At 33.2% G+C, this 72089-nt stretch overlaps 2 pseudogenes; both read right to left on the reverse strand.

Moving 5' to 3' along the window:
• Positions 1-29014: 29014 nt before the first annotated feature.
• Positions 29015-30054, reverse strand: LOC123650224 (annotated as a pseudogene).
• Positions 30055-36758: 6704 nt separating this feature from the next.
• On the reverse strand, positions 36759-37277 carry LOC123642615 (annotated as a pseudogene).
• Positions 37278-72089: the final 34812 nt, after the last annotated feature.

The raw sequence follows: 72089 nt of genomic DNA on the forward strand, positions 1-72089 counted from the left end.
ATGTCTAATATGATATACAGAGAGAAGTCAGAGAATGTCTTGGTAGTAATGTACAAGAGGAAATTAACCAATTAGATAAATGGACTTTAATTTTCCCTTCAAACTTGGATTATCTTAAGCTCAGTGGGCCAGGACATCTTTTGTTTTTACCTTCAGCTTGAAAACAATGAAACTAAGTCCCAATATTTTTTCTGTTTACACTTCAATTTGTAAGTATCTATTGTCCCCAATATGTTCACCTATGCAGAGAGAATTATATTTGGAATGAGGAAATATTGCTAACACAATTTGACATTTTAGATAAACAATGTTACAAATATAACATAATGTTACGATTAAAAGAAAACATTCAATCTTAAAGAAAAAGTGTTACTATAAAGTATGTGGTCAAATAAATATAAAGGTCAAATATTGTAAGGTGACATTCAAAACTCATTAAGAATTTCATTTAAGACAATTCAGTCTTTTTGCAAATATTTTATGTGAACTGCTACAAAAGTCATAGAGCAATTTATTTGAAAGCTTGGAAAAATGTTTAACATTTGCTTGTATTTTGTTGATTCTACCTTTACTTCTCCCTCTTCTTGTATTCACTCATTCACTTTGGCTACAATATTGCTTTTCCAAATATAATAAGCTTTCTTGTATTTGCTAAATATAACAGCCTCTTCCACATTCTCATTCAGCTGGGTCTCTTTATAATATTTAAGACTTCACCATCATCTTCCTCTTAGAGTTTCTCCTCTAAGTTTTCTGACTCTATCTGGTGATATTTTTATCTGTGATCAATCACTTTGCTACTACTTCCAAATTCAGCATCTGTCAACATCATTCATATTTTATGGCCTTTTATAAATCTATATCTTACCTGTTATCAGATAGTCTTAATTTTCCTGAGATGTATGTTCTTTGATTTTTACCACTCTATCCACCTCCATTACCTTGTTTGCCGGTCAAATTTACATCCAGTCCTCAAGGTTTAGATGAGAAGATTCTTCTTTGTGAAGTGTTTCTCTACTTCAAGCAAAGGTTCTTTCAGTCTGCGTTTCCCAGGACAGAACAATGATTCTGGGTCATTAAGTCATTCAATTTATTCAGTAGAACAATCAAGAACTTCAAATTCAGAAGTCCTAGATTTAAATTCCAGCTGTCTCTCATTCATGCATGTGCTTAAATTTTAATTATTTAATCAGTCCCTGACAGACTTTGTCTCCTCACATAAAAAAGACTTAATAATAATAATAATTTTCCTACAAGATATTTATAAGATTTAGAAGATATGATATATGAAAATACAGAGAACAATTTCTAAATCTTAGTAGAAGCCCTCTAGATGTCCTACCTGCACCATGTATGTATAGATTACTTACACAGCTGGTTACAACTGCTACTATTATTATTGGTGTTTTATTCAATTCTCCTCCTCATTTTAATAATAATTAGTTTAATGAAGAGATTACCTAAGCAGAAAATAAAATTTAACAATTTAATCTTTAATTAGGCTATTCCTTCAATGTAGAGTTAACCTGAAGACAGCAATCTTTGTGAAGACATTCACATGCCAAGCAGGATTCACTCTATGGCTCTGTAATACGTTATCTGACCTTTACTCAGATGTTGATTCTGTCCTGTAATTTGTGGTTTACATAATTACTCACATGTGAAATTTGAAACCAGGACCACACAGTAAACTTTCCCCATAGTTAATCTAGTCTTCACCCAACATTAATTCCCATCTTTGCTGAAGGCTTCCAAAATATATCTTATACTGACAACTTAACAATTCATACAATAAAATACACACAAAAAATCATTGCCAAGGTATATAGCAAGAAAATTTATGTGTTTATTTTTGAAATTTGAGACATTTTATAGTTCACATGAAGGCCAATTAGGCTATTAAAAGTGTAGATGCTCTCACCATTACTGACATTCAGGTTACCTGGAGAACATTTTAGTGTGTTTGTTCCTTTCACGATGGCCACCAGCCACGTTAAAGTACATAAATGTTTTTATCGGAGTTAAGAAAAATGGATATATACCTTCCATCACCAATGTTGGATGTGAAAACCTTCCTCAATTACATAAATTACAGGAAAAGTTAAGACACTTGACAGCCTATGCTTCCTACAGGGACTTAAGTGAGAAACAAAGGACCCTAGAAAGGCTTGGTATGAATGAAAGAAGAAAAACAGGCTATTATTTGGCAGATCTTAGGAATTAGGTAGGCTCTGGCTAGGATAAAGAAGGAAAATCTTGCTATTCACAAGTCTCCTAGCCGTTAGCCCAACTATGGCTAATTCTATTGGAATAATAGTCCTTTAATCTCTGTCTTTTTGAAGATTATCCATCTCGTCTATAATCTTTCAGCACCTCTAAAAAGAAATCCAACACTCTCATATTGCTTACTGAATGTGCGCTTTCCTCAGTAGTCATCAAATTACATTTAGCTGTTTTTCAGGAACCCAGTAAAAAAGAAAAAAAAAAAAGGAAAAGAAAAAACAAATTGCATTTAGCACCTGTATCTAGGCCTTGAAGTTATTTGAGAGGACCTTAGCAATTTGAATATTGTTCTACAGAACTAACATAAAAAAAAAAAAATCCACAGTCCTATTTACATGGCAACATTTGCTCTGTAAAATATTTGAATAAAGTAACACACAGTAAGCTAACTTCTAAGAGGTAGGCACACCACACTTAGTAAAAGACAAATAGTCTCTTGATGAATCTTTAAAGACTAGCCTTTATCAGAATTCTTATCACTTAATGATACTAAGAACTTTTGAAAGATTCATTGGTTTCAATTTGGATGTCAGTGTGTTCTGTGCTTTTCCTCTGTCTGCTGCACGGAAACATCCAATTCACTATAATGCACTGTGGAGTAATGTCACTGTGACCTGCTGGTAATGGCTTGTTACACAATACTTGATCCAAAAGGACCTTGGCCAGGCTGATTTGGCAGCAGCGGAGTCCAATGAAATGTCACAAAGATTATTGCAGAAACTATATCAGATCTGTAATAAACTATTCATCCCAGCAAATGTTCCTGAGATGATGTTTAGACTCATCACATCAGCACAATTAATAGAGTCACTCTCAACATTCATTTCAGGCAAACTAATTTTCTTAGAAAGTCTCCAAATAGCAAAGAATGAAAAGTATTGAAGAAATCAATCAAATCACTATGAAGAAGCCCATTCTAACCAGTTTGTTTATATATTACAGAGAGTAGCATCCTAAGAATTATTTTTTTATTTATGTATATCAACACAATCTAAGATTCAATACAAATTGCAGCATGTATATGCAAATATAAACTGAATTTCTATTGGTACATTTTAAAATTGAAATGCTATCTTTGTGTACCATATCTTGTGAATAGTCTTGTCTTTGTCATTTGAATGCAAATGTCTTATTGTTATATTCCCCGATTTATTCTTCTTTTCCTACCTTATGGTAATAATGGAATTTTTTGGTGATTATTATTTTTTAATTATGAATGCAAGTCTATACCATATTACTGAAAGAGCACATAAATAAGTGATTCAGGAATAGTCACATATGGTAGATACATTATTTTCTCTAATTAGTAGTACTTATTTCAAAATCAAAAGATTTCTAAAATTTATTGTTGTGTTTTGAATAAAATAGTATAATGACCTTTGAGCTTTAATTCTCTACTGTTAAACTTATAAGAGTCATTTACATGGTTAGTGTTTTCTGCTTACCTGAATACAAAACTCATCCTATTAAAAAGGACTATAGTAAAAGCAATATAAGAGCATGACTCAAGAAATCTGGTATTTCATTTTCCAATGTATTACAAAAAATATAGATAAATAAAAGAGAGGTAGATAAATAGATAGATATTTTAAAAGACAAACTGAGACACATGAAAATTTTAGATTTATTTGAGTAAACAATGATTCATGGATCAGGAAAGGCGAACCAAAAGACATTTTGGACGGCTTAGGAAGCTCAAGGGACAGACTTTTAGAAAGTGAATGCTTCTGATTAGTTTTGAGCATAAGTTTAATTTTTTCCTACTAAACAAGCATTTACAAGAAATTAGCCAAGTTAAGTTTCACTTGTGTTTGCAATTCAAGTATGGTTAAGGTTACTTCGAAGGCTTAACTGGCTTGTGTGCTCAAGGTTTTTCAAGCCTGCTCTCCATTTTAATCTACATTTAGTTAGATAGCTTGACAGATGAATGGCTAGATAGATAATGTGTTGCATATAAATATATATGCATGTTATATAAATCTGAAAATATAGAGCAGAGGTGAGCAAATTTATTCTGCAAAGTTAAAGAGACTAACTAGCTTTTGCAAACCAAAAGGTCTTTGTCACCATTACACAACTGTCATTGCAGCACAAAAGAAGGTGCAGACAATATGTAAGTTAGTGTGCACTGCCAACCTCCAATATAGCATGAGTTTTTATATAATATATAGCATGTATATTTAAATATGTTAATGTGATATGAATATCACTTATATCATAAGTGCATAGATAAATATGCATGCATATTGTTAAATGTAAGATTAGGTTAATACACACTAATAGAAAAATGAGTTAAGTATTTTCATTCATGCAAATTTAAATATTGCATTAATTCAGCAGATTTTCAAAAAGCTAAAATTCTGTGAAAAAAAATGGCTTCAATTTTTTTTTGACATCAGAATAGAAACAGCTGTTTAAAATCACTCTATGTGTAGGGTTGAATACATTTATACAATAAAACAATATTTTTTCCTAACCAAGAATCAATTGGTCAATAAATAACCCAGATTCTGCAACCTTGGCTATCCTGAAAGGGTGATTTATTTATTTTTATTTATTTATTTATTTGTTTTCCTTCTGAACAAGAAAAAGCACTGCAACTATACAAAGGTGTAGAGGTAATATCTGATATAAAATTTCTACCAGCTTTAGTGGCTGGAAAGAATTAACTGTCTTTAAGTTCAAAACAAGGATGAGCAAGGAGACAATGAAGAAACAAATCCAAATCAGGTATTCAGCCTTTAATCAGGTTTATGAGGTAATAATTTCTCTAATCAGAATAGTTTGTGCTTTTTGTGCTCCTGAAGGTGTTTAAGGTTCTTAGAATATGACATATTACATTTAAATTGTGATTAAATATTTGAATCTTGTTATGTAATTAATGGTTATGAATATTAATATTTTAAATTAATACATTACATTTTAGTGGTGTAACCAAGAACCCTACCAACTTACTGCTTATACCACAAAAAAATTGAAATCTTTTTAACATTTGGAAACAACCACATTTAATATAAATATGATATTCGAGACATCATTAAACAGTATCAGTAAGAATTAGTACTTATTGATTCTAGCCCACAATTTGCAATAGAACACTTTTTACTTTAGTGTCAGTGATGAGTTGGCTTCTTGAGTTAACTGACAGAAAAAAGTAATTTTTATTGGAATTTTCTCAATATTCTGTTCTTGACCAGTAATTATCATTTTATGTGCTCCTAAAAGTTACTATGAACATACACAGATTTATTTTTTAAATAATCTAGAATTTATCAAATGTCAATTATATATCTGAAAAATGGATTATGCCTGATTACTTGGTTTAAATATCATTATTTAATTGCATTAAAATAATATCAATGAACTGATTAATCAGATGAAGAAATTAACCTTAGAATAGTAAATAGGAGAGTAATGTGTGTATTTTCTTTATCTTGATATGCTCATAAATCTCTGTAAATGCAATTCCTACTAAACAAATAATCACAAACTAATACTTTTAGATAATGTATATAAGACAGTTCTTAATATATTTTTATATTGTAAAAGATAATCTATGGTTCATATCTTTGTTTCGTATACATTCTAAGTAGTTTATATAAGATGCTGAATATATTTTTGTTTTATTTTTCCTGTCTCTCTGCCTAATCCATTAGAGAAAACGTGGACTGGCATCATTAGAGGTGTGTGATCGTTAGGAGTAATCTAAGGAGCAACACCAACATCTGCCAGGTTGTCTGTGGTTTGCAGGCTGGAAACAGCCTCACATGCCCTAGCGTCCCAGAGGGTGTCTGAAACAGGCCTGAGTGTCTTACCAACAGTTGGTGCTTTATTCCAAGATTACTTTCCAAGTTCGGAGTCCCTGTTAGAAAAAAAGAGGCCTATGCAAACAGATGTTCAATTTAGTGGAAAAACAGATAACAGACATACTAAATAGAAGGAAAAAGTTCTAGTGTTCAATAGTCCAACAGGGCAACTATAGTTAACAATAATTTATTACATTTCAGAATAGCTAGAAGTTTTCAAAGGTTCCCAACATAAAGCAATGATAAATGTTTCAGGTGAATCATGTCCCAATTACCCTGATTTGATCATTATATGTTATATGCTTGTATCAAAATATAATGTACTCCATGAATATGTACAATTATTATGTATCAATAAAAAACAAAAAAAAGATGTATATGTATACATATAAAATACCTAAAGTATGTATGTATCTATACACACGTGTATATATATAAAACTTTAGATTATAAAATGCACATTTTCCATTGTTCATGAGATCTTTGTTTATAAAATTGAAATAATAATAAAGATGAAAAATAAAAGAAAAAAATAAAACAAAGTAGACCTTTTTGCCTCTATATTATTCTATTTTATGTAATAGTTTCATCAAACATTAATATTTTAATACAAATTACACCGAAGACTTTTTCCCAAGTCGTGATATAATCTATTTTAATAGACTATAGGATACTAAAAAAGAATTAAATTTTTTAAAAATTATAATTACAAAGAGCCACATATTTTTAACTTAATTTACTCTAGCAAAATTGGTGGAAATATTTAATAACTCAATGCTTTTTATTCCTCTGACACTTATGTACTGTTTTATTAGTTAGTCTGCCAATAATTGTGATAAATCATTGTGATATTTAGCTTCCTCTCTCCAATTTGCCCACAAAAAACCATAATGTTTGCAGGAAGACACCCAAAAACCATTTACTCTTCTGGAATTCCACAACACTATTTACTCCTAGGCTGTGCTTGAAAGTCAATGTTTATCAACTTAAAAATTTACTAAATCATTTCTAAATATACTGAAGTTATGAAGAGTAATGTATCCAACACCACCAATCTTAAAAAAATAAAACATTAAATAAAAGATATGCTTTCTTTCCTGATGGAATTTCCTCCAGATGAAATTATTATCCTGGATTTTTTATACATCATTCTTATGTATTAATTTAAACTCTGCTTGGATGTTTATATGTCTATAAACAATATGTAATGGACAGTAGATGTTTTAATACCTTTATAAATGCTACTAATATTATCCTGCTTTCAATAGTGCTCCTTATGCACACTGCACCCTCTGATTCCACAATGCACATGTTCAGTCTCTTGCTGTTGGACATTTAAGTTGCTCCTAATTTTTGGCTGTGACAAGTGTCACATTTAATAATATTCTTGGACAGGTCTCCATGAGCATGTATGAATGTGTCACTAGAGTGAGCATTCAGTAACAGTAATACCAGTACATATTAATACAAGGAATAAATATGATATTCTATTTTTCTTAACCTTTATACTATTTGACATTGTCAAATTTTAAAATTTTTTCCTCATTTTAACTTTGTGAAACATTATACAATTGTAGTTTTATTTGTGTTTTCCTATTTGGTATTTGAACATCATTTCATGTCTTCATTTGCAACTGAGTTCCCTACTTTGTTAATTGTCTTTTCAAATATATTTCCTCTGATAGAGAGGAACTCCATGGAAAACTTTTATTGTTGTTTTTTTTTTTTAAATTTATTTATTATCTGCCAGAGGAGAGAGTGTGTGTGTGCGTGTGTGAGAGAGAGAGAGTGCGCATGGTCATGAGCATCAAGGGTTTTTAAATACTTCAAATAGCAGACAATTAATTTTACTTTAATACCCGAAAATTGATAGAACTTTTATGAAAATTATGACATAAGTTCAACTTTTTGCCTAAATAGAAAATTGTCTAAGCAATATTAATTGATAAATATTTTTCCTATGTGTTTCATAAATTAGTATTTGTGATTCTATTTCTCAGCTCTTTTATACCAATAGTCTCTTTTTCATTCTGTATTTATTTAATAGAATACATGACTTGCTTAATTACACTAGATTTATAGAGGTATCTGGTAAAACATACCCTTACCTCTTATTATTGGTCTTCCTCTTCTCCTGTTCCTCTTCTGCCACAATACACAGGTTTAACCTTTTGCAGTTAGACTTTGAAGTTCCTTCTAACTTTTGGTTATTACAAGCAATAAACTTATTAATATTCTTGGACATGTCTCTAAGACATGCAGTTGCTGTCCTGGTCTTCTTCTCCTCCTTCCTCTTCTTCCTACTTTTCCCTCTTGCTCCTCCTTCTCACACACCTACTCCTTTATCTTCTTCTTTAATTTCAAAATTGTACTAAATATTTTTAGCAATCGGTTTTTTACAATAAAATAAACAAAATAATTAATTTAGAGGAATTTCATCCAAAACCCTATTGTGTTTGAGAATGATATTGTATTAATTTATGGTTCATTTTGAAAGAAATATTATTTTGAGCCTTTCTATGCAAATACAGTGTACCTTTTATTTATTTAGATATTTAATTTTTTAAAAGTTTGTATTTTCCATTTTAATTTTTTGCTCTAATAGGTCTTGTACATATTTTTTTCTCCTAGAATTTGATCAACGTTAGTAAAGAATTTATATTGAATTAAGAAGACTAAAATTTAATAGTACCAGATCCATATATGTATGTATTTTAGATAATTTTTAGTTGTGCCATTCAAATTTTAACTATACATCATCATATCTTTGTCCACTTGATCCGGAAACTGTTTGAGGAGGTTCCTTAAAACTACTTGAGGGTGGCTGGGCGCGGTGTCTCACGCCTGCAATCCTAGCACTCTGGGAGGCCGAGGTGGGCGGATCGTTTGAGCTCAGGAGTTCGAGACCAGCCTGCGCAAGAGCGAGACCCCGTCTCTACTAAAAATAGAAAGAAATTATATGAACAGCTAAAATATATATAGAAAAATTAGCCGGGCATGGTGGCGCATGCCTGTAGTCCCAGCTACTCGGGAGGCTGAGGCAGGAGGCTCACCTGAGCCCAGGAGTTTGAGGTTGCTGTGAGCTAGGCTGACGCCACGGCACTCACTCTACCCTGGGCAACAAAGCGAGACTCTGTCTCAAAAAAAAAAAAAAAAAAACAAACTACTTGAGTGATTTTGGGTAAGTCAAATTCTACTTCACTTCTGTGAATTATTTGCTTTATGCAATTTGGAGCTATACTATTAGTTTACATACATTTTGTATTTTTATATGTTTAGATTGGTGAATTAAATTGTGCTTTGTTGCGTACAATGTCTTTATCTAAAGATGTAATTGGCCTTAATGTCGATTTTATCTGGTATTACTTTGAGTCAGCTTAACTTGTGTTAGTTTTTGCCTGATGTAAATTTATTTTTAACCTAGCAAAAACCCTAGTTTTATATTTTAGGCACATCTTTTGTAAATTTCATAATGCTGACTTTTAAAAATACAAACCTGCAATATCTTTAATTAACTAACATGTTTAATTGTTATGGGTTTCATGATAGCTGGAAAGTTTAAATTCTATTCTTTTATTTCATTATTTGCATAATATTAATATTTATTTTTCTTCTAAATGTAGTTTACGTGTTTATAATTTATTTTTAATAATAAAAATTCTAAGAAATGTTTTTGAACAAAAGACATGAGGCATAGACTTTTGTTGTTACACTTCAAAATAATCTAAGCTCGGTTTATACTTTGTTTATTTCAGAGTATAAATTTAAAATTAAAACTCTTCTCTTTAATGATGCATGGAAAAATATCTAATAATGTTTACTGACAAGTCCTTAGCACCTCACTTATCCAGTTCTTGTTTCTCTCACAGTGTGTCTCTATATCTTTCTGGAAGGATCTGATCTTTTCTCATCTATTCTCCATTTTGAAAGGGAAAGCACCCCTGGATTGCACTCCCTCCTGCAGCTACAGCCATACTATATTACAAATAGTCATACTACTGGTTTCTTCATTGTTTTTTCTTTGTTATTTCATCCTTTTCCTCTGGAGATGGAAGGAAAAGGAAAAAGAAGAAAGGACGATAGTGAATGGCTAGTCTAAAAGAAAAATGAGGGTTGGAGACAAGGAGAGAGTGGAGAGTAAGTCAACCAGCAGGATGGTGGTTTCATTTTGAGACTTTTGAGCATCCACTTGGTCTACACAGTTGCAGAAATAGCAGCAGCAGTCCCACTTTCAATATCTAACCTTTTTTTAATACTTTTTACTCCTGTGATTTCTTTTGCAGGATGGATCAAAGACTTATTACTCAACTTTTTTTCTCTCTCTCTACTGACCAGAAATCTTTATAGTTGATTTCTATATTTTCATAATTACTATAAAATATTAATTCTCATATTTAGTTGAATAATGTCAGAAGTAAATGTGTTTATCAAGACTCCTCCCAAAGAGCACTTGGAATTCTTAACACTTTACATCAAATCATCCTCTTTAAAGAATGTTTTCTTTTCAGGTCAATGCTTGACATGTCCCTGAGTAGTACATTTCAACTATAATTGTCATATTGGGAATTTATATTCAGTTTATTTGGAAATCTACCAGGTCTTTTTTGATACCTTTTTCTTTCTTTCTCAGATTTTAAAATATGCTTACTTCTCTATTTATTTTTAATTTGTTTAAAATTCAAACATCTGAATTTCATGGAAAATTTTCTGTGCTATTTTCTCTTTCTGCTGACTGTGTTATTTTTTGCTGTTTTGTTTTCTATTTTTTCCCTTTCTTTCATTCTTTTCTTTTTATTTATTTAATTTTTTTTGCCAATATTAATATCTGTTTGAAATATATGTGTACACATGTTGTCTGCTTTTATTTTGTGCGACATCTAAGGGTTTGTGTTGGGTATCTATTTTTCCAAAGAGGGTGTATGCTCCTATTCTTTCATGCCCTTTATCAGTCTACTATGCTCACTATCAAACTAATACTGCTTTAAATTATTTTTTCAGTCTGGAATTTTACTGACTGTACTACTAGTCATCAAGGTCCATAATCTTGAAAATCTTTGCATTTGATTTCTCTGGAGAGAATTTATTTCCATGAAAACTCAGGAAATCTGATTAGACTTCTTTTCATTTTCCCTTTTCTTGTTTGTTGATCTTATTTTTTTCTTTAGTCTACCCTTTAAATTAGTGCACAATTCAAGAGTTTTGGCATTATATGCTGGTCTTTGTTCTAATAGCCATAACCCTAAAGCTTTGTTTTCTAATACACAAGGTCTTTATTAATAAATTTTAGAAAACCTTTTAGATAACCATGCTTTCAGTTGTGTTTTGTTTAGCAAAAATACCCTGTTTTTTTAAATGAATTTTTTTTTCCAGAAGAACAAATACCTGATATTGTTGGAAATCACAATGCCACATAATTTTAAAGGGATTTTTATAAATTCTCTATAACACCTTGGCATAGTACCTACATTGAGGTTAGTAATTCCAGATTCTATTATTCACAATAATATGAAATGGCAAAATGATATGATCAAATATCTTTTGTCCTTCAGTAAATAGAATTTTAATTTGTGCATATGTGATTTAGAACTATGATAAAAGTTCATAAAGTGTTTAACTAAGCACATGTTGGAAAAAATAAATTCATATAGGTTAAACTAAGCACAATGGAAATATAGAAGCTACTCATACATATTTTCACATTCTAGAAAGCAATACATCAATGTTTTTACAATTAAATAGATTATCATGAGTTAAATTTTTTCATAAAATTCCTTAAAGAATAGAAAAAAAATGAAAGAACTCTCATTAGAAAACTATATTTGCATAATTACTGCAAAATGCCAATTTTACACAAAAAAGGAGCCAGAAATGCTTCAAAAATCTCATTTGAATAATACATGCATATGTACTTGTTCTGCATGGCCAAGCCAACAGCCACATCAGTGAAAATATTTACCCTGGAATGTCAACAATAGAAATAACAATTTTCAATGTGAAAATAGAAGCCCTTAGATAAAATGCAGACTATATTGGAATGTATCTAACATCTACTATTATTAATAAGTAAAATAATACAATTTTGTATTACAAAGCAATAAATAAAAATTATGTAAACATCAAGGATCCATGAATTTTTGAAGTATAAAAAATGCCTTATTCTTTACATTAAAGTTAATTAAATAAATGCATAATTCATGAATTAAATTATTTTTATAGACATATAATTCCCATGGTAGAAAATGCCTAGATCATAAATTCACATTTGATGAATTTATCAATTGCATAATCCCATGTTACCACCACCCCAGTCAAAATTTAGAATAATTCCATAATGCTAAAACGTTACCTCAGGCCTTTTTCCAGTCAATACTTCAGCAGAAAATAATCTTTCATCATAGGTTCATTTTGACCATCCTTGGAATTTATATAAAGAGATTCATATAAAATGCATTTTTTGATGTGTCTGACCTTTTCAGTCATCATGCACTTGAGATTCATTCATGTTGTTGCATGTATCAGTAGTTTGCTCCATTTCTTATTCATTTTTTATTTTATTTTATTTTACTTTTTTGTAGAGACAGTGTCTCACTATGTTGCTTAGATGTTGCTCAGGCTGGTCTCAAACTCCTGGCCTCAAGAGATCCTCCCTCCTTGACCTCTCAATGTGCTGGGATTACAGGCATGAGCCACCACACCCAGCCCCATTTACTCCATTTTTATTAATGATAGAATTTATTTCATATATAAACCAAAATTTGTTTATTTATTCTGCAATTAAAGGGCGGTGGGTTGTTTGCATTTTGGGGCTTACTTAGATCATCCCTTATCTTTGCATCTCTTATCTCTGCATCTTTGGCAACTTTCCACATAATAAGTATATGTGGAAAGATAGAGTGTATAATTATTTTCTAGTGTCAGAATTTATACCACATTTTAAGTATCACTTGGCTCAGCCCATGTCACAGTCCTTTTTCCATCTCTGAAATGAATTTATATGTGTCTGACTTTCATCATTTTTTTGCTTATTTAGTTTACCAGGCTGATTGCCATGCACTTACTTAGAAATGATTTTACTATCACATAGGTTTCAAAAACCTCTGATGTTTATTAATTTCTCAATCTCAGGTCACCACATGCTATGATTAAATGTGATCCCCTTCCAAACTTGTGGGTTATTTATTTATTTATTTATTCACATACCTTTTTTTCCCAAGAATATTATGGGGGTACAAACACTTTGGGCACATAAATTGCATTTGCACCCCCTGAGTCAAAGCTACAAGCCTACACAAAACCAATTAGGTGTAAACTTACTCATTCCCTTTACCCCCCACACCTGCCTGATTCCTGATGAGTTAATTCCATATGTGCACATAAGTGTTGATCGATTAGTACCAATTTAATGGTGACTACATGTGGTGTTTGTTTTTCCATACTTGTGATACTTCACTTAGAAGAATGAGTTCCATCTCCATCCAGTATAATACAATATATTTTTTTATGGTTGAGTAGCACTCCATGGTATGCATATGATACATTTTATTAATCAACTCATTTATTGATGGGCACTTGAGTTGTTTCCATATCTTTGCAATTGTGAATTGTGTTGCTATAAACATTCAAGTGCAGATGTCTTTTTTATAGAATGTCTTTTTTCACTTTGGGCAAATACCCAGTAGTGGGATTGCTGGATCAAATGGTAGTTCTACTTTTAGTTCTTTGAGATATCTCCATACTACTTTCCCTAGACCTTATTGAAATTTAATTGTTATTGTAACAGTATTAAGAAATGGGACCTTTAAGAGATGATTAAGCCATGAGGGCTCCACCCCATGGGTGGGATTGGTGCTGTTTACAAAGAGGTGAGTAAGTTTTTTGCTCTCTAGCGCGCTCTCTCTCGCTCTCTCTCTCTCTCTCTCTCTCTCTCTCTCTCTCCTGACCTCTATGCCTTTCTGCCATTATATGAAGCAGACAGAAGTCCCTTGCCAGATGCCAGCCTCATGATCTTGGACTTTCCAGTTTCCAGAACTGTAAGCTAATATATTTCTGTTCATTAAAATTACCCCATTTCTGGTGTACTCTTATAGCAGCACAAAATGAACTAAGGCAGAAAATTGTTACTGAGCAGTGGGGGCTATTGCTATAACAAATACCAAAAAAATGCAGAAATGGCTTTGAAACTGGATATTGTATAGAAGCTGGAAGAATTTGTAGGGGCAAGCTAGAATAAAGCTTATACTATTATGAACAGAGCATTTAGGGCAACACTTGTGAGGGTTCAGAGGAAGAGAAGAACTGTAGGAAAAGTGTGAGACTTCTTAGAGATTACTTAACTGGTCATGATCGGAATGTTTTTAGAACTATGGAACATAAAGAACATTCTGATGAGGTTTCATACGGAAATGAGGAATAAGGAATTGGAAACTGGAGAAAAGGCCATCTTTGTTACATATTGACAAAGAACTTGGTTGAATTGTGCCCAAGCCCTAGGGCTTTGCTTTGTGGAAGGCTGAATTAAAAGCTATGAACTAAGGTATCCAGTGGGAAAAAAGTATCTAAGTAGAAAAACATTTCAGGATTCTGCTTGGCTTCTTTTAACTACATATAGTGAAATGGGAGAAGAAAGAAATAATTTAAAGATGAAAAGGGAAACAGAATTTAGGGAATTAAAGGCTTCTCAGCCTGGTCTGTGGTAGAAAATGAAAGGGTATGTTCAGGAGAGGAAAACAAGGTTATGGTCAAGTAATCCACTTGATAAGGAGATGAGTATTACATATGAATGAATAGGACAAAGGCAGAGGTCATTCATTAGGAAAATGGGAGAATGGCCATGAAGGCACTATTGAGACTACCAGTGCTGCCACCTCTCCCATTGCAAGCCCAGAGTGCCAAGGCCTGAGTGAGCGAAACATGTCAATGGTGAGGCCTTGGGTATACTTAGAACGTTGGGGCTCACTGCCTAGGGCCACCACATGTCTCTGCTCCCCATATTCTGGTGCAGTACTACTCGGCTGCCCCAACCACAGCTCAAGCCTGCCCAGGATCAGCTGTACCCACTGATCAGGAAGGTGCAAGTGGCAAATCTTGGAGGTGTCTACATGGTGCTAAGTCTGCAGGTGCACAGAATGCAAGAGTAATGGGGGCATTATTTTCTCCATGCAGATTTCAATGTATTTTGCAGACAACCTGGTGGCCCAGGCAGAGACTTGTCACAGGTACAAAGCTACCACAAAGAGCTTTCTTTCATCAGGGAAATGCCCATTGGATCTTTGGGGTTGGATCCACCATAGAGAGTACCCAGAAGGCCTAGTAGAGCCATGAGGGTGGGGCTGCTTCCTTGGACCCCAGAACTATAGAGCCACCAGTGTGCAATGCCAGCCTAGGAGAGCTGCAGGCACCAGTCTCCAATCCATGAGAGCTGCAGTGTGAGTTCTGTCCAGCAAAGTAATAAGGGTGGGGCTGCCTGAGATTTCATAAACTCAATCTCACTCCATTGTGCCCAGAGGGTGTGACATAGAGTCAAACAAGATGATTCTCCACCTTTAAGATTTATCTATTGGATTTTAGAATTACTTGGATCCACTTACCCATTTTTTTCTTGCCTATTTTCTCCTTTTGGAATAGGAATGTCTATCCTCTGCCTGTCCTACCATAGTATTTTGGGAGCATTTAATTTGTTCTCATTTCACAAGTTCACAATCCAAAGGATATTTGCCTCAGGATGAATCATGCCTTGAGTCTCACCCATATCTAATTTAAATGAAACCCTGGACTTTGGATTTTTGAGTTGTTGCTGGATCAAGATAAGACTTCTGGGGCAACTGGAATAGAATAAGTATAGTTTTTATGTAAGAAGAACATGAGGTTTTGTGGGCCAGGGGCAGAATATTATTTCTCGAAAGTTGTCCCTTCCAAAACGCATATTGAAATTTAATTGGCCTTATAACACTATTAGAAGGTGGAACTTAAGAGGTAATTAGACCATAAAGGCTCCACCTTTTTTGGGTGGGTTTGGTGCTGTTATAAAAGGGCAAATCTGTCCCTACCTCTTCCTTTCTCTTGTCCTTCAGCCTTGTGCTATGAAATGATATAGCAAAAAGGCTCTTACTAGATGCCAGCCCTCAATATGGGACTTCTCAGATTCCAGAACTGACTGCAAGCTGATAAGTTTATTTTCATTATAAATTACACAGTCTGTGGTATTCATTATAGCAGCACTAAATGGCCTGAGATACTACACTATTGGCACAGAGACGTGAATAAAGGCCATTTTTATGCAGGCTCTGTAATATGGAGAGGTAAGACAATTAAATCAGTCAGTTGTCTACAGCGATTGAATTCACAGAGAAGTTTTCTTCTTCAAATAATTTACATTTTTAGATAGGTTAAGAATATGGTTAAAATTATGTTTGCCTTCGTGGATCACATAATACCTTCTTCCCGTCTGGAGGGAGAAGAAGTGATGTAAAAGGAAATGGCTGGAAATGAGTTTAACCTGTGCATTACATGAGCCATTATTACAGCACTGCTCATGTTATACCACTCAGGGTTTATTAGGAATATTTTACTTCCCATCTTAAGAATACAACTATATTCATTTGTAAATCAGCTTTTGTTGTTGCTGCTGGCTGAGAAGTTCTTCTTGTTAACTGTTAGTGAGCTCACTTCCTGTTGCAGTTCCCCAATATTCTTTGAGAAGAAGGTATTAATGAACCTAAATAATAGCTTGCCAAGAAGCAATTCTTCCAATGTTGAACAGGTGCTATTATATGTTGTCTCCTTCAAAGAGAATTAATATAAACCAAAGAGAATCTTGAAACCTTGCAAGATAGATTTTGTAGATCAATTAGGTTGACTGATCATCAATAAGTCTAAATACCACATCAACGCTTGCAATTGTCTTCTTGACAAATATAATTGAAAGCAATAGTTTGTGTTCACTGGAATGGAGAAAACTGTTGCACATAAATAGTTAGTGCCATGCATATGTGTGCAGAAGGAGGCTGAGGGAGCGGAGTTTGGTTGTAGAGATTCATTCCCTATGGCCTCAGAGCATGTCTGTGTAGCTAAAAGAACACCGTGCATGAGTAACGTGATAACAGCTTAGCTGGAGAGTAGGATGAGTACAGATTTTAAATATTCTGGAACTCCCCAGAGTTCTTACATCGGTACTTATTCATACAACTTCTCTGCATGGACATTCCTTCTCTACTTACCTAAGTATGTAGAAATTGTGGTGGTTGTTTAAAATATGTTATTGCTGAACAATGTTTATCCACCAGTACACATCATAAATGATTTTAAAACAGGCAAGATAAATGAACAAATTTGTCATGTAATATTCTATTTATACCTCTAAATTTTTAACCAAAAACATTCCAAATTTAAAAAAATTCCTTAATGTGTATGTCTTGAATCGCATTTTACATTTTTCAAAAAAAGCACAGTTTGCTTAATTTTACTTTATTCTTACATAGTACTAGCATAAACTTTATACCATCAATAAATGATGGCCTTTATAATAAAAATATAATAATAATATACTGTAACTTAATATGCATTTATTAAACTCCAACATTTTTACCTGCTTTTTACCTCTTTCATTATTTCTTAGTTCCCTCCTCTTTTTTCTTTCCTCTCTCACTCCTCCCTCCTTCTCTCCGTTTCTTCCTTTCTGTATTCTTTCTTTTTCTTTATGGTTTTTATTTGACTCAATTCACAAATCTCATTCCCTTTTTCTTCAGTACCCATGTTGTTAGAACCCTGGGTACACCTTTTTGGTTTCTTCACAGTGAGACTTTAATGGGGTTCCTGGAGAAAGAATTGGGTTCTCCTGAGACTGTAGCACTGAGAAGTATTTCAGAACCAAACTAGTCCATAATCAGTCTCCAGTAATTCTTCAAAATTACCATTTCCTACCAGTTTGTGGCTGCAATGGCTTCCGTTCCATGTTAGCTGTGATTCTCTACATTCATATGTCTCTCCAAATTTGTGGATGATGGTTTGTTCTGTGACCTCAATTCTATGATCATTCCAAGAAAATCCATTGATTTTTGCTTTCATTAGCTTTTTTCTCTTTGTAAAAATGGGAGTGATGAGTTCAATTTCTTTATATGTTAGAGTTAAAATTGAAAGTTCTAACTAGAAATTTAAAATATTTTTATAAACATCTATGGAGCTACCACTTTAAACAAAAAAGTATAAATCTCAATGATAGCCTATAATTAATCCTTGATTTATTTTACTTTGTTTTCCACTGGCCTACATTTGTTCAAATGAGATAACCCTTAGCATGAGTTCTGTGTACATGTATATGTATGTATACATGTATATGTATGTATACATGCATGCCCACATGTATATGTGTATATGTACATGCACATGTATGTGCATGTATGTGCACATGTATATGTATGCATTCATATATAAATATTTGTTTGTGTATGTGTATATATGTATGTATGTGTATATGAGTGTGTGTGTAGTATATATGTATATTCATTTTCTAGAAGGGCTAAACATATTCAGAAATCTTTTTTTAGAAGTTTTTGTAACATGTATATGGCACCACTTATAATTAATGTTTTCTTTGGAGGAGGGTGGTAAATAATGTTTTGTTTTCTTCAAAAGTCATAGGATTTTTTTTATGTATACATATATGTATATACACACTGACACACACACGCACAAATATTTATATATTTGTGGTATTTACCTCTCACTGTTTGAAGCCAGAAAAAGCTTGACAGTATAACCACACAAAGACAATAAAAGAAAGTCAAATCACATTCCCAGTTCACTCTCTCATACAGATGCAAATATTTTAAACAGAATATTGTCAAGTAAAATTCCATTATATATGATAAATAAAATAGACCATGACAAGTTAGATTATATCTGGTATCCATGGATCATTCAACTTTTTAAAAATAATTCATGAATGAAATTTATAGCTTTGTATTTTTTTCTTATTAATAATTCTTCACTTTATAAGAGTTAAAAGTTCTAAATTTGTCTTGCATATTAATTTCACACCTATTTTCTGACAAGTAAAAAATAAAATAAAATAAGGAAAAATTAAACAAATTAAACAAATGAAGCCCTGAATGTTTCATTAATCAAGTGGTTATATCACCTACCAATAGTAGTTCCAAAATTGTGTGGAATCTTTCCCTTCTTGCTTGCTTTCTTTCTTTCTTTCTTTCTTTCTTTCTTTCTTTCTTTCTTTCTTTCTTTGCTTTTTTAGCTACAGAATAGAGATCTATGTCATTGAGAAATGTACATCTTATACATCATAGAAAACTAAAAACTGTTGATAAAGAAATGTCTTTGTAATATCAATCTTCTACTTTTTATTATGCAAAATGTTGGAAAAACTCTTCTAGATATCAGCCTAGGCAAAGAATTTATGAAGAAGGCCCCAAGGCAAACACAGTCATAACAAAAATAAATAAATGGGATTTGATTAAATTAAAATGCTAGGAAAATAATCAACAGAGCAAATAGACAACCTACAGAATGGGAGAAAATATTTACAAGCTATACATCCAATAAAGGGCTAATAACCAGAATCTATAAATGATTCAAACAAATCAGCAAGGAAAAAACAAAAAAAAAAACATCAAAAAGTGGGCAAAAGACATGAACCGAAGCTTTTCAAAAGAAGATAGACTAATGGCCAGTAAACATATGAAAAATTCTCAGTGCCACTACTTATTAGGGAAATGTAAATTAAAGCCACAATGAGATATCACCTTATCCCACTTGGAATGGCTTTTATTGCAAAGTCCAAAAACAATAGATGCTGACATGGATGCAGAGAGAAAGGAATGCTTATACACTGTTGGTTGGACTGAAAATTAGTACAACCTCTATGGGAAACAGTACAGAGATTGTTTAAAGAACTAAGAGTCAACCTGCCATTTGATCCAGCAATCCCACTACTGGGCATTTACCCAAAGGAAAAGAAGTCATTTTGTCAAAAAGACACCTGCACTTGAATGTTTATTGCAGCACAATTCACAATTGCAAAGATGTGGAATCAACCGAAGTGCCTATCAATTCATGAGTGGATTAACAAAATGGGGTATATGTATAATATGGAATGCTACTCAGCCATGAGGAAGGATAGGATAATTAAGGCCTTTTGCAACAATTTGGATGGAACTGGAGCCTAATATCCTAAGTGAAGTATCACAAAAATGGAAAAACAGTGCAGTTGGCATCCTTGTCCTGTCCTAGGTCTTAAAGGGAAAGTTTTCAATTTTTCCTTGTTCAGTATGATGTTGGCTGTGGTTTTGTCATATATGGCCTTTAATATTTGGAAATATATTCCTTCTATGCCTAGCTTGTTGAAGATTTTTATTATGAAAGCATGCTGAATTTTATCAAACACTCTTTTTGTGTCTACTGAGATGATGATATGGTTTTGATCTTTTATTTGCCAATATGAAAGCTTATCAAACTTTTGGGACATGCATCAGGCCATATTTTAGAGTTTGCTTTTAAATTTAATTAAATTTGTAAAGTTTGAGTTTGCAGCAAATATAATGAGTCTGTACATTTCTCCTATTTAATTTTGCTATTGTCACAAATCATTCAGACTGCTCATGTTTTGCAACTTATTGATCTGCTTTGACTAAATTGCTCTAATTCAAAGTCATCACACATGATGTGCCTCTATTCGAGATAGAAGTTTGAAACAAAGAAGTTTGGGTCCAAGGTTAAGTAATTTATTTGATGCTGGGATTCAAAATAAACTCTTTAAAAAATCAATGTGTAAAATGTACACTAAGTCAAACACTAATCCATATGACAGATTATATCCAGCCTCGAGGAAATATGTTATAACAACAATTGTCTATTCATTAGCAATTTGGCAATGTCCAGACATTATGGTTTTCTTAAAATTAGGAGATATTTAAAATTTGATGATTAAAAATATACAGATACACAGAATAATAGTTGTTTATTATAATTATTATAACTAACAAAGCTCTAGGTTATTGTTACTTAAATTTACATTAAAAAGTAAATTATGTTACTATCAAAATACAAACTGATAGAATTAAAAGGTCTTTTGACAGTGTAAAGCTTGGAGTTACTCTCACATGAGGTTTATCAGAAACTAGGCATATATTTAAAATGTATATATACAAACTAAATGATTTCCTAAAAAAGTTTAAGTGATTTCATAAAAACTTAAAATGAATATGCCTCCCGATCAATGTGTCTCTGTATTTCAATAGAATGATGTATAAATTTAAATATGTGCAATGGCCTAGGTTACACATGGAAAGTAAAGCTATGAATAACTACTAATAACCACTCCACTAACACAAAAATCTCTTTCACAGGTACCACTTTTCTCATTAAAAAATTAAAACTCAAATTCTAATTACTTAGGTAACTTAAGATCATGAAAATGCCACCGTACATTAAAATATGTATTTTACAAATTTCTTGTAAGCAAAGACAATTATATGGTAACTAGTAAGTACCAGAATAAAAGGTAAAATCACCTTTGATTTACTTTTATAGAAAAAATTGCATACACCATATCCATATTTAATGTGAAGCTCTGTTGCACTTCTTTACTGAAAATTATTTCAGGTAATTTGTGAGAACACCTGCTGATCTTGAACAATGAAGTTATCAGCTATCTGCTTTAAAAAGCTTTCAAGTACCATTTCTGAAATGCTGGTGATTATTCATTTGCCAATTACATGGTATTCATAGTTGCATACATTCAATGGCACTGTATCCCTTTATTATAGAATTACTTCAATTAGAAGTTATGAGCTGAACTAAAATATCTTTACCATTTACCCCTAAACTGACTATATTTCGAAAGCTTATTCTTATTAGTATCCTTTAAAATTTAAATTAGCCCAACTTTAGAATAAAATCAAATAGCACAAATTATTTTAATATTAATCTTCATTTTCTAAATGTCTTTAAATCATTGTAATACAGCCAGCATTAGGTATGTATATATATGTACACACACACAAATTTCATAGAGGTATATAAATATATTTCTATATGCTAAATATTTGTTCCATAATACAAAGGCATATCTTTTAGATATGTATTTAATTGAAATTAGGTGTATTTTTTTATTAAGATGGATTTTTTTAAAAAATCCAGGAATAGTATACAGGACCAAAAGCAATTATTCTATGCATCATACTAACTGAAATTATCAGTGCCAATTTAGGATGAGAAAAATGTGATATTTTTTTCAAAATATTATTTCCATAATTTTTAATTAAAATATATAATTTTGTTTAATTTTATTAAAATTGTGTTTAATAGCATTAATATTTGGATACAATGACATAAAACAAAACTTGTATCTACTATATCAATTTATAATAACACATAAGTTAGTTAAATATTATAAGTAAAATGCATTTTATCACTGTATTTAGTATTTTAATCTAGTACTTCCCGGCACCTCTAGTGACTTTTAATGAATTTTGTGAACCCTTTATAAATGACTAAAATTTGACAATTATATAGTAAAATATGATATGCTTAAAATAATTCATATCAAATGTAGCTGGCTATAAGAGTATAATGACAAGGTCATTGAGTCATTAATTTTCAAATATTAATTCAGCTGAATGGTTGGATATGCCACTTTTTATTTTACTTATGAAGCACACTTCTCAAGGAAATTTTTTTCAATACAGTATTTTAAATGACTCTGTGCACAGTGGTTCCCTCATGAGTCTTTATTCTTTTTTCAAAGCATTCTGAGGTATACGTCATATATTAAAAATGCACATGTTTAATACATACATTTTTGTGGGTTTGGACATATGCATACACCCATAATATCATCACCATCATCAATAGTCAAGGTTCTAAACATATCCCTCACCTCCATAACTTTCCTTGTGTTGTTTATTTGTTTATGTATTCATTTGTGGTAAAAACACTTAATATAAGAGGTACAATCTTCACATATTTTAAATTCCACAGCAACATAGTGCTAACTACAAGTACTACATCTGGTCTCTAGAACTTATTTTTTTGAATAACAGAAACCCTATGCCCATGGAGCAACAATTTCACATTTTTCCATCCCCTCAGTTCCTGGTAACCATCATTCTATCTCTGCTTCTATGAGTTTGACTATTTTAGATACCTCATAAAAGTGGCATCATGCAGTACTTGTCCTACTGTTACTAGCTTATTTCACTTAGTATAACATCCTCTAAGTTTATCCATGGTGTCACAAAGGGTAGTATTTCCTTACCTTTTAAGGCTCAATGATATTTCATTGTATGTATATACCACATTTTCTTTATCTATTTATCTGTCTATAGATACTTACGTTGTTTCCGTATTTTGGCTTGTGAAAAATGCTGCGATGAACATAGGTGAGCAGATATCTCAAAGTCTTGACTTCAGTTTTATTGGATATATTCACAGAATTTGAGTTGTTGGATCAACAATTCAATTTTGAGGAATCCCTCAAAAAATTCCTGTTTTCAATAATGGTTTCATCTATTTACATTCCCACCAATGTGTATTATGGTTTCCATTTCTCCACATCCTTGCTAGCCTTTAACTTTTTGTTTGTTTGTTTGTTTTAAGTAATAGTCATATTCTATGCTGAGCAGGTCTATGCAAACCTACCCTCCAAAGCTGAAGATGCTGAGAGGCTGAAGAAAGAGGCTGAGAAATCCAGTTTCTCTGAAAGAAATATTTAATAGGGACTTAGGAACAGAAGCCATGTCTCAGGCAGCTGAGTGCTGAGAGGGTGGATTCCTAAGTGTGCCATTACCCACCCCCAACAGGGTTTATATACCTTAGGGAGGAATGTGTGGGATAATTGAGGCCAACCCCTCAAGGAAAGGCAACAATGCTATGTGAATCTGCCTAAAAGCAGAATTTATAGTCAAGGTTGTTTTGACTTAAGGGCAGGATGTTGAGTAATAGTGGATGAAGTGGAAATTCTAAAGGCATTCCTGGAGCAGGGGTTAATCAGAAGTCAACACAGCAGGTTAGCATTCAAGATGGAGTTGCTTTGTCCTCTACAAGGCATCCTAACTGGTGGGAGGAGATACCTCATTGTGATTTTGATTGGCATTTCACTGATGATTAGTGATGTTGAGCATCCTTTTATATACCTGGTGGCCATTTGTATGTCATCTTTGGAGAAATGTCTATTCAAATTCTTAGCCTATTTTTAATAGAATTAATAGAGTTTTATTTTGCCATGGAATTGTAGGAGTTTCTACTCATGTATTTTAGAAATTGACCTCTTACCAGATAGATGCTTTACAAATATTTTCTTCCATTAAATAGGTTGCTTCTTCACTCTCTTCATTCTTACCTTTGCTGTACAGAAGCTTTAAAAAAATAACAAATTAAGCCCAGAGATAGTAGAAAGAAGAAAATAATAAAGATTAGAGCAGAAATAAATGAAATAGAGACTAGAAAAGCAATAGTAAATGTCAACAAAACTAAGAGTTGTTTTTTTGAAAACACAAAACTGACAAGCCTTTAGCTGGGCTAAGAAAAAAGAAAGAAGACTCAAGTATTATATAAATAAAATTAGAAATGAAAGAGAAGATATTAAAACTGATATCACAGAAACACATAAGATCATAGGAGACTACTATAAACATTTATTTGCAAAAAAGTTGTATAATCCAGAAAAAAATGGATGAGTTCCTGGAGACAGAAAAACTTCTAAGACCGAACAATAAAGAAATACAAAATATGAACAGACTAATAATGAGTAAGGAAATTGCATCAATAATCAAAAACCTCCCAACAAAGAATAGCCCAGGATCATATGGCTTTATTGGTGAATTTTATCAAATATTAAAGAAGAATTAATGTCTATTTTATCAAATTATTCAAAAAATGAAGAGCAGAGAACTCATTTAACAAGGCCAGAATGACTCCTATATCAAAGCCAGACAAAGATGTTACAAGAAAAGAAAATCATAGTCTAAAATCTCTGATAAACACAGACGCAAAATCCTCAACGAAATTCTAGCAAACCAAATTTAACAGAACAAAAAAGGTCACACAGCATGATGTAGTGAAATTTATCCCTGGGATACAAAGATGTTTCAACATATGCAATTTTTATTGTATTGTCTGTCTTTTTTGTATTTATGTCTTAAGTAATATAATATATTCTGTATACTAACCCTTTCCCAGATAGATGCAAATATTTATTCTATTTGGTAAGTTGCTTTTTCACATTCTCATTAGTATCATGGTGTCTTTTTATAATAACAAGTTCTTAATTTTAAGAATCCAGTCTATCAATCTTTTGATGTTTGGTTAGTACCTGGCCTCTACCAAATTCAGCAATATATTTTACAATTTATATAAGAAATTGATTTTTGTGTATGGCATGAGATGGGTCAAGATGTTTTCTTCCATATTTTATCCAGTTGAACCAATTCAATTAATTGTAAAGAACATTTTCACCCCACTATGTTTTGTCATCAACTTTATGTAAAAAAAAAATCTAATGATCATATATTTCTGAGTCTGTTATTGACTTTAATGATGCAGTGGTCTACTTGTCTCTCCTTGTTCCAAGACTTCATTGGCTTAATTATTATAACTGTATGATAAGCCTTGATAGTTGGAATTGAAGGTCTTCCAACTTGGTACTTCTTCCACATGATTCTCTATTTTTGGTCCTTCCCATTCTCATAGATATTTCAAAATCAGTTTGATTTTCACACATACAACCACACTAACATATATATGCAAACGAACAAACAAAAACTACTGTGACTTTGATTGCAATTATATTGGATATAAAAATAACTTTGGGAAAAATTGACATATTTACAGAATAGACTCTTGCAAACCATGGATGTGGCATCCTTCATTAATTAATATCTTATTTAATCTCTATCCAGTATTTTTCTTTATTTGCAGAGTAATATTTGCCTTATAATTATTTTCTTAGATTTATTCATAATATTCAATGTTATTTGTATCGTTCAAGATAGTAATAATTTTTAAATTATATTATTTGTTAAAATTATAGAAATGCAAATTGTATTTTATAATTAAACTTTTAACAGAATGTGACCTTCTGATTGTATTACTAAATTGCTAAGATTTTTAAAAATCATGACTGCTGAAGTTTCACAAAAGTTTTTTGATTGAAATAATTATATGATTTTTCTACATTATTTAGTGGATGGTTGATTTATTTTCATTGATTGTTAGATGTTATACCATCCTTGAATTTTTTAAATAAACCAACTTTTCATGTCCTTTGTTTTGCATTGATTTTTGAGTTTGATTTGCTGATATTGTCTTTTCCTTTCTTACAGTTATCTCATATAAAAATGGTGTCCTTACACCCTTAAATGTTTATAAAACTTCACTAATTAAACATATGGGTTTATTCTTTTCTTTTTGGAAACGTTTTAATTATAGGTTTAATTAATTTAATTGATATAAGCCAGAATTCCTATTTATTTTTATAAGTATTTTTTCTTTTAGAAATTCATACATTTCATCAAAACATACAAATGTATCTGTGTAAAGTTGTTTGTATACTTCCCTATCACCTTTATCAAATCAATAGGATCTTTAGTAATGTCACTTTATCCATTCATATTTGAAAATTGAGTATTGATTATGTTTTCTAAGATGTCTAGCTAATATTTCATCCTTTTTATTTTTTTTACAAAGAATGAGCTTTTTTATTTTCTCTATTGTGCATTTGTTTATTTCTAATTGATTTTTGTCTATTTTTATGTCCTTTTATTTTCATTCTTTAGACTTAATTTTCTATTCTTTTGCTTGCCTCTTGAAATGGATAATGAGAACACTAATGGCCAGCTTTTCTTCTTTTATAAGGGAATGATTATAATAAAAATAATGAATACAATAAATATAATACAGATTACAAATTTTCTTTAAAATTTATTATAAACAAACATTTTATTTATCATATTTTAATGATTATTCTATTGAAAATATTTTCTAATTTCCAATATACAATTTCCAGTGAAGTCTCTCATATGATTTTCAATTTCCAAATGAAGGGCTTAGTATTGTATTTCTTAATTCCCACAAAATAAGGAAATTTTAATGTTCTTTATTTTTTTAAATTTTTAACTGAAAATATTAATTTATTTCTATCTTTATACTACTGTGTTTAGAAAACATAGTTTGAATGATTTAAATAATTTGAAATTTATGGTGACAATTAAAGGAGTGACATAGTTAATTTTGGGAAGTAAGTATCTCATGGTCAAGGGCCACCGAAGATAGAATTTTTTCAGGGAATAACTCTCTGAGTAAATGGAATTTGGGCAAAGATTAAATAAATTTCAAAAAGTTGATTGAAACAATTCATATATTTAAAGTAACCAGGATTTTAGTGAAGTGATTAGCCTTTAGTAAAGTGATTATCATCTTTTTTTTTTTTTTAATTTTAGAATTGTAGGGCTTTTCTTTATTTACATACCTTACTTACAGACTTGACTTTACAATAGTTAACTATAATAGATTACTAAGAATAAAGCAACGAAAAGCAAAAAACAGTGAACATCAACACTAAATCCAATAAACTTTCTAGTTAGTATGTAACATACATAAGTTATGTACTTTTAAATATAACTTTTATATATTTAAAAAAACAGAAAAGAAGAGCAATTTATTTTACTCAAATTTAGTGAGGTCTCCTGAAATCTTACTTTAGCTGTGACAAGAGAATAATCACTTTACCTTTAACATTTAATTGCTCTACAGTTACTGGCAGGAAACTAAAACAGCTCCCTTTTGCTCTATCCTCCCTTGTCAAAGTTTCCATATAAATGTTCGGTTATGGATTTTTGCACTTAATGAAACTCAAATTTCTCTTAGTGTGTTCAACATAACCATTCACACAAATAATACAGATATATGGCAAATCAATCATGTTATCATCAATTAGTAACTAAGAACCATACATGATGTAGAAAAACAGATATAAATACAATTATTTGCATATTTTCATACATGTGTATGACATTCACAGAAAACACATTTACATTAGTTTGAATATTATTATAGGAGACAAATACATATATAAAGTTTATTCATTTTAAAAGCCAACATATGTTTTATTTAAAAAAAATATATGGAAGGAAAGGACAGTTGCTAAGAGCTAAATTCATTTTAAATTTAGGTAAAGGCAAAATTCATCTTTCAAAGCAACCTTATAAAATAATTTGGCCTGCAAAAATTCAATTTTAAAACTGAAATAATTTATCACTGTTATAAGAATTAAGAAAATGTACTAAAAAAATTCTCAACTCTTCAGTGATTACTTCAGAACCCTGAAAAGGCATCACAAAGAAGAAACAGATACGGGCCCCGCAGTTCAGAAGACATGAACTGTTTAGTCTATCAAACTCATACTTCTTCCTAAAATTACTATATTTCATTTAAGTAACTAAATTGAAAATTTAAAAAAGGTACAGATGGAGGGTAACTTCCCATATACAACATTCTGGTAGACTCACAGGTATTTATAAATGTCTGCCCCCACAAATATGTAAGCAACAGATCAGAAAGACACAGAAAAGAACATAAAATAATAAAACTGGAAGGTCAGAAGGCACAGTCTGAAGACTATAATCCAGTAAATGAAAGAGAAGGAAGGTACGCTAATAAAGTAAAATTCCCTAGAAACTATCAATTAAGGCATAAAAAATGTTTTTAAAAACTCACATGTACATTTAAATCCTATGCAAAAACAAAAAGTACTTCCTCACAAAGTTTATAGGGCTTTTTATTATCATTTAGCTCTAAAAAAAAAGTTTTCAAAATTCATAACAGAAAGGAGAGAAAATAAAATCTTCCAATTCCAATATTCTATGAAGCACCTCATTTTCTGCTCATTTTTCCTTAAACTAAAAGAAAACCAGTTACCATTAGTGTGGTGGAGGATTCCCTGCAGATTCAGTGCCTTGCTCTTTATTCTGCTTTGCTTCCTTACGTGGTGAATCTAGGTCATTTCTGCTATGCTCCTCCTCACTAGAATCACTGTCCGATCCATCTTCAACCCTGACAGATGTCTTGTCCCGGGAAGAACTTTCACAGGCTTTGTCTGTGGGAACAGCTCCTTTCCGCTGGGGCAAGATAGTAAAAAACGCTTCTTGCCAGTCTTTTGTTTCCAAGTATTCCAGAATAATCTCAAACACATGATTAACTGCCAAAACTTTCTGACTATTCATCTTCACAAAATTTCCAAGAGGGAGCTGTGAGTGATCAATTCCATAATCTGATGCTTGTTTATATGTGACTCCCTTATGATGATTGTGATCCACTAACCCTCCAATCACACAGGCCTTTCATCTAACTCCTTCAGTACCTTCAGTGAATCTGATGTAAGATAAACCAGGTCTTCTTTTTTCACGAGTTCACTGTAGTGTTCTGGTTTGATGTGGATATCCTTCCAATTGACCCATACTTTGTCATTTTCATCCATGTTCTTTTTCATCTGGCCTCCATGGCTTGTCAAGAAAAACTACACGAGATGCATTCCCTGTCGGTTTTCTGCATAACATCGTTGTATCTGCTTATGAAGTTTCTTAATGTCCTTTAATACCATCAAATCATCAAAGCTACAGTCAATGATAAGACGGAGGGTGCTGTGGGCAACGTGTCTTCACATACGTTTTCTGTCATTTCCATCTGAGTTTGATTCCAGTTGACATTGTCGCTCTGATTTTTTTCTCTTAATCTTTTCCTTTTGCTTTTGTTTGCACAGTTCCCTTTGTTCTTCCCATTGTTTCTGTTTTATAAGTTTTTTTCATTTGTCATTTAGATATTGGTTCAAATCCTTCCCTTAATCTTGGCTTCTGGCTCTCCTCTTGATGTTCACTTAACTCTTGCTTTTTTTCAACATTAGAAGTCTCAGTTATTGCTGGCAACATTTCAGCTGACATTATTTGGTGCCTCTGAAAAACGGGCTGAGCAATTGATGGGGAGCGTGAGAGCTCACAGGGAAAGCCTTTCTGGAGTCGTGATTATCATCCTGACACACAAAAATTACTTTCTTTTAGCTAAGGATAACCAACTATATTATACTAGAAAGAATTTTTCCTTCATAGTTGCCACTTCAATAAAAACTGCTAAGTAATTAAGTTAAATAGAAATGTGCTTAACCTTTTAGAAAAATATATTTCATATGTTAGAAGTATATTTGAAAAATGTATTATGGGAAGCATAATAACTTGTTTCCCATGTAGATTTTATAGATTTATCATAAAATCAAACAAACAAAATCATAAAAATAATTTTTATGGGATATATAAAGTAAATGTAGAAGAAAATTAAGGAAAAAGAAACAAAATATTTTTAAAGTTGGCAGCAAGGACTTAAGAAATGCCTCTACTGAGAATAAGACATATTATAAAGCAACATTCAAAAGAATAGTGCAATTTTCTTGTAAAAATTGAAATATACAATGAAGATTATGTCCGCTTTTAGTACATTAAATTATACAAGATACTTTTATATGCTAAAGTTGGAATGCTATTCTTTGAAAGAGTACACTACACATTCTTTTCACATTTTTTCTTTTCAGATTTTCTACCCCATTTCATTTATTTTGTTTTCCCTGACCACTTGTTCAGTGAAATTGCTTTTGCTAAGGTCCTCGGTGATCTGTTTCCAAATTCAATGGGATATCCTCAACCTTCATGTTACTTGACCAATTTGTCAAAGTTGCTTAAAAATATATCTTTTAGAAACTATTTTCTATGTTTATCTTCTTAACTACTATTTCCTTCTTAGTGACTTTGCTGGTTCTGTTTTATTTTCACTCACCAGAGCTGGCAGGTTAGAGTTGAACCCAAGGCCTGACCCTTACCACATCAAGGGTAGAGCCTCAATCATGAGATTTAAAAGCCTGAAAGCTCAGATGTCAAGATTCCTTCATCAGAGGCTTTGTTCTAGCTTTGCCAAAATTCCCTGTGCTGCTGCCCTAGAATGGAATGGACAACATGGGAACCACACATCTAACACTATATTTTTATTCATTTTCTTTAAAAATATACTGGCTTAAGTACTACAGTTGTCAGGGTGGCAGTCTCCCCTCCGTTTTTGGTGTGTTCTTGGCCAAAGAATGACCAGACATACCAAAGTGTCAAGCTCAGACTATTATTATGGAAAAATCACCAGCAGGGAGTAACCCCAGACAGGAAGCAGTTTCATACCAGTAGCTATTTATTGTAGAACAAGATGAGTCTGAATCTGGGTGTGGAAAGAGACAGACCAAAGCACTGACTGACTGACTAACTGACAGACTCACTCCCTAAATTCTCAGATTGTGTCCTTTTATTAGTTCAGTCCAGGGGAGAGCTCTCTGGAGGTGTGGGATGTCATCACATGATCAACAGGTGTCCTGAAAATTCCATCTGCGCGTATATATGAGCTCCCTCTCAGAAAGCCCAACTGGAAGGCAGGGTGAACCACAATGCAGATGGAAGCTAATGGCATAATAATCACCTTTAGGCTACTCTAGTTAACTTTCTAAATCCTCATACCTGGGCTGGGGAATTTCCAGATTGATAAAGCATTCCTTCCTTCCCCAGGTGTAGCAGTTTCTCGAGATAGGATTGAGGGTGGGTGACACCAAAATGAAGTGCCCACCTTTCTCCTTTTTCCTTGTGGAGCAATTGTGCCAGACACTATCAAAGAGCTGGAGATCCTAACTATCCACTTAACATAATCATCAAAATTTCAAAATCAACATATACAATAAAAATATGACCTTTAGTTTTAAATTCTGAGTGAAATGGAGAGCAATTGCTGGGTTTTGGAAAGTGAAATGAGCTTATTTATGTTTTTAAAGTCTTATTCTGGTTGAGGCCACTGTGTTGAAATTCAGTTGTAGGGTCACAAGAGTAGAAAGAGATGAGACCAGTTAGGAAACTGTAACCCCAAAATCGTGGCGCTGTGGGCCAAGGTGGTAAAAGTAAAGATTGTTAGCGTTGTCTTACTCTTGATACATTGTTAAACAGACAAGCTTCATACAGGATTGAATGTGGGACATGAGAGAAAGAGAGGAAAGAAGGATTGCCGTAAGATTTTGTTCTTAACAAATGAAGAAATAGACCTTCTATCAACGAAATGGGGAAAAACTGTGTGAGTGAAGAATCTGCAATTCAGCTGGAGACGGGTTAATACTGAAATGTCTATTAGATATTCCAACAAAGCTGGTGGATAAGTAGCTGGGTATAAGAATCTGGATTTTAGGAGAGACGATTGAGATGAAAACATATCTAAATATCTATATATACACACACATACATGGATATATACATATATTGCACATATACATGTGTGAAATATTTATATTTTTCTGTAGTTGAATGACTTTTAAAGCCATGAAACTAGATGAAATTACCAAAAGACTGAATAATGATACAGAAAATAATAGAACCAAAGACAATTTCTTGGTTATTTTGCCATTTAGAGGACAAGGAAAAGAAGATGAATGGGACAAGGAGAATGAAAAGGAACTATTATTATGAATGAGGTAGGAGGAAAATCAACAGAGTGCAATGTCATCAACTCATGTGACAAAAGTGATTCATGAGAACAGGTAGGGGATACCAGAAGATTCTGAGAAATTAAAAAAAAAATCCATCAAGAGACTAAAATGTTCAAGATACAGAGATTAAAGCCAAAGTCATTAAAATGCTCATTATTTGTGCTGATATTTCTCTTTTGTACTCTTAAACTAGTGAAGCAAGCAAAAACTTGGGTTATATATATGATACAATGTTGTGGGAATAAGGAACAATTCTAGCTACGTTACGATCTTGGCAATATAAAATGTACACACATTGAAAAAGAAAGAGTCTTAAAAACAAAGAATTTCTTTAGTGAGGTAGGATTTTTTTTTAATTTATTTTCTTTATTTTTGATTATATTTTTGCTTCTGCACAAAATGAAATAAAAGAAAATTAGAAAAAATATGATGGTTTTGCATTCTCAAATAGCTTGCCAAATTTGAGACATGTAATTGCTGATATAATCCAAGAACTTTTGCTTATTCACAGGCTGTTATTTTTTGTTTGTTTTTCATTTAGTTAATCAACAAATATCCAACAACTGCCTGCTATGTACGCGAATTGTGAGAATTGACTGCACAACACTGGGTCTGATCATGAATAAAGCTCAATCTTTACTGTGAGTTGTGTCACTAAGGGACACTATGTGTAGATTCGGACTCTACACTGTTTATTTTCCCTAACCTCTAGTATAATTTGACATCCCCATCTAGGGAATATCTAACCAGCCTGATAAATATCCCAGTTAACATATAGAACCATTATCCAGGTTACAGAATTTTTTCCCAGTTAGTAGGAACCTGTAAGATTGAACATGTTACTTTACAGAATTTGTTCTCAATAATGAATTGCATTTACTGGAAAATAATCCTTTTGTTCCAACCTTATTTTAAACTTTTTGCTACTAGCATTTGCCCCCAGTGGAGTATGAGAACTGCTGTAACTAAAGTAGACCATGTGTCAATCTGATACATTGTTTTAAAATTATTCCTTTGATAGTCTTTGGCAAATGTAATAACATAATAGATTCAATTTCACAGAATATGAAATTTAAAGCCCCTAAACACAAATCACCTGGCTCTAAATCCTGGGATTCTATGCATGATATTCTCAACACCAAGAGTGCAGGCTGCAAATCCAAACTACCACGTAAATTCAGAGACTATTTCTTCAGAATCACTTTTGCCTACTAAATCCAACATGCATGTTATCCTTAATCATCAACTAAAATGCAAACACATTCTCTGCCATGTTATCATTTTTCACATGACCTTCTTCTGTCCAAACATTCCATTGCTACATATTCCACAAGTACCAACTCTTAGGAATTTTTCTTTATTTTAAGTCAATTTTACTTAATTTTTAACCTGATCACTCAACTTCCTTTCTACCCTCTTGCCTTAACTAAAATATGTCCCTTCCCTAAGAAGACAGCTTCCCCTGTAGTCCTCTGAAGGGAAAGATGCTCCTTCTATCATGTCATATGACTTCATTCTCCAATGCTTTCTTGTACATATTTTGCCCTGGACAATCATATGAGCACCACAGCAGCTCTGAATTTATTCATTCATTGGTTCCTATTATCCAGCTAAACTATTTATTACATCACACTGAATCGCTCCAGTCTTTATTATACTTAGATGCACAAATAAATATATTGAATTCTTCCTACTTTATACATTTCACATATCACAATATATTAAACAGCATTTGATATGTCACAGTGCTTATAAACAATACTTACAAATAATATCTTTTCTGCCTGCATTAGAGATGAAATTTAATAAAAAGTATTAGTAAAGGACAAAACAGATACACTTGAATGAACAATTCCTGGTCCCTTTGGCCTAATCTTTCCTTGACCATGTAGTTATGCATAATGATGAATAAAATGAGTGCTGCTGTAATTGTGTGTTTGAAAATGGCATTATTATTTTTGTATTCTCTCAAGAATAGTTAAGACTCGGTCAGAATTTCTAGCACACAAGTAGGTCATCAGTAATCCCTAAAGCACATCTCAGTAAACTAAAAAGAATCATGTTAAACTAACGTTCTTATAAAAGCATAATAGGAAACAGTCTGATAATTTAGAAAGAGCTTTTCTCTCACCCAAAATAGTTGTTTAAAAATATCTGTACATCTTTTCAATTGTGAATTACCTAAAATTAGAGTGATATTGACAGCGGAAAATCAGATCTTATTCTTGTTTTTAACTATTTAAATATTAATCTACTAGGTACAATAAAAAATACTAATTCTAACTAATGTCACTCTATACACTTCCAAAAGGATGAAAATATTTCCGCACAAGTCCATCCATAAATTATTTTCATATTGCATTACACAAGTGTTATAAAAAGGAAAATTTCAATATTTTGGAGGGTAGTGCGGTAAGATGTACTACAGTGCTTCATAATCTTCAATACTAACATTATAAAATAAACTTTCCAATTTCTTTTTTTATCAGTTTATGAAGATTTGAAAAGTGGATATTTCAATTAAATGCACTGAATTTTAAAAATATTATGTGAAGATCAACTGAAATGATACATTATGTCTAAAGAATATAACACACTTGTAAATGCAATAGGCAAAAATTTATTGAAAAGTTTAATCAAGTGATTAAACCTCAAACAAAATTCAAACAACCATTAAAATCCAGAAACTGGTTTGCTTTTCCCTTTACCTAAAACAGTTTATGCTATTCTGTGCTTTTTTATTAATTCATCCTTTCTGTTGGATTTGTTAGTTTTAGTTTGTCTTCAATTTGATTCGTTCAATTCATTGTACCAGAAAAAAATCAGCAAAAAGTTTAATGCAATCAGAAGAAAAACTAGGAAAAGTTAATTTTTTATTTTTTTCACCTTTTTACTATTTTCTTTTAAGGTCCAAATTGAGTTTTAATGATTTTGTACTCTTTTTAAAATCTTCTAGTGTATTTGCCTTTAAATTGTGTGTAAAACACTTAACATAGTAAATGATATTACAAATTTAAAATAATTACATTAAACAGTATTTGTTTATATTAAATTTCTAACTTTGTACTCTTTTATGGCTTATCAATTGGTACTTTTAATAAATAGTAAGTGACTTTCTAATGGATTTATTAGTGCTACAAACTACAAATTGCCTGGTAACTTAGTAATATAAAACATGGCTTCTATCAAATTACTTTTCAGTAATGACCTACTTACAAAAGTCATATTTTTATAAGTATTATATTTGTATATACAAATACTTTCTAAATAAATTGAATATTGTCCTCTGAAATAAAATACTGAATCAAAAGGATCTATACTGCCATCTTCTGTCATGTATGGTCTCAGATAAATATCCGAAAGTAAAATAACTTAAAAGATTGCATTAATTACATTTACATGTTTCTACCTGTTTTGTACTGGTTTGTTGCATATATTTCCTCTTGAGTTATAAAAATTGGTATAATGTTTAGCTATTAATGACAGGTTTGTAAATATGTTCTAGCTCTGCAATACTTTTCCCATAATGTCTATAAGCTAAGCTGTAATTCTTTAAATAAATGAAGATTTTTTAAAAAAGATAAACAGACTCTATTCCATAGCACATTTTGCCATCGACTATTTCTTGTCCATTCTCTCCAGTGGAATGAAAATGCATTACCTCAGCAGCTATTCATTCAACCTGTTTTTCTCATTTGGTGGACTTTGGCTATTGATTACTAATCATTCATTTAGAAGAGACAAATATAGTTACGTTGCAGCAAATAAAAGATTAGATTGAAGTATTTAAGTTAATGGAGATGATAAAAAAACACAGTGTATCTGTCAGAATTAGAAAACTGAAAATTAAAGAAAAAGATATCACTTGATCTGAATAGTGTTGCTGGAACACACAATCTATCCCGTGCTCACTCTCTTTTTTTTTTTTTCAATCTTCAAATATTTTTTATTACAAGGCCATGCATTGCCTTCATTTATTGTATTTCAAATCACTGTACATTTACTTTTGTGAAAATACTGCCTGCATTTTCTAGACAAAAAAATCCTGAAAATTCTTTCAGAAATGTAGAGAAATATCCAACCAAAATATCGAAAAAGTGCACCTTAATTACTGCTGCGCTGCAGTCATTTCTGCATTTCCCATGTTTCTTAAATAACTTTCTTGTCTGATAACACACAACATAGAGAGCAATTATGAAAAACAGACATTTACATATACTTCTAAAGTCTTATTGAGAATATCCTGTTGGCATTGGATAACCAATCCTGCGGCTGCAGTAGCAGGATATGCATATGCCTGTTGGTTCACACCATTGTGCATATTGGGAACATCACTTCCATACTTCTGAGTGCTTATCATAACCATTCTGGTAAGTCTCCATCGGATTAGCAGTCCTAAAACTGGTCTGTATACCAGCAGACACAAAATTACTCCCAAAGCTTCCATTGGTGTAATTCGCAGTACTGTAAACACCATTCTGAGTTTCTGCCCCAAAAATCTCTCTTAAGTGGGCTAGAATAACCTCTGTCATAATTTTCCCTGTCTTTAAAGGTATTAAATCCACCCCTTTTGCCCACAGAGTATCTGTCCCGACGGTCATCCTTCATGCCTGCTCTACCCCTGGAACAACCTGAACTTCTGTCTTGGATCAACTGAAACAACATGGGATTAATGGCTTGATTAGCTTCACAAAGCACAGAGATAAGGTCTCTTACTTGCTTTATGTTATTACGTGTAAAGAAAGTGTATGCTGTGCCTGTTTTAGTACTGCAAGCAGTTCTTCCAATTCAATGAATAGAATCCTCTGAGGAGTTAGGGTAGTGATAGTTGATGACAAATTTCACAGCCTCCTTCACCCTCCTTCAATCACCCAGTTTATAAACCCCCTTTAGGACTAAGAGGTCCACACCACACCATGGTGCCAAATAAACTCTTGTTTAAGTGACTGCCCTTCGTTCTACAATGGGTAGAAACACCAAATGGGCAGGCATTTAGAAAACACATTTGAGGCTCAGTCAACATATTTTATTATATTTACTTCCGGAAATACTCTAAATTGAAAGCAACCTGGCTTTAATGGATCATGTGAGATGCTGATAATTTTAAATTTTATAATTTAAAAATGAATTGAGCTTTAAAGTTTATTTTAAAACTATAAAATTACTTTGAGAAATCAATATCACATTCGTAACTGTTACCTGTAAAAAAAAGGAAACACTAACATTATAATGATCAAAATAAAATTTCTACTCAGAATTTAAAATAGGGTATGCACATGTCAATCCTAAGTGGCAGATTATCCAGTGGTTTTTAACATCTTCTAAGTAATGAATGACTCTTATAGGAAGAAGTGAGAAAAAATGTTTTCCTGAGAAAGATATAATCTTTATCATAAGCTCTAATGTAGCATCAAAAGATTATATTGCATGGTAAAAATGCCTATGATTTGTCATGCATGTCTGAGAACAACCTTTATTTTTTTGTGTGTGTTCTCCCATTTCTGTACTACATATATTTTTGAAAAATAGATAGTTTCAGGAGCCATAATGGTCATGAAATAAATGTTCTTCCCATTTATGATTAAACTTCCATTTTTGATATAACATAATGACAAAGGAGTCTTGCTTCATTATTAATATCATTATAGATAATTTTATACATTTAGAAAGCCAAATAACAATTTTGAAATATATAAATAAATGCGAAACAGAACTTTAGAAAAATATATGAATTATGTCAAATGACAGTATTCCACTAAGTTTTAAAATTAAAATAAATTAAAACACTTATTAGCCCTTTGAAAAAATGCATTAGCCCTTTTGATCTTTTATTTTGCATTCTGTAAAATCACAAGGTTGTTTTGTGAAAATTAAATAAGTTAATATGTAATAGATATTGAAAATCAGAAAGTGATAGAGGGGGAGAAAAATGGAGGTAGAGATAGAACACATAAGAAGAATAAGAAAAAGAATAAAAAATATAAGAGGTAGGGACAGGGACAAAGATAGAGACTGAGTTAAAATTAGAACCTGCAAACAGAGGTTCAGGATAGTACCCTCGTTGCTAATAGACAGATTTAGATTATCAGAAGTTTAAGAGGCTCTGAACAACCAGGCACAGAGGGAAAGAATAAGGTACTATTTGGAGAAAGGTTACTGAAATTGTTGAAATTGTAGGGCATGACTCTTATGCACTGGCCTGCAGGTTCTCAGTGCATGATACCTTTTTCTGGGGAGGAAGCACAGGCTGCAGCCGGATTGGTGGAGGTCCGATTAAAGCAGCAGTGACGTCTACTAGGAAAGCCAGTCAGTCAGTGTGCTACAGAACGTGAATGTTCAGGATGAGAGAGTCCTGAAATTTGCAGTTCCTTTTGCAAGGGCCATCACTGTCAAACTTTGCTTTAGGGGATAGTTCAAAACCAAAATTTGCCAGGCTTTATTTTTGATAATAGAGTTTAATTAGAGAACCAGAGTGCAGAACACACGTAAAATAACGTGTTATTCAGCTGATCCCAGGTTCACGTTACTAATACTATTCCCATTGTGTAAGAATTGTTACAAAAAAACCAAATGATTTTAATTTCTCTATATACATTTGCATAGGGGTAAGTGAATGCTACATAGATAATATTTTCTTTAAAAAATAATTTATCTCATACACTTGGTGGAGATGTCACTTTTGTCAAAAGCAAAACAAAACAATACATACACATTTATGAAAATTTAAAGTAGTTTTAGGCAAACCTGATAATGTATGATTAAATAAAAATAAATGTTTTAACACACTTAAATCAGAAATTCTTGGACAGGATATGTGATTATAAGCTTGTTTTTATTTAAATAAGTTTACTACCAATTTATGGCTAATTAATGGTTAGCATAAAACCAGTGTCACTGACTTTAGTGCTTTAATCACAGTGCTAAATTATGTCCTTATACATGTGAATTTAATTGATTGTTTATAGAGTAATACAATCTTTTACTTCAAATATAAGAAAAGAAGAAACATAATATTCCTATACATTACTGATAAAATATTTAAAACAAAATAACTTTGGATTTTTTCTCTATAACCCAAAGATGAAATCCAATCTCTCATACAAGGATATATGCACGTAAACTGAATATTTGTTAAATTAAAGGGTTTCATTATAATCCATTTAACCACAGAAACAAGAGGAAGATATATTTGAAGTAGTTTGTAAAATTTACTAATTCATCTTATGAAGACCATACTAGATCAAAGCAATATAGGACTATGAAGTAATCATTTGGTTAATTCAAGCAAAATTTTTTACTGTTGGGTATGAATTTCAGGAGAGGATATGAGCTGTTCATTATTTGTGCTCTCCTAATAATTAAATCTAGGTAAACTATTGAATGTTACCCTTATTCTGACTCTGTGGCATACCATGATCTGCAATATTGTTTGATGAAATAAACTTAAGGTAGAAAACAATAGAAAATCTTTATCACATTAGGACTAGCCAAAGATTTCTTGGACTTGATACCAAAAGTGAAATCCATAAAAGAAAATAATTGATCAATTATTAATACATGTCATAAAATTAAAAGCTTTTTCAATGTCTAAATACTGTTAATAAGATGAAAAGACAAACTACTCATTACAGGGAAAATATTCGCAAACTGTATGTACAACAAAGGACTAGTATCTAAAATACAGAGAGAAATCTCAAGATTTAAACTAGAAAAAATTGATTAGAAAACGTGCAGAAGACATGAATGGAAATCTCAATGAAGAGGACAAACAGGTGTCAGATAAGCAAATGAAAAGACATCCAACTTAATTAGCAATCAGAAAAATATAAACTCAAACCAAAATAAAATATTACCATACACCTGTTAGAATGGCTAAAATAATTAAAAACCAAATAGTGAAAACACTAAAGGCTAACAAGTATGTAGAGAAACTCTATCCCTTACATGTTGCTGATAGAATGTAAAATGGTGAGACCATTCTAAAATAAACTGTTAAGTAGTTTCTTTAAAAAACTGAGTGTTCAATTATCACACAAATCATCAATTGCATACTTGCTCATTTATCCCCAAGAAATAAAAATTATATTTACACGAAAGCCTGTACGCTGATATTTGTATACTTCTAGAATGAGCTTGTAGAAAAGGAAAATATGTTCTGATGAACGCTTAATTGCTTGTCAAATATAAAATGACAGAGAAAAATCTATCACATATAAAGATGAAGCATTTTGCTCCTAATACTAATAGTAAATGTTACATCTAGAAATTTTGGCACAGCCAAAATAATTTGAGAAAGAAAATAAATATTATTTATAATTTTGTTAATAATAATTGATATCCTATTCTTTCATCAGTTATCTATTTCTTTATTTTTGAATGGCATCATACACCATATGCAATGCTGCATTACGAGATATTTTACTCATAGAAGGATGTATCTTGACCTAAGTTTAACACTTCTAGTGATAAAACTGATATAGGGGCTTCATTGTAGATAATGTCCTCCTTATGCCCTATTATTACACTTGCCATAATAGATATCAATATCCTCAGCATGGAGAAGAAAGTTCCGACTCCATGTCTCAGGATATGTTTTCAAATTAAGTACTAATAAAATATAATTTCAACAAAACAAATTCTACAATTTCTGAATTACCTTGGATCTAATATGTAAATGTTATTGTATTTCTGTGTTCTTTATATCAAGGAAATTAATAATTGCTTATATTTTATGTGATCATTATTTTTTATTCTTTGATTTGATTTCCATTTGTATATTAAGCAACATTCCTAAATAAGCAAGTTATTTCAAAAGCAATGAAATCAATGAAATCTTTTTCAGCAACAATTTTTGTTAAAAAAATTAATGGACCAAAGCAAAAAAAAATTATGTATAAGTTAACATGAATAATAATATGTCAAGTATAATGAAAAAAAAAAAAAAAAGGACTCAATGCTCCAGAGTTTAAAAGGCTTTTGAGAAAAAAGTTAGTGCCGCGGGAAGAGACGACCCGATCATTCACCCAATATGCCAGGATGTGTAATTGTGTAATCCATGTAAGGAATAAACCTGAGACACCATATGGGTTCACAGATTGTGCCATTTACAACTTAACCCGATTTTATAATTTAACTTTCTTCTCCTACTCTAGCTATGGGGATTGGATCCTCTGGTTATTAATTAATTTTCAATTCTACTGAAATAACCCAAGCTTTTCATATTTTAATCTGGTTCCATTCTACAACATTAAGAAGATGATTTTTGTCTTGGTGTACATACCAACCAAAATTATAACAATAGGGTAATTGTTTCATGCTATATAATGATATTATTTGTTAGCACTTGAAAAAAATTATGTAATTCATGATAAAGGGTCTTTAAATAATAAGAAATTGATAACACAATCATCAAATCTAATTTTATTGAAACTATCAGATAAAATAGCTTAATTTAAACCCAATCCTTTTCTCCAAAAGTTAAAAGAATCAATAAATATAAAATATTTGTGGAATGTACATTCAACATATTCTGGGTGAGGTTCATGGAGCATCAGAAAAATGAAACAAACATTCATCAATCACTCAGGATAAGAAAAATAGTAGTTTTTACTCCTGGTTTCCAACCTGGCATGCAAGGAGCTTACAAGTCACCACTTCATCCCAACAACAAATAAAAAAAGTTGAACAAACTGAGAAGTCAACAATTCTCCTTAGATTTGTCACAAATGTGAGGCTTTAGGGCAAACTACTGCTCCCAAAATTAGAGAGATAGGTAGATGGATACTAAAATCACAAATTTACCAGAACAGAAACCCACAAACAGAAACTTCTGTGGGAACCAATATTGGGGGAGGAAATTGTAATTTATGGATTTCTAGAGGCTCAGTGTGAACAAGCCTGAGAGATAAAAATAAAAGAATGACTCAATCATTGGGGTGGGAAGGGCACACATTCGTAAATTTTACCTCCTGGAGCTCTACTAGATTCTCACAATGAAGATCAGGAAAAACAAAATTAATCCGTATGGGATTCTGGCAGGGGGAGAGCAAAACGAACCACTTTAATATATGCCAGAGCATTATATTCTGGTTACTAAAGCCTGCCCTCAAGAGAAATTAGAATCTGCTCCCAGAGCCTAATCTATTGGGATGTTATCAAAGTCTAACTGACCTGGGGAAAGGGAAACACCAAACTAGAGTCCCCTCTTGACATCATGTGTCACCTAGAGGTTTGAAAAAACAAAATAAAATAAAACACTGAGAAGCATTTTTGAAGCTTACAACCCAGGGACATGGCTCATTAAAATAAGAAGATCTAATAAGTCTATAAAACATTTCCCTTTCCTCTGCATCTTACCGCCATATTACTAAAGGTTTGTTTACCACAGTTCTTTTTACCTAGCCTATTATGTCCATCTTGTAACATACAATTACAAGGCATGTGAAAAGGCAAAAGAAAAAGAACAAAAAACCACAAATTTTATGAGACAGAAAAAGTATCAGAACCAGACTCATATGTGGCAGAAATAGGGGAATTATCAAATAGTGAATTTAAAACAATTATAATTAATATACTAAGAATTCTAATGGAAAAAGTATATGCTATACAAACACAGATGGGTAATATAAGAAAGGAAATGGAAATTCTAAAAAAGAATAAAAGAGAAATACTAATAAAAAACAACAGCATGATAGACGTGAAACATGCCTTTGATGGGCTTATTAGTAGACTGGACACTGCCAAAGCACTATCCGAAAAATGAGATAAACATTCATGTTTGAGCTTGAGAAAATGTCAATAGAAACTTCTAAACCTAAAATGAAAAGAGAAAAGAGACTGAAAAAGAAAAAAATGTGTCAAAATATTCAACAACTGTGAAACAACTATAAAAAGTATAACATATGTGAAATGGGAATACCAGAAGAAGAAGAAAGAAAAAAGGACAAAAGCAATATTTGAAGCAATAGTAACTGAGAATTTCCTCCAGTTAATACCTGACACCAAACTAAACTACACATCCAGGGAGCTCAGAGAACTTCCAGATAAATGCCAAAACAAAAAAGAAAAGTAGACCTAAGCATATCATATTCAAACTGCAGAAAATCAAAAATGAAGGTAAAATCTTGAAAGAAACCTGTGTGGGTGGGGGGGCATCTTACATATAGAGAAACAAATATAAAAATTACATGAACTTCTCCGTAGACACCATTTAAGCAAGAAGAGAGCGGAGTAAAATATTTAGTGTTGAGAGAACATAACCACCACCTTAGAATTCCGTACTCTACAAAATTATCCTTTAAAAGTGAGGGACAAAGAAAGGTGCTCAGACAAATAAAAATGAAGAGAATTTATTGCCAGTAAATTTGTCTTGCAAAAAATATTAGAAGTTCTTCAGAGAGAAGCAAAGTGATATAGGTCAGAAACACAGCTCTAATTAATACATAAGGAAAAGAAGAACATTAGGGAAGGAATCAATTAGGGCAAATAAAAACTTTTATTTCTCTTATTCTTAATTGATTTAACAGAAAACTATTTGCTCAAAATAATAGCAAAAATGTATTTATTATATATATACATGCATATATGTACATATATATGTATGTTTAAGTATGAGTAAAATAAAAGACAGCAATGAAACAAGGGATGGGAGAAAAGAAACATGATATTTTGTTATTATAAATTACTTGCACTACTCATGAAGCAGTACAGTGTTATTGGAAGATGACTTGTATTAATTATATATGTATATTGCAAATTCAAGGGCAACCACTAAAACAAGTAGAAAAATAAGTGTAATTGATATACAAAGAAAAGAAAGAAAATAAAATCATAAAATGCTCAATTAAAACTGTAAAATGTATAAAAAGAGTGAAAGACAAAAATAGGAACAAAGAACAACAGAAACAAGCAAAAAATAGTAATAAATATGATACATATTAATCTGACAATATCAATAATCACTTTGTTATAAAGCCATCAGTCTAAATATATTAATTAAAAGACAAAAAGTGTCATAATGGATCAGAAAATAAACCCAACTTTATATTGTATATAAGAAATTCAGTTTAAATATAAAGACACATATAGATTAAAAGTAAAGGGAGAAAGATAAACTATGCTCACACTAATCAAATCAAGCAGGATTAACTATATTAATTTCAGACAGAGTAGTCTTCAGAGCATGGAAAGTTATTAGCAGTAAAGAGGGACATTACATAATAAAAAGGGTCCAATTCTTCCCAAAAAAGGCATAATAATCCATATGGATTATGTGTCTAACTACAGAACATCAAAATATATGAGGCAAAAACTGAAAGAACTACAAGGGGGAAAAGATGAATCCAATATCATAGTTAAAAACATCACCACTATATCAGAAATAGACAGATCCATCAGGCAGAAAATCAATAAGACCATAGTTGAACTCAACAGCATCATCAATCAACTGGATGTAACAGACATCTATAGACTATTTCATCCAATAAAAGCAAAATACACATTCTTTTCAATCTCCCATGGAATATTTGTTAGGTAGATAGTGAGAGATTCCAGGTCTCCCAGGGATAAAAGTGGATGCTGTTGCCCCCATCTTGGTCCTGCCCAACCCTAATTCTCCATACCTGGGGGAGGAGGGAATACCCTACAAATCTGCCAATCAGAAACTTGGTGCACCAGCTGCAAAAGAATGCAGAAGACTCTTTAGCCCAGGGCCAAGCCATATGGGTATGATAACGTCCAGAAAGTAACCCAGAACCCATATAAGCAGTAAGATTCAGGTCGTGCAGCTCCTCAACTGTCCAATCAAAGTGGTTCTGTGGTGACATCTGAACCATGGGGAGGTCCCTATCTGGACACCATAAAACAAGACCCAGACCATAACCAAACTCTCCTTTTGAGCCCTTCATCTGGCTCTCATTTGGCTGCAAAAATGGGTCCTGTCATCATCTGTGGCGTATGTACCATGCTTTGTAATCCTATATCTTGCTCTTGCCCTATAATCCTATCTTTCTCTCCTTAATAAACCCCGTTATCATGCTTGCCTAACTTTGGCCTGTCTGGTCATTCTTCTGCCATGAGTGCACCAAGAACTGATATTTCAGACTGAAACCTGACATATTCACCAAAATAAACCACATTTTGTGACATAAAATGCAACTTAAAATTTTTTTAAAAGTAAAGATCATACAAGGTCTGCTCTCAAATCACAATGGAATTAATCTAGAAATCAGAAACAGTAGGAGAAAAATCCCCAAGTATTTGGAGATTAAACAAGGCATATCTAAATAACACATGGACCAAAAAGGAAATCTCAACAAAAAATTAAAAATATGTCAAACTAAGTGATAATAATATAACTTATAGTTTGTGAGATGTAGTGAAAGCAGTGCATAGAGGAAAAATTATAGCATTGGATGTATAAATTATAAAATAAGAAATTTGAAATATATAATCTAATTTTCTATCTTAGGAAAATAGAAAAAAGAACAAATTAAATCTAAAGTTAGTAGAAAAAAATAAATAATAAAAATTCAACTGAAACACATTGTTGAAAACAGAAAATCAGCGGAGAAAGTCAACAAAATCAAAAGCTTGTTCTTTGAAAAGATTAATAAAATTGTTAATCATCTAGCCAAACCAATAAAAAGAGACATAAATTACTTAGAAATGAAAGAGGAGGCATTACTACACATCCCATGAACATCAACAGAATAATAATGGAATGCCTTGAACATTTCTATGTCTACAAATGTAATAACATAGATGAAATGAGTGAACTCATAGAAAGACATAATCTGTCAAAACTCACACAATATGAAATAAGCAATCTAAGTAACCATATATCTACTGAAGAAATTTAATCAATAATTGACAAATTTTCAAAACAGAAAGCAACAGGCCTTCATAAATTCACTGGTGCATTCTACCAAATATTTAAGGATGAAATTATACTAAGTTTTTATAGTATTAACTAGGAGATAGACAAAGGGAATACTTCCTAACACATTTTAAAAACTTATCCTAATACAAAACTGGACAAAGACATTACAAGAAAATAAAACTACAGACCAATATACCTCATGAACATAGATGCACAAAATCCTAAAGGACACATTAACAAATTAAATCCAACAAGTTATTAAAAAATATACCACACAACCAAAAATAAGTATGATATATCTCAGTTATTCAAGTATGGTTCAACACTTCAACATTAATTAATATAATCCATCTCATCAACAGGCTAAAGAAGAAAAGTCACAGGGTTATATCAACAGATGCAGATAAAAGCATTTTAATAATGCTTTTTTCATCCACTGCTGAACCATGAAAAAAACTCTCAGAAAACTAGAAACAGAAGAGAACTTTCTCAATATAATAAAGAATACCTACAAAAATCCAAAAGCTAACACCATACTTAATGGTGAGAAACTTGAAGCTTTCCTGCTAAGATCAGGAACAAGGCAAGAATATCCCCTCTCCTGACTGCTTTTAAAAATTGTACTGGAAGTCCTAGCTAATGCAACAAGAGAAGAAAAGGAAATAAGATATATACAGACTGGGAAGGAAGGAATAAAAATAAATGGGTTTTGTTTGAAGACAACATAGTTGCCTATGTAGAAAACTTGAAAGAATCAACAAAAACTTCCTGGAACTAGTAAGTGATTATAAAAAGTTTACAGGATACAAGGTTAATCACAAAAGTCAAATGCTTCCTTATATAAGCAAATAACAAGCAGGATTTGAAATTAAAAACATGTTACCATTTACATGAGCACCACCAAAAAATGAAATATTTATGTCTAAATCTCACTAAATATGTACAAGACCTATATGAGGAATACTATAAAACTCTTCTGAAAGAAATTAAGCAAAAACTAAATACATAGAGATATTTTATGTTCATGTGTATGAAGGCTCAATATTGTCAAGATATCAGTTTTTCCTAACTTGATTTATAGATTCAATGTAATCCCAATCAAAATCCCAGCAATTTTTTTTCTTGAATATGGACAAACTGATTCTAAAGTGTACACTGAGGAACAAATGACCCCAAATGGCCCATAGATCATAGATCTAAACGTAAAACACAGAACTGTAAAACTCCTAGAAGATAAAATTGGGAAAAATATAGATGACCTTGGGTATGGTGATGACTTATTAGATATAACACTAAAGGCAGAATCCCTGAAAGCAAGAATCGATAATAAGCTAGACTTCATTAAAATTAAAAACTTCTGCTGTCCCAAAGACATTGTCAAGAAAATACATAGAACAACCACAGGCTTGGAGATAATATTGGCAAAAGACACATTTGATAAAGGACTGCTACCTCAAATGTAGAAAGAACTCTCAAAACTCAACAATAAGAAAATGGCTAACCCAATTTTAAAACGGGCAAAAGGCCTGAAGGAACATCTGACTAAAGAAGATAAACAGATGACAAATAAACATGCAAAAAGTTGTTCAACATCATATATCATTAGGGAATTCTAAGTTTACACAACAATGAGATTCCACCCCACACCTATTAGAAAGACCAAAATCCAAACACTGACCACACCAAATGCTAGCAAGGATGTGGGGCAACAGGAACTTTCATTCATTGCTGGTGGGACCACAAAATAGTGCAGCCACTTTGGAAGACAATTTGTTTGTAAAAGAATTAAACATAATCTTACCATAAGATCCAGCAATTGTGATCCTTTATATTTAACCAAAGATTTGAAAATTTATGTACATATAAAAACCTGCACATGGATGTTTATAGCAGTTATATCTGTAATTGTGAAAACTTATATGCAATCAAGATGTCTTTCAGTAGATATATTAATAAACTGTGGTACATACAGGTATTTTCAGTACTAAAAAAATGAGCTGCCAAGACATGAAAAGGCATGGAAATCATATATGCATAAAACTAAATGAAAAATGCCAGTCTGAAAATATATTCTATATGATTCCAACTATATGACATTCTAGAAAAGGCAAAACTATGGAAAGAGTTAAAAAAAAAAATCAGTGGTTACCAGAGGATTTTTAGCACAGTGAAACTATTTGGTATGACACCATAATGGTGGAAACCTGTCATTATACATTTGTCCAGACCTACACAATGTACAGCACCAAGAGTGAACTTTAATGTAGACTGCGGGCTTTGGGTGATAATGATGTGTTTGTGTATGTTCAACAACTGTTAACAAATGTTGTCCTCTGGTGCTGTGAGATGTTGATAGTGGGGGAAATGTGTGTGTATTGCAGGGGCAGGAGGTATATGGGAACTCTCTTCTTTTTGCTCAATTTTGCTGTAAACCTAAAACTTTCCCCCCAAATGAAAAACGTATTTAAAAAATCTTCATTACTAAGACTACAAAAATAATAATTTAAAATTTATGTTTTGTGTTATTTATACTCTCACTAGAAATTTTCCTAACGGTAGGGCTAATTGCTAATATTTAGGTTATGATTTATCAAGAAGTTTGTCCTACGAGAACCCGTGCCTATTAACAGACGAGGCCTGCCTGTGGGAAGAGAGAAATATTGGGAACTGTACTTCATTTCACTCTCCACATACTTCATTTTGTTTTGGCAAGACATCCACTCCCTTCCTAAGTCTGAAACATCTAGTGTCAGTGGGAACTTTCTCCACTCATGTAGGCCCTGTAAGAGAAAAAAAAAAAAAAAAAAAAAAGAGAAGTTTCCTAATACATTATGCATATGCATCTTAAGTATTCATATTCAACAATCTAAATATGGTTATTTTAAGCCACAGATAGCTAGTTTTTTAACAAGATAATAGCTTTATAAATATGAGAGGACATAGTTGGAGGTCATTTCTAGAGCAGACTAAATTTAAGAATTTGTGTGTGTGTGTGACATACCAAGTCAACATTAGAAAAATACCCTAAGCACCACAGGCATTTTAACCCAATTAGCTCTATGAATCTACCCAATATATTTTCAGTCATAGTCGCTGCTGTTCTATTTGGCATTTCTATTCTTCAGTGTCACTTCTCATTAATGAATTGGTTCTGTTACTGTCATTTGATGACTTCTGCATTGTCCTTTTACTTCATTAACTGATTATTTTCTAATTGCTATTTTATGCAACTATTTGATTCATCAGCTTTTAATGTTCCACTTAATTGACTTCTTTGTCTAAATGATGTGAGGGAAAATGTGACTGAATTTATCATTTAGCTTGCAAATTCTGATATAGTGAAAGCTCATTTTGATTGCTCCATTTTCTAGATAGGAAAGGTAAGGAAATAAATCTACATTCCATGCAAACATATTTCATTTAAGTACTCTCAATCCTTGCCATTTTCAATTTTTTGTCAAAAACAACAGCTTCAGAGACAGGTAAATGTACTCTATATTTTAATGCTTTTTAAAAATTTATATCATTTTTCATTTTTCTTCTATAAGATTAAACTTGATGGGATTGTAAATCATAACTCAGATAATATATAGCTTAATAAAAATTTTAAATAAGAAATCTATGAATAAATGAAATTGGTGATTACAAAAAGAGTTTGAACCTTTATCAACTAAGTTAGTGTTACAAATAGTAATTTTACTATGGAAAATTACATAAAAAATTTATAAAAAATTCTGATGCTCAATTTATTTTTATGTTCAATATTTTCTATTGCAGTTCTCACTGAGGAAGAATCTAGGCCACAGAGAGTTTAACATGATCAATTTTATGTAACAAAGAAGTAACATAATTGAGATTCAAAGCAAGTTCCACCTAAGAGAAAAGTCTGAGTTCTGCTTCTACTCTTTTTTCTTTTTTTTTAGCTAGGGTTGAACTTAGGGCTATGTTTATGGTTAGGGTTAGGAGTTAAGGTTAGGTTTAGGGTTAGGAGTTAGGGTTAGAGTAAGGTTTAGGGTTTGGTGTTAGGGTTAGGGTTAGGGATAGGGGTTAGATTTAAGGTTAGGTGTTAGGGTTATGGTTAGTGTTAAGGGTTAGGGTTAGGGTTAGGGTTTATGGTTAGGGTGAGCGTTAGGGTTACGGTTAGGATTAGGGGTTACGGTTAGGGTTAGGGGATAGTGTTAGGTTTAGGTTTAGGCTGAAGGTTAGAATTAAGGTTAGGGTTAGGTTTGGGGCTAGGGTTATGGTTACGGTAAGGTTTAATGGTTAGTCTTAGGGTTAACTGTTAGGGTTAGTATGTGCAGTTTCCGTTTAGGGAGTAGGGTTATTGTTAAAGTTAGGGGTTAACGTTTGATGTTACTATTAGGGTTAGTGGTTTAGGGTTAGGTTTAGGGGTAATGGATAGGGTTAGGTTTAGGTTTAGTTGTTAGTGTTAGGGTTAGGTGTTAGGGCTAAGTTTATGGTTAAGATTAGTGTTAAGGGTTAGGGTTAGAGTTCGGGTTAGGGTTATGTGTTAACTTTAGTGTTAGGGTTAGGGTTCATGGTTAGGGTTAGGGTTAGGAGTAGGTTTTAGGGTTAGGGTTAAGGTTTAGGGTTTGGTTTAGGTTTAGGCTTAGGGTTAGAATTAGAGTTATGGATAGGGGTTACGGTTAAGGTTATGGTTAGGGGTTAGGGTTAGGGTTAGAGTTAGCATTAAGGTTATGGTTAGGGGTTAGTGTTTAGAGTTAGTGTTAGGGTTATTCTTTTTTTTTTTTTTATTTCAGCTCATCATGGGGGTACATAAGTTTAGGTCATATACATTGTCCATGTCCTGCCCATCCCCCCGAGTCAGAGTCCCAAGCGCGTCTGTTCTCATTCTCCAGACAGTGCGCCTGGCACTCATCATGTAGTCATACCTCCATCCCCTCCCCCCCCCCACCTCCCTGGGTCTGCACCTTCAAGCATGACCATTCCCCAGAGGGTGCGCAACGCACTCGTCATGTAGGCCAAGTGCCCATCAATCCACGAATGGATTAGTAAACTGTGGTATATGTATACCATGGAGTACTACTCAGCTATAAGAAATAACGATGATACGACATCTCTTTGGTTCTCCTGGAGAGAGCTGGAACCCATTATACTAAGTGAAGTATCCAAAGAATGGAAAAACAAGCATCACATGTACTCACCAGAAAACTGGTTTCCCTGATCATCACCTAAATGTACATCGGGGAAGGATACCAATTGGATATCAGACTGGGATGGGGGCTGGGGGGAGGGGATGGGTGTATGCCTACATGGGTGTATGCCTACATGCTTCCACTCTTATGTAAGAAATCATGGGGTGTCAGAAGTCAGGGAGTACATATGGCACTGAGAAAAAAGAGAAAGGCTCTTCCTCTTCAACCCATGACAGTCATCTCTGATATTCTCATTTACAAAGCTCTGTGAGAAGCCTGAGTGTGGTGGCTCATGCCTGTTATCCCAGCACTTTGGGAGGCAGAGTAGGGAGGATCACTTGAAACCAGGAGATCAAGACCAGCCTGGGCAACATAGCAAGACTCTGTCTCTACAAAAATTTAAAAAATACATATATTAGCTGAGTGTGGTGGCATGCGCCTGTAGTCCCAGCTACTGGGAAGATTGAATCGAAAGGATCATGTGAGCCCAGAAGTTCGAGGCTGCGGTGAACTAAGATAGCACCACTACACTCCAGCCTGGGTGACAGAGTGAGACCCTGCCAAAAAAATAAATAAAAAGGCCCTGTGGGTGTCCAAAGCTTTCTGCTTCTTTGTCAAGCTTGATACATGAGAATCTCGGTCAAAGCTGTAAATTCAGCACCTAAAATACAAAATCTTAGGCATAACATGTATACTTCCCCCGGGCTATTACCCTTTCTGTGGGATAGACTACATTTCCGTATTTTCACATGAAACATGAAATTCTCCTCATCAAAGTGGGAGAAATTTTCATGTCTTATTCTTAAATTTCAAAAGGTTTTTCTCCCTCTTCTTCCTTTTGAGGATATGTCTGCAATTAGCTTAAATTTCTGAATGCCTGAGGCAAAAACATCGGAAAAGAGACATGCTGGGCAATTTGATTCAGTTTGAACAGAAGAGAGGAGAATACTGTGAGAAATTGAAATGATTTGATAAATAATTCTTCCACTTAAGAAAACGAGTAATTCTCATACAGTGTCATAAATGCTGTAGCGGATAAATTGTACAATGGGCACATGAAGCTTAAGACCAAACTTCTCTGGGGAGAGGGCATCATGACATTTGAGCTGGATTTTAAAGAATGAGTAGGAATATGTTGAGGCAAGACAATGAGAGGTCATGCTCTAAAAAACAGCCTGTGAAAGGCAAGGGAATGGGGACCCACTGCACATTTGCAAAGGCTCATGCTGTTTTTCACGTCAACGAGAGTGATCTGAAGGTCAGTGGTGGGAAGGTGGGCTGGGAGAGAGAGTGCAGCCCCAGGGTCATGAATGATCACACTGTGCACAGACATTTAGGCTTATCATATTGGCAGTAAGAGAACTCTAACTCTTTCAAGCACTAAAAAATAACATGACTGGAAAATGTATGACAAAACAAGTGTGGGTCACCAAGCAGGGAAACACTCCAAGGCATACAGCAAGGGCTAGATCAGGACAGAGCTATGATTATCATCTGTCTTTCTTACCATATTTTAAAGTTTCCCTAACTTTCCATGATCTCCCAGAATGTGCTTATATGCTTATAACTGAGGAAATGGACCATTTTTCAGAACTTAATGTTCTTAACTCTATTTTAAGTACAAAGAACTGAAGGCCTTCATCCAAACTGTGCAGAACGATATAGGGGAATCATAGACATCTCTTTTAAACATAGGAGTTTCCCTCTTAGTCAGCACTGCTGTAGTACCTGGCAAGACAGCCTCCTCATTACCCATATGTATTGCTTGAGCTCCTCAGTCTTTTAAAGTTTCACTCATGGTTCAATGCAAGAATTTCAAAGCACTTACCAGACTAAGACGTATTAGTAATTTAATACCAAATATTTTTTATTAATTTTAGCTTAGATAATTGGCTTAGAAAAATATAATTCAATTCTAAATTGATTGAAATTTTCATTCATTGAGGAAAATTTTGTCTCAAGGATAGTTCAAGTAAAGATTGATAAAAAGCTTTTTGCAAGAGAATTTTTGTTGCTGTCAAATATAAAGACAACTTTTTAATATCTCCTTGGTCATTGCAAATCCTAAAGGATATGAATGATTTGAAGAAGAATCTGGGGAAAATAGCAATACAGATTTCCCAGCAAAATTTAAACAAGTTCTTAATGGGTGTGCTTTCCAGTTTTTCCGCAATAACCATTTGGCCTAGAACTGGAAATGGCAGTTGTTCTGATACCCATTTAGTTTAACGTTCAGTGTTATGGCTTCATTTTATAGTTGAGATTAAGTACATATATTTTAAGAAAAGGAAAAAAAAAACACTTTACAACTAATATACTGAATTTTTTTTTGTTGGTTTTTTTTGCAAAAGGTGGGATGGGTAGATTCACACCTAACATGTACAATGCACACTATCTGGGGGATGGGCAAATTTACAATTTCATCTCAGAAGGTACAAAAGCAATTTACACACCCAAAACATTTGTACCCCCATAATATTCTGAAAATTAAAAAAAATCTTTTCTTACTTTCTCTTAAACTCACTGAAGTTCTAACAGATTTTTGAAAGCATTTTATTCTATTCACAGGATTTCAAAAGTGCAAGACAGTGTAGGTGGGGCTGAGGGGAAATTGTCTTTCCCCCTGAAATTTTGCTGAAATATCAACTCACAATTAAGGCAGATTAATAAGAGAAAGGTTTATTTACCAATACCATGGGCATGTGTTAGGTAGACAGCAAGGGGTTCAGGGTCTCCTAGAAATTCAAGTGTTAGGGCTGGAACCAAGACAGACACATGAAGCCTCATGTGTAGCTAAGTGCTGTTTATTTTGACCATCTGGGTGCAGATGGGTGGAGGCAAAAAAGCATCCACGAGAGAAAAGAGGGGAGCCTTGGGTTTTATAGACGATTTTTCTGGGAGGAGTAAATACTTTTCAAACAACCAGGAGGGATAAAGAAAGTAAGTTCCCCTCTTGCATTTCATTCCTTTATCTCCCTAGGGGTCGGCAAAGGCTACATGCCTAATACACACCTAGGAAGGGGAGACAGGTGGGTTTTATAGGAGGTTTCCATGGAAGTTTGGGGAGGGTGAATTCTTTAAGCCTAACAGAAAGTGGGGGCCCTTGCAGTTCACCCCTGCCATGGGCTTTCAGACAGGTTCATGGGAGATCCACATGCACAGTAAAACTCAGGTCATATAACTCCCAACTGTCCGGGGTTCCATGGTGTTGTTTGAACCAAGGGGAGATCCCTATCTGGATGCTATAAAACGGGACCCAGACCATAACGAAGCACTTTTTGCCCATTGTTTGCTGTGACAATGGATCCGGTTGTTGCCTGTGGAGTATATATAATGTTCTGTAAAATTATATCTTGCTCCTCTATAATCCTATCTTTCTCTCTTCAACAAACCTCATTTTCATGCTTGCCCTACTTAGGTGTGTCTGGTCATCTTCCGCCATGAGCGTGCCAACAACCAACATTTCAGACTGTGACCAGAAACATGGGGAGAATCACAGAGTGATTACTGAATATCCCAATGAAGTTCAGATATTTTTATACACACCTTTTAGAGGGGAGGGGGGAAAATGAGCAGTATAGGTATTCTTTTTAGGGGCTATAAATGGTCATTAGGGAGGATGAATGGATAGGGGAACAGATTGACGTGTAAATTAACCTGTGACGCAAGCATTGTGTTTTAAATGACTTAGGCCTGGTCTGGTTTCATTTTTGATCTTCTGTCCTGCAATACATTGAGATAACAAGGAGTGGAAGGGAAGTCAATTGCCCCCTTTGATCAGCAGATAGAGGGAAAGCCCCATCTGATGCTATTTGATCTCAAGGGGCCTGCAATTCGAAATACTGTCTATACCAAGAAGTCTTATTTTGGGGTGAAATTTCCTGAAATCCTTCAACAGATAAACCTTTTGGAACCACATTGGTGTTAGCGACAGAAAAACAAGAGGTAATGGAATAATAGGAGCAGAAAAGCAAGAAGGAGGAAACAGCTAAAGAAAAACAATAGAGGAAAATAGTTACAGAAAAATAACCAGGGAAACAGTTATTTCAGTATTAAAGAATGGGGTAATTAGACCATAGAACAGTGACCACCAATCAGAAAATAGAAAAACACCATAAACAGTGACTTTCCCCATCACAGGTATAGGAGAAAGGAATGTCTGGAAGATCACCTGTAAGTCATGCCCATACCTGGAAAGAATTCAGTCCCCAAAACAGTGATGTATAGTTACAAATAATTATAACTAACTTTTACCTAAACTACAAGCATATAAAAAGGAAAACATAGAAGACAGAGTCTTCTCCACTTGCGGAGACAGATCCATTTTCCCTTAGGAAATGTACTTTCACTTTGCACCCTTAAACTTTCCTTACAATAAATTCTTCATACATAGTTGCTAAGTGTCAGTCATCTCTCTCCCTCTCCTGGGCCACGGCTTGTGATTCTTCCAAGCCTGGAGCCCAAGAACTGGGGCAACACTTCAAACATGAGAGGTCTGTGACATTGGAACACTACATTACTTCAACGTATTAAAATATTTAAAATGCTTTAAATAATTATAAAAAATTATTCTGTTTTGTTTTCAACTTAACAACTCTTAGATGGCTATTTAGGAAATATATGCTAGGAATAATCTTATGTAATTTCAGGTAGTTCAGTGATGGATAACTCAGTCTACAACCTATTATAATAACACACAATCCAATAAACTGAGGAAAAAAGGAATAAGAAAACAGCTCAGTAGAGCAAAATAAACATATAATTTAGTCTTGATTTGCAGCCTAATTTTTTGAAACAGATGTTCTAGAATATTTTTGTTTGTTTTTTCCTGTGCCAAGCTGATTACAACCCTTAAGGTCTGAGACTTAAAACAATTAGAATACAAACAAATTGGAACCCTAAACTGGGAGGAGGGGATTTTGATGAAAACAATCATTATTTACATGATTTTCAGAAAAAGAGCTTAGCATCTCTTAAAAAAAAAAAAAAAAAATTACTGTTGCTTCATTAGTGAAGGAGGTGCTAAAACAATTGTCCTGAACACTCTCTCATGCAGCAGATTAAACTTTTCTCACCCTCAAATTTTCAGGATATAAAACAAAGCTCATTGCCATCAGTTAGAGCAATACTAAATAGCAGCTTCGTTAGACAGATGGTTCAATAACCTTCCAAATGAAGGTCATCTTCTCATTCTGTTTCCTTTTGTGGAGTGATTCAACAGAAAATCAAAACAATTTTCACAAGATCACAACATCCAGACAGGAAAATTTCCAACAAAGAATTTCAAAACTTTGGCAGATGCTTCTTAATATCTTTTAAGTTCAACATCTGACTATCCTCCTCACTACTCCCACTGCAATACAAGCAACCATTATTATGTTAGATATTGATCACTATAACAGGGGTCCATAACGTCTGTTCCTCTATAACCCAAAGTATTGTTCAAGCTATTTTTACACAAATTTTCATTAAACATCACATTCAACACATCATTTCCTTATGTTTACTCATCAAAAATAGATTTCTTATTTGAAGTAAAATGTGGTGTCAAGTTTTGAAGCCTTTCACGTTCCAGTCCCATTCAAACTTCTTTTTTTAATTCTCCAAAATAAGCCCATATTCCATTCAGGCTGCATGTTATGTTTACTATCGGAGTCATACATTTATCTATTACATCTATTTGCTTATAAGGTTTTCTAGCAAAACAACAACAACAAAAATAATGGCCTTATTCTTCTTCTTACATCTACATTCATGCCCCCACATCCTGTAATCTTTTCTTACCCAAACCAAATTATTCAACTTCTCTGCTGAACTAGCGTGTATGTTTTTTTTCTCTAGAAGAGTGATACGTGTTTATACTTCTTAAACGAAAGTTTCTGAAGGATAAGGGGACAAATATTTTTAATTCTTTACACTTCTGCATAGTGTCTATGACAATCCTTAGCATATATTTAATAGAAGGTAGTCCATCCTCTCCCAATCTCCCATTGTTCACTGCTCAGCTCAGTCTCAGAAGATGAATTTATATCTTAATTCAGGAAAATGGAAGGTATCAGGAGAATTTTGCCTCAACTTCCTGCTACAAAACATATCAATCTATTTAAAAATAGCTGTCTCTTCTCTTGCTTAAGGGCAATAACTCCACTTATGGTATGTTTTCATTCACTCATCTTTTCAGCTATGAATTGCCAAATTTCTTCTTTGATATTCCTCCTTTCCACAACTGAATAATCCTCATTGGCTAAAAATAAAATTTCTGCCACTATATATTACCAGGCTTTGCGCCATGCAGTCCTCTCTCATCAATATTCTTTGGTTTCAGTTAGCATCTGTGTATTAAGTTTTTCCAAAAAAATATCCCCAGTCATACTTCCTTTTGAGCATAAAACAGCATGGCCAATGGCTCATTGAAGTGATCACCACTTGCATGACTCAAACATATCCAAAACCAGAGTCATCATTTTCTCCCAAAACCTGGTCCTCTCTCACAGAATGTTAACACCAGAAAGCCAGAAATCTAGAAGTCATTTGTGAGTATGTTTTTGTCTTTCCACTACAAAGAAAATGAATCATAAAATCTAGTGATTATTTTTTTTACCTTCTAAATACCATTTAAAGCCATCTGCTTCTCTTCTGTCTTCTTCTATTTCCACTCATTTCTCAATAAATTTTAATCTGGTTTTTGCTTGCTACAGTCCACGAAAACCACTCATTAATTGCTGTCATGTTTCTAAATGAATGGAAATGACTTTCCTCCTCTTATTTGACCTTATAGTAGATTAAAAAATTGTCTTCTTTAATAGCCCTCTTCTTTAGAAATACTCTTCCTTATCAAATTACATGGCATAGTTTCCTCCCATCCATTTTTTTTTTCTATCCCATTTTCTGGTTCAACAAACTTAATTGGACCATTAAATATTTGAGTTTTACAAGGCTCCATCATAGGTCTTCTTATTTTCTTTTCCTCAGTAGGTGACCTGATTAATGTTTGAGAATTCCATCTCTCCATACATGTGTTCTGTGACATATTAGCCTAATTTTACTAATGAAAGCTCTCCTCAAACCTCCCTGTTTATCTCTAGTCCTTCGTTTAATGTTCTCATACTCCACAGAGCTTTCCTTCATTGCCCTTGTCATTGGCTTAATTCACACTTGATTTCTTTTTCCACAGTTAAACTCTTAGACATGAAGTCAAAAGTCATAGTTTCATTTTATTTTATTTTTATTGTTGATACTTATAATATTCAGGTATCTAACAGGTATTTGTTGAAATAACAAATTATTAAAATAATGACTAAATTATTACAATTTTATGACACCATCTTGAGAATGGATAATGACTCAAACATGTCCAAAATCAGACTCACAATTTTACCATAAACCTGGTGTTCTTCCATTCAGTGAATATTATCACCATCAAGCCATAAAGAGACTCTTTTTTCACTTTTATTGTATCCATAGAATTATTAAATAGAGTTATTTAACAGTGTATTATTACTTTAAAGCCATATCAATTTTGACTTGGTGATAAATTATTTTCTGTTTATGAATCAGGCTGCACTACAATTGATCTATTTCTTTTAGATATAGGAGCCAATGAAAATTGTCACAATAGAATAATTTGGAATGTTTACTTATCTTGAGAATTAAATAAGTAAACTGATTAATTATGATATATTATATTATTTGTCCAATAAATATTAGTATACTTTAATTCAAACAAACAAAGGAAAAACAATATTTTCCACTTCTTTACATAGGGAGGCGCACTGATTGTGATCTTTGTGGCTTATTTGAAAATTAGACCAGTGAGTTTTGTCTTCCAAAGCTGAAAGGAAAGGATCATATTCATATGAACACTAAGAGAATTTAACCAACACATTCAGACTTTTACTCAATTCAGCTATTCTATTCTTATGTTTACATTCTGTATGAGAATATTCTCTATAAGTATTTATGATAGACTATCATATGATATTTTCATTTTAAAGCAACTTTCACCTTTTAAGTCATTCAGCCTCTGAAAATTTTAATGAATCAAATATCATATTAGCATCATGAATGTGCATCTTTTATACAGAAGTAAATTCCTTTTTATTTGATGCTGAATCTCTTTTTAAAGATATACCTTTCTTTTTTCATGCTAAAGCTTCACTGTATTAAATATACATTTATTTAATAAGTCATGTCATGTAATACCATAATTAGACAATGCAGGACTGACAGCAAACAAAGCAATATTTTGAAACCATTCAGAAAAAAAAAACAAAAGAAAAGATATACTTAGACTCCTTTTGAAATGTAGTCATTCAAGGTGTTAGTATTATTTAAGATACTACTTCTTACAAAACAAAATAAAATTTTGTTACGTAACTAGCTTTGAATTGATAATTTCTTGTGTCATACAGTGTTTAAAACTCCTATAGCAAAGCAAATCACACACAGTTTGATTGAAATGTGGCATACTATTACATAGGGTTATTTAGTATAATATTTGATATATTATTCTATGGCTACAACTCTAATTTCCTGAAATTAAATTGGCTAGAATATCACTAATATCATTTGAAATATAAATGCCTGCTAAAGATACTGAGAAGTATGTAGTTAATAAGAGCATAGAAGCACACGCACATGTCCTTCTTGAAATGTTTGGACAATTTATTTTTAATAATACCATATTGACTAATATAGGTTGAATTGTATACCCCAAAAAGATATGTTGACATATCTCACTCCCAGTACCTCAGAATGTGACCTTAATGGGGAATAGAGTCTTTGCAGATTTAATTAGTTAAAATGAGGTCCTACTAGGATGGAGTGAACCTTTAATCTTACATGACTGGTGTCCGTATAAGAAGATGAACATGTGAGGTCACAGAGACACAGGGAGAATATCAAGTGACAATGGAGGCAGAGATTGGAGTAATCCTTCCTAGCCAAGGAATACCAAGGAATGTTGGCCATCATGATAAACTAGAAGAAAAGCATGGAACAGATTCTACTTCAGAGTTCTCAGAAGGAACCAGCGGTGCTGACAGCTTGATTTTGGACTTCTAACCTACAGAACTATGAAAAAGTAAATTTATGTTGTTGTAAGCAATCCAGCATATGGCACCTTGTTATGGCAGCCCCCCAAAACTAATACACTGGCTAAATTAAACTTGCAGTTATGTGTGTGTGCACATACATACATGTATCTTAGTGCACCCAAAGTTCTGCCACTTTGTAGCCCTATCTTAAAGGATTAAATTATATTTTTAATTAAAAAATGTATTATTTGTGTATGTCATAAACTGATATAATCAAACTGGCTATTCACAATTATTGAATTTTTTTAATGAACATTTGAAATCAGCACTAACGGGATGTAGATACCTAAAAATTTTTAATTTACCTGATATATCTCTCCAACTCTTTTTGGCATCTTTATATTAAAAACTACTTTATACATTTGCCTCTTTTAAAAATGTATCAATAACTATGATGATATGTATTGTCTAAATTAACTCAAAATTTAGAAACTATTTCCTCTAACTCAATAATCTTCCCAGTAGCACAGATAATGTTATAATTTACAATTGTGTGATGACAGTTAATCTCAAAACACCACTATTACCATCTCTAACATCATTGCTCTCTAATTAGAGCATAGTCTGCTTGGTTATTGCTTTAACTGAAGATCAATTTCTCAATCATTGAATTACATAAATCCCTGAGAGGGATAATACTTATTATCTCTCTTCAATTTGCTAGACTTTCCTGGGCTGTCAGTACATCTAGATTTAGAGCAAATGGTAAATGTGATAGTTGATCTTTAATCTATGAGGAGATCTGACACCTGAGATATTATTAAACATAATTCCTTCTTCCTATCTCTGTTAGTATAAAGTGGAAAGCGGGGTAATTTTTGGTTGCTCTAGAAGCCACTTTGTCTTTATTTTGAACAAAAGAAACAAAAAGATAGATTTCCTATGTCATTGTCATCATGTAAATATGTGAACATAAAAAAGCACGAGGCCCAATAAATTTTCAGTAGAATACTATAGGCAAACCTTCCTCCCTAAGGAGAACACAAAAACTTCATAATTTTTTAACATTTATCTCTCTTACTAGATTTGTTGCAGCCATGAAGGATGCCAGTGGATTTCCTCATAAGAAATAATTTTCCATTCATTTCCACAGAGTTAGCTGATACTGTTTAGCTTCACAGTCTTTAGGACTCACTTTAGCTTTTAAGTTCAGACCATGCTCTTCCTGGGCATCTTCCAGCCAATGACTGAGCATGGTCAAGATATTAAGGCTTGAGTATTTCTGACCCAAATGGAACTACTCAAAGGAGTAAATTTTGCTTCCAGAATCCTCTGCTGGGGTGACAAAACTTTTGCCACAGATGCAAGAGTGTTGGGTATTCTATTACTGATGGTAGTCACGGATGAAGACCATATGGCTTGAATTTACACTCTGAGATTTTATGCCTAATTCTGTTTCCTCTCCACTTCTGTTCACAGGTGTCAGATCTGTTTCATGGTCTAAAGGTTTTACCTGCTCGATTCTTTTTTTTTTTTAATATTTCATAGCTATTATTCTGCAATAAAATGCTTACCCTTAGTACTATGTCCCAGTTTTCTGGAGGACTCAGTTGCCAAACTGAAAGGGACAGGTTTTTGTTTGTTGTTTTTTGTTTTTTGTTTCTCACCCCCTCTCAAGGATAAATGCCACAGTTGGTGTATTTAAATATTTATCATTGATTAAATATAATATGTTACCAAATTACTCCATTTTGTATGTGAAAGAAAATTATATCTAGAAGTATTTATCCCAATATCACTGAATTTTAATAGAATTTAAATTAAAAATGAATAATTTCAAAAATAATTCTAACTTGAATCTATATGGTACATTAGTCATAATTTCTATGAATACTTGTCTTTTTCTGTCAAAATATTTATACTCTTCCAAATGTTGCAGCTTTCTTAAATTAGGAAAACTTCACTTGAGCTATGTAGTCACATTTCCAAAATTTATTAATCTTACACTTTTTAAGAAATATTTTGTGAGACAAAAATTATAAGAATGTTTTTCTTAGTGACCACTAATTTTTGAAGTTTAATGTTACTAAAATCTTCTATGTACAGTAAGAGAACATTTAATTTTAAAATATTATTATAATAACAGGTAAGCAGTCAGAAAGACTGGATGCTAATGCTTAATTTAGAGTGTTAGCATTGAAAGTTATTGGAGAAGATGCCAAAAATATGCAAGCATTCAAAGCCTTCCCACTAGCTCCCTTCTTGATCCTAGATTTCTATTATTGAGTGTGAGACTTTATGTTTTATGATCACAGGATGTGATGGAATTAGAAAGAGATTGAAGGGGAGTGTGATTAGGTCTTAAATGCAAAACACACTCTAACAAGCCAATCTCCCTAAGCCTTTTAATCCCATCTTTTATAGTAAACTAAGGCAGGTCTGGAATTTCTATCTGATTTACTGTGTAGCATCTTTTGGCCCACGTTTCAGCCAGCTAACCAAACTGTTAGAGCCCTTTCTAACTTCCTGAGCTGCAACATTAAATGTAGAGTCTGCTTATGGTCCCATATTAATTTCATCTTGGTCCAAATATATGCCCCTTCCACCATTGTATCTCACCCTTAATATCCATTTCCCCACATATTCCCCAGATTTATATCTGTAAAAATTAGAAAAATCAAGCAGTTCTTTTGGAGTTTAGCACACCTTGTTATGGATCACACTTTGTAACTCACCTTTGGAGACCTGCTAATAATTGAGTCTAGTTATAGGTCCAGATGTGGTGGGAGTGGGTCATGAGGAGAATCAGCAGTTTCTCGCAAGGTAACTGCCTCAGGTGAAGCCAGTACAGTTTCCTCAGGCAATGCAGGGCTAATGTCTTCAGATGGGATGTAAAGGGTACTTTTACTGGCAAATCAGAATTTAGAGATTCAATATCCATAGTTTCATTAGGGCATCCCATATGTCTCCATTTCAGTTTTCATTACCTCATTCCTTCCCAATGAATGCCTTTAACAGTAAACACCCTTTGAGGTTGGGAATTCAATTTGTGTTATAATTAAGCCACTTACTGAATCAGATTTTGTATTTGTTTTTCAGCAATCTCAGTTCCATGGTTATAGGTGATAAGGTTCACTTTCAAAGCGGACATGAAAGCTTTCAGATCATATACACTGGCTTGAGATGGGAATTCAAATCTCTGAATTCATCTTGTTCTTTCCCCGCTTTTGTCAAATTAATGAATATAATGGATTGGCTAGTTGACATTAGGAGCAGCCAGCCAATCTCATCACACTCGTTAATTTGCCAAAATATTTGAAGGTAGTATATACATGGCCACACAGAACTTTAACTCTTTTTTTTTGTATTTGATTATGAGTATCCTATGGTGATATTTTATGCATTTTTAATGCCTGTTGCCACGTCACACCATGGACTATTAGTGCTTTTACTATTCTTAGTGAATAGAGTAATACTGTCTTTCAATTAAATCAGATGGAGAAGCAATTATGCACCCCACAAAAAAACTAGAAAATTCACCGTTAAGATTCTGTTCCCCTAGGACCACTTTCAGTACCATAATGAGTATTAGTCAGACAGGGGTCTCCAGAAAAACAGACCTAACAGAGGTGTGTGTGTGTGTGTGTGTGTGTGTGTGTGTGTGTGTGTGTTTAGAGAGAGAGAGAGGGAGAGAGAGAGAGAGAGAGAGAGAGAGAGAGAGAAAAAGAGACAGAAACATATGGACAAAGACAGATTTTTTTTTTTTGAGACAGTGTCTTACTCCGTTGCCAGGGCTAGAGTACAGTGGCATCATCATAACTCACTACAACTGCAAAAATAAATTTTAAGTAATTACCTTGCATACTTTTGGATGTTTGGCAAGTATAAAATTGGCAGGGTAGGCTGGTAGGCTTGAGATTCAGGAGTTGTATTTTGAGTCCCAAGGAAGTCAACTGGCAGAATTCCTTCTTGCTGAGGAAGGTCAGACTTTTTCAATTAAGACTTATAACTGATTGGATGAGGCTCACTCACATCAATCTGCACAACTCAAAGTCTAGTGATTTAAACATTAATCTTGTTTTTCAAATACCTTCACAGAAACATTTAAAATAATCTTTGACAAAATAACTGTGCAAAGCATTGTGAAAGTAGGAGACTAGGAGAAAGGGCTGAGACCAGATGCAGGGGCTTGAAAAAGAGGTACAGGTGGTAAAATAAACAAATCTTAAGCAGAAGCTAACTAGAGGGGCTCGCAACCACAGGCAAGAACTAGCTTCAGTTGGCTAGTCAAATACCTCTGCCACCTTACATGAACTTTGGCTAATGGCAATATCATTTACATTGTGGTTTTAAAATTTCTCTGCCCTTGAAATTTCCATGATGATTCTGAAACAACCATATAAAGCATGAAAATGGGAGGGAACCCAATTCGAGGAATTACTACCGAAATTGTCCGTAAAAGCTGACCCATTGGTTTTGAATATTCCTCCCCTTAGTCAGACTACAAAGGATCTAAGACCACTTCCTCCCAGTGCAGCTGCTCTTTTCTGAGCCTACCCACTCTCTTTCCTGAGTGTGTACTTTCACTTTCAGTTAAGTTTTTTGCTTGCTTGACTTATGTGGTGCATCCTGAAGCTCTGAAATTCTTTCCCACAATGAACACCAATAACTTGGATAAACCTCCACTCGGAGGTCGGTGACATCACGACCTAGTCAAGTTGACACATGAAACTAGCCATCACATCTGACTTTTAGTAGTTCAGTGATCCTTTCTTCTAAACTTATTTCCTTCAGTCAACAAATTTACACTGCTTCCCCAATTTCTTGGAATATTTCTTCCTTCACCTTACTAATATCTTATTTAAGTTTATGTTCTTAAAGAAATTAATTTCCAAACTTATAATACAGTCTATTTTCACTGTCTCTAATTTCTCATTACACAGACATTTCTCTTTCAATTACAGTTTGACTCAAATGAAATCTCAATGGCCAAACAATGACAATTTTTGGTACTCATTTGTGTTTATGTGACAATGAAAGTTAATGTTTTTCTGTTTTGTTTGTTTTTTACTCTTTCTTCTTTCTTGGCATCCATATCATTTTCCTCCCATTTCACTGTGTTAGTCAGGATAAGTTAGGTATTATGTAGTAATAAATCCTGAAATATAAACAATGATGTCTTTTTTTCTCTCATGAAAAAAATTCTAATGTAGGTTGGGTGGCTTTCTAGGAATATTCCACATGGTGGAAAAACTCAGAGATCAAAGTTACATTTACCTTTAGTCTCTTTCATTTTAATATGAGAAAGAAAAGAATGGAAGAGGCATAAGGATCTCTAACTGATTTAGCCCAGAAGTGTTATGCAACTTTCCTGTTCATAATCTATTGGAACTGGTCACATGAAGGGTTTTGCAAATGAGCATGGGAAATATGTGGAGCTCTCTGAGAATATTCTGGTAACTCAAACGTCCCCTTGCTCCTCCTTCCAAAGTCAAACCTATCCAGTCCTTCCAAAAGGAATACAAATCAGAATTCCATCCAGTCATTGCATCAGTTGCAAATTCAGGTTCTTTGAGAATTAAGCTCCTGGACCTAATTATCAGGTCCAGCTGTAGCTTCCCTTGATCAGGAGAGCTATCTCCTAAACAAACACCTACCATTCCCAAATTTTAATGATGGAACAGGGATAAGGCAATCACAAAAAAACTTTACTATTCAAGGAAAATAAAGTGAAGAATGGGAAATATGTAATATTCTCTGGTCTATAGTATTTAAAAAATCCTACTGGGCAAAAATTGTGAAGCCTCTTGATGTAGAAGTGGGGAAGTTTCCTTGATCAGTAAGTATCTGAGTCTCCTCCATGGCAGTAACTCTCTTGTCTGCATCTCTAGAGTGCTTAGATTCGATCTCCAGGAACTCTTCTTATTCCAGTATTTTTGGCTACTTCTGAAGTGAATATTGGGAAATAAGCCCCTCTTCACATTTATCCACTGCTACATAATAAAATGCTCTAAAACTTAGTGGATCCCCAAATCTCACAATTTATTGATACTATTTATAGTAGGTAAAATTTCACATTCCAGTCTGACCTTTTGGTCAAGCCATTTCAACTAACTGACAATTATCACAGGATGCAGCCTTCTCAAAGCCTTCTGAAACTCCAGCTTTTCACGCTTGGAAAATAGAACCAATTGGTTTTTCCAAACCAGAAAATCTTCTAATTCCTGAATTATTAATATTTCAAATTCCCTTCACTGCTCTTTGCAAACACCATGAAACATGAAATCACATATTTTTGATAACATTTTACCAAACGCAGTTAAAATTATACAGCCAAAATACTAATATCCTATTTTATGTCTTCCTCCCCTAGAGCTACAACTTCTTTAAGCACATAGACTGTCTTTCTAGTTGTCTTAGGTGATAGCCCATAAATTGTTTGCCACTTCATAACATGGTTTTCCATTTGTTCAGCTGTTGGTACCAGTTTCCTCCCCAGTTTCCTCTGTCCATCTATCTAGCCAATACCATAAATTTTAGGTTTTATCATATTAGCATAATATTTTCCCTACTGATATTCAAAGAGGAGAGCTTGGAGAATGCTCAACTCCAATGAATTGCCTCAACCTCTGAGTGAGGTACACATTTCTATTTCTGAGGACAAAGTCCTAACCAAGGGAGACTTGGAAGCTTAGTCTTTCTGAATGAAAAAGCAAAAGAATATAGTGTGGAAAACAAAATACTGTCTTTATTGACTCTACAATTATATATATATTTTTCTTATTTATCTTTTACAAACTGTATTCTGAATCCTTTTTCCCAAAAAATTTCTCTTACATTTACAATTGTATATTATTTAAAATCCTGTCTTTTTATATTCTTTCCTTTCAAGTGAAGGTAATATTTATTATCCACATAGAATAGACATATGTATGTCCTTTACTTTATATCCATTATGGCATTTAGTTTTCACAATTCTACAACCACGTATGTTTACCTAATTATATTAAAGGGAAGATAACTCAGATTTTTCTAATTTAAAAATAAATATTCTATTACATGATGGTACTTTAAATATGCACATTGCTATGTCTTCATCTCACATTAATAGAGTCTCAATCTACACAAGCTCATAAACTTTATAATCATGAGTCTAAACTGGCTCACCAGCATGTCATAATTCTAAGTCCCCCAATTTTCTCAACCTTACCATGTTTCTAACCTAAATATGGAGCTTTCACTTTTTCTCAGAGAACATCTCCTTTACCCTGCTTTTAATCGCGTGCACCCAAAATCCTAGACCTTTTTTTGGCACCTGGACAAAGTAAGGTAGATTATTACAATCAGAATTACAACAAAACTCATCCAGAATGAAACATGAAAATAAATCCTGACATGCAATCACATCAAAGGTAAAGCATAAATGTTGGAGATAGCAGACCAGAGCCAGCTTGGACACAAAAATGATAGGAAGTAAAGCCTTCAGAGTGGGTCTTGTGCGCTGGAGTTGAGTAGCTACAGAAACTGCAGAAGAAGAACCTTTGGCCTAGGTTATAAGACAAGAGTTCACAGAGCTGGCTTAGATGCTGATTTCTTCATTTCACTTAATGACACTGACAAATTTCTTTTGGTTAGTCATGACTGTGTTCTTAGAATTGATTTAGAGGCTTAAATCTCTCTTTTTTTCCACAACCAATCATGTATTTTCCATGCAACTCCACTTCTGTTACATTTTTTGTTATCTGTCTCGTATTCGGCCTTACTCCTACCAACCTAGCTCAGGCACTTAGTGATTTTTTACTTGCCTTATTGCAGTGACCTCTTAGCTGGTTTTCAATTTATTTGTACAATTATTGTTGATTTTCTGTCCCATAGCCTTCCCTGCTCCCATTTTTTTCCCTCAAAAGCAAACACATAATCTTTACGCAGAAAATCCAAGGAACTTGGCTTATAAATAAAGCAAGGGCTTGTCCTCAAATCCTTCTTAGTAAAAGATAGGAGAGGGAACTAAGACTTCATGCGAAAATGTCCTTCCTTAAGTGAACACACACATACACAGAGGACAAAACATCATTTTCTTCTTTATAGGCAGTGTTTATTCATGTTTGCATGTGACATCTGGGGCTGTTTTAAACAAGCTCTGTCCCTGAGAGGAATTTGCTTATACAAAGAAGACAGGGCAAAACTGGAAAAATCCCCTAGATCTTTGATAATGTTGAGCCCCTGAACCAACTCTGGAAATTTTTGCTCTTCTAATCTTGTAAGAAATATATACGTATATAATTAATTCTCTTATTGTTGAAACTACCAGTGGTGAAGTGCTGTTTCTTACAACAGAACATGCCCTAACTGATTAAGCCACAAGTCTTGTATATTTAATCTATGTTTCACAATCAGGCTAGTCAGGATTGTTCAAACTTGACACAAACATTTTCACTTGCTGTGCCCCCTACTGCTATCTGCTCCTGAGATGTCGGGTCCATCCACATACTACTTAACCGAAATAAATTTCCATGCTCTAAGGTTCAATTTAAACAAAAGAAAATAGCAAGCTTCCCTGTATTGCCCTAAACTGATGTGACTTCTTCTTTTTTTAAAATCCCACACATCTAGAATTTTGAACCCCGTGAGACATCTGTCAGTGTTGGCAGAAAGTAGTTTGAAGTTTCTGAAGACCAGAGTTTGCAGTGTTACTCTCCTACTTAGAAATCAGTGATTCTAGGAGATTTACTTAGTCTTTCTTACTCTTAGCTTATGCATTTTTAAAATGTGCATAATAACACTTTTTTTTTACTGGATTCATAGGAGGATTAAATCACAGTTCTGTCCTTACAGATTGCAATTTTAAGAGAGTGCTGCTTAATTTCCTACATATATAAAACATGGATAATAATAACACCTACCTAATAGGCTTTTGTCCAGAATTAAATGAATTAACATAGGTAAAACACTCACAATAGTGCTTGGCACACAGGCAATACTGTCTACATTTTTGCTATCAATATTAGTAAACTGACACATAATATGCCCTTGATAAATTATTATTATTATTAATTCATATTTTTACATTATTTATCTTTTGTGTACTTACCTAGATAACACCTCTTACTTCACTGTAAATATCTAGACTTTAGAAACTATTATACAAGTTGTTTAGACCCTAGAACTATACCCGCAGAGAGATCTCAGCAGATATTTTAAAATTATACTTATTCCTCAAACAGTATCTAACACAAAGTGCAATATAATTCTAAGAATAAATCTTTAAGATTTATTGCCCCCAATATTAAGAAAAATGAAAGCCATCATTGAAGTGCTTACAAAAATAACAACAAAACTGAATCAATATAATTTTCCATTGATAAAAGATTGGTCAAATAAATCATGTACACTTATCAAAAATATCTAACAGTTGTTAAATAGAAAAGTGCTTTAAAATGTAGGTTTTTGTTGTTATTCAGGTATAGCAAGGCCAACAGATCAGATGATTGCCATTGAAAAGATAGCTTATTATACTCACAGATCCCAAGAAAAGGGACATGCTATGGCATCGGGGGCTGCACAGGGGAGTCTCTGGGTGAGTCCGAGGCAGGACAAGTGAGAGGAAAACATGGTCAATGGTTTTTATTAACCAGCACATCACAGCTTTTTGTTTTTAATGACCACCATAGTAGACTGCATTGGCCTTAGAAGTACATAGCCAGGTCCCTGTATGTAGACTCTACCACTGACCAGCTCTGCCAACTCTTCTGGGAAATTCACTTCCGTATTAGTTTACTTAGCTGTAAATCAAGGAAAATAACTTATTTCACAAGATTTTGTTTGGGATTAAATGATATGATGTGTTACATATGCGTCAAAGAATATACTATTTATACCTTTTTTTTTTTTGGTGAGACAGGGTCTTGCACTATTTCCTGGGCTAGAGTAAAGTGACATGATCATAGCTCACTGCAACATCACTCTCAAAGTTCTGGGCTCAAGCGAACCTACTGCCTCAGCCTCCCAAGCAGCTGGGACTACAGACACATACCACCATGCCTGCTAATTTTTGTAGTTTTGTGGGGTATTTTTGTTTGTTTGTTTGTTTGTTTGTTTTTGTAGAGATGAGGTCTTGCTCTTGCTCAGGCTATTTTGAATTCTTGCCCTCAAGTGATCTTCCCGCCTTGGTCTCCCAAAGTGCTAGAATCATAGGCGTGAGTCACCACTCTGGGCCACTATATATAGTTTTAATGTTTTTCTGTCTATACCCCTAACCGTTAAGTACCGTGCAACTGAGTCTGATTTTGTTCACCATTGTATTCCCATCTCCCAGGACAATGCTTAGTGAATAAAAGGCTCTCAACAACAACAACAACAGAAACAGCACCAACGAAAATAGTCTTTATTGTTGTTCCCATGGGAAGGAATGGATGAAGTAAGGCAAGCATGTTTAAGATTGCCTGGTAAAAATAATTCCCACGGGTTCTGAGGCATAATGATTGTCCTTAGTTGTCCTACTACTTGGTCCTGGGGTGATTAGGTCAGGGGAATGGTGGCCTTGAGTGTGAGAGCTCTGTGCATGAGGTGGTTGGGGATTTGAGCTCTGGATTGGTTGGTTTGTACATGAAAAGCAAGCTTGAAGGCAATTGTCTGCTATCTGTAGGAATTAGCTAACAATCGAAGGGGCCGTTCCTCTGGGGTCAGCAAGGCCCCGAGAAGTCAAAGTACCAAATATAGAAACTAGAAAATGTGGACATTACAAAAAGGCAGATCAGTGTGCCATAGGAAGAAGTCAGTGGAAGGTTATATTGCATTGCTGTGTAAGGTTAAACTATCAGTGATCTGTGGTCGATCTACATTTTTCTACTGGGATGCTTAGAAACATAGTACTAACCCTTGAAAGACAGGGATGAAGTGTGATTTATGATGCGATGTTTAAAGTCTAACACTCACCTTTTTATACCAGCTGGTTTACACTGTTTTATTAAATGTGAGTAGATGGTTGTATGCACCTGGTTTTAGGTAGATGACTGGTGAGGTATAAACAACTCTTAAGTAAACTTGCACCTTGGCTCACCTTGGACGAAAGCATATCACACCTATCTTGATGGAGCATGTGCAATGGAGAAAGAGCTCTGAGATCTACGCATGGACTTCTCTAATGTTTGCTTGTGCCTCCTTCTGCTGTACCGTGTATCTTCATTAAAGCCCGGCAGGAGGGCACCCTGTGGAGTCTCCTGTGTCCTCTCAGCTGACCTTTTGTAATTGCTGTATCATCTCTCATATTTGTGAAAAGTAAATACATATGTATGTGTATATGTGAATTTAATATGAACAAAATGAAAACTATTTTTATTAGTTTAGTAATGTAAGAATTAAAATAAAAGTAAATGC

Source organism: Lemur catta, chromosome 1, assembly GCF_020740605.2.
Source record: "Lemur catta isolate mLemCat1 chromosome 1, mLemCat1.pri, whole genome shotgun sequence".
Taxonomy (NCBI): domain Eukaryota; kingdom Metazoa; phylum Chordata; class Mammalia; order Primates; family Lemuridae; genus Lemur; species Lemur catta.